This window comes from Nesoenas mayeri (assembly GCF_963082525.1).
Source record: "Nesoenas mayeri genome assembly, chromosome: 7".
Lineage (NCBI taxonomy): Eukaryota > Metazoa > Chordata > Aves > Columbiformes > Columbidae > Nesoenas > Nesoenas mayeri.
Genome location: NC_137551.1, coordinates 8205226 through 8277314, shown reverse-complemented (window position 1 = coordinate 8277314; position 72089 = coordinate 8205226). Strand labels below are relative to the sequence as shown.

At 39.6% G+C, this 72089-nt stretch overlaps 1 protein-coding gene across 1 annotated transcript; it reads right to left on the bottom strand.

Moving 5' to 3' along the window:
- Positions 1 to 41563: 41563 nt before the first annotated feature.
- TMEM26 (transmembrane protein 26) lies at positions 41564 to 55731 on the bottom strand (the record flags this gene model as incomplete). Its single annotated transcript, XM_080347994.1, has 6 exons — positions 41564 to 41979; positions 44884 to 44960; positions 46008 to 46228; positions 46757 to 46870; positions 52257 to 52335; positions 55541 to 55731. The coding sequence occupies 6 exons, from the start codon at positions 55729 to 55731 to the stop codon at positions 41564 to 41566; spliced, it is 1098 nt and encodes a 365-aa protein (XP_080204120.1).
- Between the last annotated feature and the right edge of the window lie 16358 nt (positions 55732 to 72089).

Genomic DNA, 72089 nt, shown 5'->3' with positions numbered 1-72089 from the left:
CCCAGGAAAGAAAGCAGCAATGCCAGCACATCACCAGTTATCCCTCATTTCATTGTTGCCTGCTTTTGTGCCTGCTGTCAAAATGTAGTTGGGCAGACTTCAAAATTACATCAGATTGATATGACATGGAATTTGTATCACATTGCCATGTCAGGGATGATATAATGATAATAGCAAATAAAAAGATCAGATAATGCTTGGCAGCTGTAACACGTACAGCGTTTAAGAATTAGCCTCCAAGTCTATTTCACCAAGGGCAAACTGTTGCCTTTCAAGCACATTAAAGTATTATTCTTAAGAGTCAGCAAAACAATGGAAAGTTTATTTTCACATCAGTACAGTCTTATTTTTTTTCTGTCTCATCTGTCTCCATCCTCCTTTCCATGGACTAACATATGCTCTTGTTTCTGGTTCAGACATGTTGGAAGCTCCCTGTATGGAAAACTTGCACGGCTAAACTCACAGGGAATTCCTCCATCCATTAACTTTTTGTAAAACTGATGAAGATCAAGGGTTACCACCACCTCTATTTATTTTAATAAATATTATTATTATTATGTTAAGATATTTCCATTTATACTAAGGTTTTTTGTAAAGCTGTGTATAAGCACATATATAATTTATGCTTTAAAAAGCCAAAAGGTTTTGTTAGTTCTTACAACTGACTTGAGAGTATTAGACCTTGACCAGAAACTGAAATAAATGTATTAATATTTAATTTAATATGTGAAAAGCCACCTGACTCTCATTCAGGTAGTAATAGGAGCAGTTAAATTGGGTCACATTTAGGTTTTAGTTCAAAAGGTTTGAACTAACTAATGGAGATGTTTTAGGATTAACTATCCTTACATGAAATTTATGAAGTCGGACTTGCTTTCCAAGACATTTTCAATGTTAATCTTTAACAACTCTGTAACTCAGATAATATTCTAATGTAAACATAGTGTCAACCAATAGAATATAGGCACTGAGGCTATTGTGAAGTACTTAGCTAATATTTATAAATGAATGTTGCGAATTACATAGTTTGAAATTGTTTTTAGATGAGATTTCTATATCTTGCCTCTGGTTTGTATCCAAAGAGGTAGAGAAAAAAAATTTAAATACAAGAGCTGCTAAGGGTTTGGTTTTGCTTAAAGGCCTATGAAATAAATGGAACTTCAGGTGATTAAACAGGAATATCTCATTGATTTTACTGTGCAAATAGCTGATATTTCCAATAATACTTCCCATTTGACTCTTTACAGTGATGCACAAATTCAAGAACAGGCATTTGACTGGACTCTTCATCCAAAAGTTTATAGGTGAAGGGTGGCTTTTGAAAGCTTACATATCCTCCAATGAATACATTGGGAATTATCTAAAATTTAGAAATGAGAATGAGCCACATGGTTCTGGTTTCTGAAACCATTCTCAATGTGTAGAAACACAAATTGTAAGCATATCAAAAGTCAGTTCAGTCAGTTTTAACAAATGAGTCCTGGAAACTTTCAAACAGCATTTACTTGGTTTTCCAGTTGACTACTCTGTCCATTCAAGAGTAAACAGAAACAGAGGTGTTATTTAAAAGGGGATAATTTAGAGGAAGAGGCAACAATGTTGGATGGGGGTTTTTTCACTTCATAAACTCCAAGTTGGTATATTGTAACCAGAGATTTCTCTGTTATTCTAGTTACAATTAGTTAAAAATTAATCTAACTCTTGATAAACAATCTCTCCTGTAAAAATCATTGCATTTGTTTGATGCTGATATAATATCTATTATTCATATAACTAGTCTAAATAGGGTCTAGTTAGCACATGGGCAGTTTTTGCATGAAAGTGGTTGCAGCATTTGACTTATATCTTACAAATTGTATTTTCTTCTAGGGATGAGTGGGTTATTTTATACACTTCCTGATAATCTCAGGTGAAAGTGCATGGCTGGATTTGCAATATTTTGTGATGGTCACAACACTGGCCAGTTGGAGGGACCTGCAATTCTTAACCTTCCATCCATAGAGTATCCCTCTTATTTGATCTAGACAAAATATTCACTGCTTTTCCTGAGTGAGCCCTGTATCTATCACTCTTTGTAAATATCTTAAAGAGTCTTCCTTAATAGTAATGCAAAAGGACCCATCAGACATAACTAGAGGATTTTCCCAGGTTTCTTCTCTGGAGCAGTTTGTCCCAACTTCTATACAAAAGCAGTGGCTGGTAATAGAAGTGCAGGTTGTTCCTGAGTGGTCATTTCTTCAGAGCATGGTGTTACTACTCAGGGATGGACAGTTTTTCTTATTCATATTATCTGTTTTTTTAAAGGTTGTTTTGGTTTGGTTTGATTTTGGTTTACATCCAGAGTTGCAGTAATTGAAACCTCATTGTAATCAGAGATTCCTGGGAATATCACAAAAGATTTTGTGCTATCATGCTGGATATGGACACTTCGCAGGTCAAAACAAGCTAGAGTAACATCTGTAACCAAGACATGGCACCAATCTATTTGTTTCAAAGAATGTAAGTTTGTTTTTTCCACAAGTTTTGATACAGGTCAGTGATTCCATTAATGTCACCTGATAAGCAAGCCATGGCCTTTATAAATTAATGATCACATGCCCTTGGAAACCTAGTCCTTGTTTTAATTTAAAACAGAAGTTCTTTGTTTCTGCAAGGGTTTTTTTCCCCCCTATTTGGAAGCAGTCAACTATGTATTATCTTTCTGCCACAACAGTTCCTGAGAATGTCGTGGAAATGATCAAAGTCCTGTATTAATTGCGAGGTATTGTATACTTAATCACTTTATTGTGATTTTTTGGGTGGAAATATATGGTACATTCTTCCAGAAATAGATGAAAACCAGCAAACACGTAAGGAACCAGAGCATTAGGATCTCTAACTTTTAGAACAGCACTGCTAGTGAAACTGCCTCTTCTTCCCTAATGTTCTCCATGCTTCAGCCTAGATGTTGATAGGATTGGAAAGAAATCTCTGCATAAGAAAATGTAAATATGGAGTTTCTACTATCTCTGCATTATAAAAAAATTACTTTTTTATCACTAATAACAATTAAAGGTGGCTTGACCCTTTCAGGAGAATTAGAATTGTTTCTAACATCTCTCAAGGCATCAGTCTACCAATGTACTTGAAGCACACATGTAGGCATCTACAGCTGTGACTTTCTCCTGTACTTGAAAACATATGCCAATCTCACTAGGCTTATCTGTTCTTAAGGAGGGAACACTATAAAGCTGCTTTAAAAGAAAAACCTAAGTAATAATGTGTGATTTCATTTTGCAAATCTACAATCTCAAGTCCTTAGTTTTTAATACTAAGGGGAATTGATTTCAATTAGACCTGTCTTCTGAATAAAGAGACAGTTAAGCCATCTAACAGGCTGGAGTGGGAAAGTGAAGTTAATGTTTCTGACAAGAAAACTTGGGCGTGGAGGATGTTCCATTCATGTCATGTAGAATTTAGTCAGATTCTTGAGTCTATTTTACACATACATGCCATATACAAAGTACTGTCTCAAACATGAATTTCTGATTGACGTGGGTAGAATTTATGAATGGATGGGAAAATTCAGCTTTTTTGATGGAAACCATAAGAGGTGTTCAATTCAGCAGAAGTTACGTGTGAACAATGGATGAGGGGAGAATAATGTTGAGGGAGACTCAGTTCCGTGAGCTCAGTCTGAATTGAGCTTACACCGGGATGCTCACCGTCTCCCTGTTGGATTTCTAGTCCATGTTACACATTAGTGGAAAGAATTGTCATGCTAAAAGCCAGCACTTCAGCCGAGCAGTTGCCACTGACAGTAGAAACCTCCACATTCAGATGAATCCCAACCTGACCTCTGCAGGAGGCAGAGGTGCTATTTTATATCTTTCTTGAAGTGGAAGCATATGTATTTTTTCCAGGGACTGTAGCTGTTCTTTGGTATTCCTCACCTAGATCTCATGACTGCTAAGAGATGGGGTAGTGTGAATTCTAATCGTCTGTATCCTCTTATGCTCTGTACGAATTCCCCCACAACAAGAAACATGCAGCTAGTATCTGGTAGCTTTTTCTGGCTGCAGCGTTAAACATCTCAGACAATGCTAAATGTGTCTTGAATCTCATTCATTGAGCTGATTGCTTTTGAAAAATGAGCATCACAGGAGCTGAGGCTCCCAGGTTGAAGTTACAAGTTATGTTCTATTACATGTTTACAGGCTCATTAAAAAACAAACAAGCAAAAATACCCCACAAAAAAAAGAAACCCCAGACTATTCTGAGAATGGAACAAAACTGAAAATGAAACGATAAAATTGAGCCTCATGCTTTTCAGGGCAGCCCCTGTTTACTGAATGGACTTTCCAATCCTTGATCATATCCATCTTTATTTATGCTTGATAATGTTTTATTAAAAACTTGAAGGGTATGCAAGTTAGTCTTGTAGAATAAATCTGTTCTTTAGGCAAGGAAAACCTGGTGTACTTTGGAAAGCCAGCCCTGAAGCCTGACTTAACTAGTCAGGGTAAAAATGGCTGCACAACCAAATGGATACAACTGTCTCACAAATGGTGGGTCTGACCGCAGATTAAAAAATGGTCAAGTCTAATATCAAAGTACTGTGACATAAAATATTCCTTCTTACCAAGCATCTGGGTCTGTACTACAGCTGTCCTGCTCATCACACCTTATCCTGGAAGGTGCAGAGTCTTACCAGATCTGGCTGAAACCAAGCTCTGGATACCTTGTGCAGTGAGGTCATTACAAAGATGCTTTCACATTGCACAGGCATGTTCAGAATACAGTTCTTACAGCAATTTCCCGTGTAAGGCATTGATGAGACAATAGATCCCTTTGTGAGGCTCTGTTTGACTACAGAAATGAGCAATTGTTCACATTATATTAAATAAATCCCTCGACACCCTGTTAAAAGGACCTATGTTTAGCTGAAGACTTGGCATGAATGTACTTCCAGAGGTTTAATGACCTTTCACTTTTTGAGGTGTTCTTTATTTAAACTAATGAAAATGAGCTCCACTTAAAAGGCTTTTAAATGCTGATTAAAAATTAAATCAGCTGTTCATTATCCCCAGGTGGCCTTGTTCTAAGAGCAGTAATTCAGAGAGAGTCAAACAAGTAGTCTTTTTTAATGTAGCAAGATCTTGGCTTGGGAGGACTTAATTAGAACTGTTTATTAATCACCAGACTTTCAACTTCTCATGCAAATGTGTCACCAAACACAGGACTTCTCCCCTCAATTTCTGTCCCCTTCTTGTTAGGAATATGGAAGAAAATCAGCACATTTCCAAAGGTTCCTTTTGGCATATACAGCAGAAATGTAAACAGCTGTGGTGCTTTGCAAACAAACAAAATATTGACCTAGAAGGTACCATCACATTAGTAACAATAAACTGAGAAAACACCTATAGAAAGTCTCACTTTACATATTTGATTATTTTGCTCTAGGGCTGGAAAAGTTTCAGAAGCCTTTACACTAGAAATCATAATGAACGATGATAAGACGTCAATGGATTAGCTTGTGTGTGTGTGTTTTGTTATGTTCTGTTATTGCTGCTGAGAGCACTGTTCTGTGATTTAAGTAGTTAAACATGATGTAAAATGCTAAGAGAACAAAATCTTAAAGCTTATAAAGTATAATTTATCTGCAAAGCAGGAGCACTCACTGCTCAAACACCAAAATTGTTTTATAGAATTATTAATGTACTTTTTAGTTAGAAAATTTCACTTGATAGAGTACTTCCTGATCTTGAAATGCAGGCTTAACTAGTGAGAGATATACTTGGACAGAGCAAAATATTCATGATCGCTTTGAGAAATTATAAGGTAGTGCATTTCTGAGAACATTTAGACATACGAAGAAAGGAAACAGTGTTATACCATGTAAAATCCTGAGTTCCACGATAGGTAACAGTTTCTTTCTTGTTTTTTATAGGCTCTTTGCATGTCAAAAGGTTGCGGGGTGAAATATGCCACAGTCTTAGGGAAACTATGCAGCAGGAAGGGTGGAAAAAACAATCCCTTGTTGGGGAAAGTTTTTGAAATGACCTGCATTGCACAGAGGCTGGGGCCATGGCTCCTGTTCCTGTCTAGCAGAGTTGCCTGTTCATTTGCCTGTTATAGTGACTGCTGTAGGGATGCACTAAAAGTGCATCCTTGTATTCGCACATCATTTGAAAAGTCTGACAGAGCCGAAAACCTCTGTACCCCACATGGCTGCAAGGAAAACTGGCTCAGTGCTAATAGCCAGCTATTACTTCTCTGATTCCCACTCCTGAATGCTTTGTCTGGTAAAACTTGTAGGTGGCCAAGACATTCTTATTCCCAGCTTTATGAACTGGAGAAGAATAGACTGCACTGGTGATACTATGAAGACGGCTGTGGAGACATGAATGTGTCCTCCCAGCTTGCGGGAGGTTTATGCAGTCACACTCACGCGCCTTTTACCTCGTGACTTTCTAATGGGTTTTGGAATTGGGCACATGACACCAGGGAATGCAATGTGTGCATCTGAGGTAATGAGCAAACACCCCTAAATGGGATGCCTGGCTGGAGAAGTACTCAGACTTTGGTCAGTGAAACTTCAATTTCCCTCCCACCCCCCAGGTTGAGAGAAGCTCTTATTTTTTTTTTTTTCTGTCTGCATTGTAGAAGGAATAATAATTTAATCATAGTGTAATATTCAGCTTTAAATGTCAAATTCTAGGAATCCTTTCTGCACCAACACCAATGCAGAATAGATTAGTGGTAACTGCATGTCTAAAATAATGAAAACACTGATGTTTTGAAGAATGTCATTGGCTGATAACTGTATTTAATTATCCAGTGTAATTGGAAGAAAGTTATTTTCCAAGGTAATGAATATTCTTTCTAAAAACTTCTACTGTTCCTACTGATGAAGAAGCTTCACTGTTGTCCATGGAAGAAATGTGTTTGTAGAAAGAACAGTGCTTTGAATGCAAAAAGCAAAGATCTGTAAATCTGAAAAAGTGTATTAAAAACTACATGGATGGGGTAATTCTAGCTGTCTGCATACGTTCCTATTGCATGTAGTATTGTACATGCGGCAGAGATAGGATTCCATCCTTCTACCTGTCATATGTTATTATTTTTCAGTAAATGTATAGAAGCCTGTATGAAGAGCTATGCCTTTTGGAACAAATTTAGAGAGACAGCAAATATGCACACACTAATAAATAAAGAGCATAGCATAGAAGCTCCCTCCTCCCTGACTGTTTCTGATTTCAGAAAAATCCTGTAGATTTTTAGTCTTTTTTTCTTTAAAAACAAAACAAAACCCCCAAACAAATAAAAGAAAACAAACAAAATAATTTGTTCTGAGTGACTATAAGAAATTGTCACTTCCTGTTCAAAGAAATGCTTTATATCCTCTCCACCTCCCGTGGCAACAAAATTCTTTTTTTCCAGGGGAAGGAATATCTCTTCAGAGAGGTCAGTACTGTGTTCACAGGGGAAAGAGATTTAACAGGCTCTAAAAGACTGGGAATGAGAAAATATTACTACAAAGGCTTGTGTTTTGCACGGCACATCTCTCATCAGAAATCAAACTATGATGTTCTTTCCTCTCATCAGCAGCTCTGGTGCTTTTTCACAGTTGGATGGCACTGTTGTTCTCATTGTTAGCAATATTTTAGAAAAATTTCAGTACAGATGGAGATACCCCTCCAAAAATGGATTTTTCCCCCCAATAGTCAAGACTTTAGTAGTTAGTTCTGGTGTGTGTTCTTAGCTTTCCTCCATGATAGCATTGCTAAACTAATATGATTCCTGGCCCCTGGGCTAGATCCAAAGGTCTTGTGTTTTCAAGTGCCCAGTATTACTTACTGTGTCCCACTCTCATGTGCCTTGTTTACTTACGGGAATAAATCACTGGCTGCTGTGAAGCGTGTTAGCTCTCCAGATGATGTATCGGGGCAGTGAGGAGCTGCTCATATTTCAGTTCAACCTAAACAGAGCATTCTCTTTCTCATTTAGATGTCAGAAACAATCTAGTCAAAATAGCACAAAACGCTGTTTAGATTTATTCATCCTTCTCTACAGAGTAAATTAGTCTAGTTGGAACATGGCGCTGCCTTAAGGAGAGTTTAAGCTGAGCCTGGGTGTTTACCTGGACAATTGTTCCAGACTAGGATCCATCAGGCCAGCTACAGCAGCTCTGCTGACAGGTGGTGACTTGTTTAGTGGCTGTGACTTTACTGCTTGCTATTAAACATTCCTTGCAGATTTAGCCCAAAATGTGACACTGCATCCTTCATAAAGTTCGAATATTTTCTTGCTTCTTTCTATTGTTTTGAGTGTATTCAATGTTTATTTTGGAGTAGTTTCAATTGGAAAGAATTTGGTTTAAAAGCACGTTCTCAATTTATGGGTTTTGTCTTCCTCTAAACAATGTCAGCATTTCTCTACATGTAAAAATAATTACACTTAGGAAGCTGGTGCAATAATTAGAGCCTTAGAATAATTATTTAGTTCAGGCATCTAAAAGAAGAGATAAGACTGTGATCAAGCCTGGTCAAGCCTCCTGGTTTGTTCTGTTTGTGCTATTAAAGTAAGGTTTACTGGACAAGAAGATTCTGAAGCATCCAAAGACATTCACATGTGTTCTATGAAATAGATGCAGCCATCATTCAAATACTCTTTGAGAATATTCATTTTCCAAGCAGTTTATTACTATTGTGTAGGGATCAGTGAATTGGGTATTGTTACTGGTACTGCGAAAATTAATAAAGAATTATTGCCAGGGTTTTTGTAATCAAATCTCGAGGAGAATTAATTACTTTGGGCAGACCTTGAGTTTAACTTTATTTAGAGGCAACGTGTATCAGGAAAGAACATACTTATTTCACTTTTTAATTGATTTAAGAGTTAGAAATCTTCTGAGGAATGCCACAAACACAAGTGCTATTCTGAAGTGGTACAATCTACATTTACAGTTCTGATTTTGCTGAAAGATATGTAAAACCTGCCATATCTGTGTGCCTGAGCAGACTCCAGCATAAAAATTATTGTTTCCAAAGTCCCTTTTAACTTAATCTCAGAAGATTACCTATGTATCACTCTCTTTCAGAAGACAGAATAAGAAGAATAGGTTAACTTCATCAGCCTATTGTGTCTCAAATCAGTGACATTTTGTTGGGTTTTGCCATTGCCAGCATGGAAGATAAAGGCCTTTTTATGGAAGCTGTTGTGTTGGCCTTTTAAAAAACAAATCCTGAGAGTAAAGAGAGGATCTTGTGATGAAACTCCCCAAGTGAAGGTGTGAGCGCTTATGCCTGGAAGAACTGAAAAATGGCATTTGAAATAGGTCAGGCTATTTATATAACTGTAGGAAAACACACCCTCAAGTTTTCCTTTGGGAAATTCTACAGAATTTTCTATCTTGTTGCTGTGGAATATGTGTAGTCTCATGGAGTAACTATGAAGTCAAACTTAGGACACTGAAAATAAAGAGGGTGTGTAAGGAAGTTGCAAACTTCATTCTGGAGAGAGGATAAGATAGTGCTGACAGGACTGCTAACAGCCCTTAGGCCACAGAATCAGACTAGAACTGGTAGAAAATAACTGTGCCCGTAATACATACTATGTGGTCATCAAGTCCTCCACACTGTTTTGTTCTTGCCTTAAGTCCTGGCTTGAGATACTCTTGTCCAGATGGCAGAGTCAGGTGACTGGGAGAGGCGTTCTTCTCCTTGGCTGAACATTTTAACACCAACTTGGAGCACTCCTACAAGCTTCAGTAAGAGTCTTGCTGTCTCCTATGGATGTGTGGTCAACTGATATTGAGGAAAGACTTAGTAAATTATTCCATCTATCTATCCATCCATCTATCTATCTATCTATCACCTATCTATCTATACTTGCTAATGTAGGAATGATCCTCCAGTGCTTGGAAGCGAATGTCCAGCCTAGATCTTCCTGGAGCCATAGGAATCTAGGAATCTAGGATCTTCCTAGATCTTCCAGACGTGCCATAAAGACAGCTAATGGACAAGATGCAGTAAATATCCAGCACACCAACCAATCTACAATTTGATTTCAGTTTATGCTACAAAACCTCTACTTTTTTCTTCAGGCTCATGGGTTTAATTCATTCAGAGACTGGCTTCTTTGCTGTCTTTGTGTTTGCTACTCAGTCAGTGTCAATATAAATTTCCAATACTGCTGTAGAGGCATCTATAAACTATCCAGTAAATGTAGAAGTATGAATCACTAAATAATATTCTTTCATCTATCAATCTAGTTGTAGGTTCAGAAGATGTACTGCTGGTATCTTAGGGATTGTCAAGGTGTTATTTTCATGAGAAAATAATTCCTGTCACATGCCAAATATAAGGATACAATATGTCTGTACAAATGCAATATGGGGTATTGTTATGAGGGAGTAACAAAAAATATTGTATGGACTAGAGTAATTAATCACTTGAAGGCTCTAATTCGTTTTGTTGCTCAGTCAAAACAAACCAAACATAGATGTGCAGAGTTGGTCAGCCTTAAAGATTGCTCAGGGGTGTCTTAAACCTCGTAAGAGAAAGGTGATTTACAGTAATGAAGCATCTTTGAAAAGTTGTTTTCTATCCCTCTTTATTGGCTTGGAAATGTGTTGGCAGCTGAGATATGATCAACAAGTCTTTTCACACTCCAGGCTTTATCCAGAACACTTCAAGCCAATGTCCCTTTTCAGTTTTCTACTACATAATTTGCCTTCATAAGTTAAGTGTGCATCTTTAGGACTGAATCCCTGAGCTCATCTATTTTTTTGGAAAAAACTGCAGCAGCTGATGTACTTCGCTGTTCACACACACAGGCCAAGAAAGCCAAAGGAAATGTGGATGTTCCTTTGCCTCATCTTGCAGAGATTGCTGGTAAAACACAATTCAAGGTTTGCAACTGAGGTTTCTCCAGCAACTTGGATACAGGCAGAATTGATTTCGTGGTGCAAGAAGAGAGATGTGAATTAATCTCACATTATTTTCTAACACTGTTTTGAACATTCACCCTTGAATGTTCAATCCTTCTTCAGACTATTCTCTAGGCATGAAAAACCCACAATGTGGCTTTTTCATAGAAGAAAGAATTTTATGTTCTCAAAATCTTGTGGAAATACATGAGCCTTGCAAATGCAGAATTTAAAAGTAGTTTCTAAGTAGTGCTGAACACACTTTGTGTTAAATGTTTTAGCTCAGATTTATTACACTAAATTTATGACCTCTTAAACATGATGTAAGAGTCCAGGCCTGCAAAACGAGAAAGGCAGAGTGTTAATGCTCACATATTAAAAACATCTGTACCTAAAGTACAGGAAAAAAGCATTAGGGTAATATCTTGGCTGTGGTCTTCCAAGATGCTTGAAGTTCCCTGCACTCTTTCCCTAATAACAAAATGTAAACCTGCTCATTCAATCATAGGTTTGTCAAGATGCGGTTTCACAATACTTTCTAACCCATTGCAGGAAGTCAGTGTAGTTCTACTAAATCTCCACTGAAAGTTCTTCATGTAGTTACATTCCCTGTTCCTTAATTGCCTGGACATCTCTTAAGCCAGAAGATTTCTTGGGAATCTAATTCTTTCTTCCTCCCTTTGGTTGCAGATGTTCTGGCCCCAAATACATTCCCCCAACCCCCTTCCCTGCTGCCCCTCTACAAAGAGCAGAAATCTAGGCTGGGGAATCCAACAGGAAAGGGGAGCAAAGAGAAAGCAGAGCTTATTCTTGACTGTAGGGATAGTTCTGGATCCAATAAGGCTTCCCTATAGCTTCCATAAAATTGTGCTGATTCCTACCATCTGCTCTACTCATCCAAGCAATTAACACATTAGATGTTTATCTTCTTTTCTCTCAAATTAATTATTTAAGTTGCTGCTTGATGTGAAAGTTTAGACCATTGATGTATTGGCAGTGTTAATATTTAATGATCTAAGGCATAAGGAGGGAGAGGGAAATCAATATTTGTGCAGTGTTTTCTATCTCTGAAGAGAGCTACAAAATTTTTGCCCTCTTCTATGTATGCATGGATGGCACTAATGTTAATTGAAGCAAGTGGATTGGCTGGGTACGGAAACTGGGCTCTCAGTCTCATGGTTATTTCATTCTAACTGTTCTTACTGGTAGCAGAAGCCAGAGGATGCCCGATTTCTGTTACATAAACATGTTTAAAATGTCAAAAATCTTTCTTCTCTGAAAAGGCAAAGTCTTTCTCTTATGAAATTTCCTGGTCTTGATAAACTCTCAAGTATTTCAGGATTAAAAGTGAGGAATCCATTTCTAGCATGCACATGCCTTTCAGGGAAATCAGTTTTTAAAGGTACAGAAGGAAGAGGATAGAAATCCAGTAACATATGGGGAAACCTTTGAAGCTGAAAGCAGTTGTGTTTATTTTCAGCAACTCAATAATCTTTGGTCTGTCTTGAGACTGGTCTGCTTAGACCAGGTGTTCATTTCTTCGTATACTTAGTCTTCCAATAATGCAGCTGTTGTACAAGAATTCTCTCTTTCTGCTCATAAGAATTCATAGTGTCTAGCAAGCTGGATATGGATAGACTTTGTGTTTTCCTTTAGCGCTGAGGAATTTTGTAGGTAGGTTGGAATTAAATTCTATAAAGGTACTGCGTGGATGGGAATGGGAACAGAGGCTGCCGCTTGACAAAGCAAAAAGTCAACGAATTGTTGCCTTTGCAGCATCATTTGCGTCTTTGGGCTAGAAACCAAGGATAAAAGAAAGTTATTTTTCAGGCTGTTGTAATTCTTGTAAATGATGAGCATAAATCGCAGAACAACTGAGAAAGGAGACAATCATCTATTGCTATTCCTTGTGGATTAGCTGTCTGCATTAAAAAAGGTTGTGTACACCTTGCTACAAATATCCATGAGATTGCAGCTAATGACAAGACAGAGGAGGGTCTACTTTTTAAAATGTTCTTAATCTGAAGGAACTGTCAATCAGGCAGTAGATTGAAATTGATACAGTTCCAAAAAGCTGAAACTGTGAAGTCAGCCATTCTGTTAAGCTCGCTTGGATTCATTGTTGCTGCAATCCACTGTTGGAGGACTTACATCTCGTTGCCTACTTAGCATCTGGAAAGCTAGCCAAACACCCTTGGGGAGAGACATTATCTGGTTTCTGATTTGCTGCTTTCTGGGTTGGGGGAATTCTGAATGACAACTAACTTAATTAGGACATTTGTGGGGAGTCATCCAGGACTTACGGAAGGGCTGTCCAAGTACTTTTACTGGCCAGATTTGCAAACACCAGCTGGAGTGTGTTTGTTGATTTTGGTTTGTTTTATGATGGGTCTCGAGAGTAGCAAAGAGCTAATACATTATATACCAGTGTTAGATTTATGTCTGTACCAATTGCATTCAGAAAGGCACTAATGCGTCTTTTAAAATTTGAGTTTTAGTATTCCTAATAATTAAAAATAGAAGGTTAATATTTCAAACAAAATTTGATCCGAGTCAGTATTAGAGGGAGTTATGCTTCGAGGATGCAACAGAGTTTTCACTGTGATCAGAGTTGGCCAATTATTCTGAGCACTACTGTGGCAGAGTTACGTTGCTGCAGTGGAGATGTGGAGCTGGATTATTCTTTGCCTCCTCTGTAGAAAAGTTAACTTTGCCAAAATGTTCAATTTGGGGATCTTTAAATCTTGGGAATACTGTTAATGCTCAGTGAATGGTTCTGTCTTTTCCTCTCAAAGCAGGAGGGAACAGTCAGGTGTTGAAACAAAATATTTTAACAGTCAAGAAAAAACTAAATTTTACTTCCAAAAACTTTTCACTTCTCTGTGTGACTTGTCAAGGATCTGTGTCCACCAGTCTACCAGACTGGACCTCACCTTTATGTCTCTGTGGAATGCTTTGTAGATCTCTGGTAACCTTTTGCACCGTGAATTTAGGCTTGTATCGGCCTTTTCTCAGAGATATTGTCTGCATTTCCCAACTGCATTGTTGCCTGCTCAGGAATTGCTTGCTGTTGCAAATGATTAGACCTGTGACATGGGTGTAACATGTTGGCTGATGCTTAAGAAAATGCTGACTAGCAGCATATGGGAAATGGCTTCTTTTCATTACCCTGAGTCTGTGATTAAATTCCAAAGGAACTTTTCACAGTCGTCTAAAGTATATCTGGTTGCTTAACTTTTGGGTGTCTGACTTTGCTTCTGTGTATCACGGAATGATTAAAAAATTACCTCCTGGGATTGTCAGTGTCTGTGATGAGACTGAACTGAATAATTGGACCTCACATCCAATAAATATTTCTACTTAGAAAACTGTCTTTATAGGGGAACAACTTCCACATCAGATTTCCTCTAACACCCAGAAAATGCACAATCTCCTTCACTGCTTGTGGCCTACATGTGAAGTTTTACAGTGACCACCCTGCTGAGCTGATTTGAGATGGGGAGGTGACAATATATGAATGGCTGGTCCTTCATCTTTAATTGGAAACAGTCAGAGGGAGGAAACTGAGTGCAGTGTGTGTTGATGGAATTGAAGCTGAGATGGCTCTGGGCCATTGAGAGAAGATGACTGGGATATCATAAATTCTTAGTAACAAGACTTATCTAGAAGGTGCATGTGAGAGTAAGGAATAGAAGTATTTGTTAGATGCTGGAGGTCATTGGCCACTGCGACCTAGGAAGTCATCTGAATGCTGAACAGGCAGCGAACACTGAGGTTGTAGAAGTACCTAAGATCATTTTAACATATAAATAAATATTCCTTTCACACAGAGACTGTCTCTTTAATGGAGAAGCAGAGCCACAAAGATCAAATACGTTTTCTCTTGTTGAGCTCAGATGTTTGTGCTTATCTCTGTCAAACTCACTGCTTGGCTTCTTTGCTTCTAGGTTCTGCTCAGAGCTCCATGTACATTGACGGCACAGTGCCTTGGGAGGTTAGGCTGAGAGAGGTCCTTCAGAGTCACACTCTCACTAACTCAAGGTACTGAGCAGCATTAAAGCAACCTCTCTCAGAGCGATGCCCTGGTTCTAGGGGTGAACACATCCAACTGAAATTAATGGCTCTTTACCAATGTGGAACTGGCTTCTGCTTAGAGACATCAATTGTGGCAGTTTCTCACACAGAGAGAAGGGGAATGGAAGACATCTAACATATGGGAATGCTCTATGATTAGCCCATGTTTTATATATTGGATGTAGGATGATGAATGCATTCTTTTGTGTGTGTTGGCAGGATTTTATTTTAGACACGTGGTATATGGTATCTCAAATACAACATGATTTGATGCAAAAAATACCATATACTGACAACTAGGATGAAAAACTTGGTATATATGCTGATGATCTCTCAATTATATTGATTACATATATGTAGAGTGTACATATAGTCATGGGAGTCCGTTGATCAAATGTATTTTCATGCAATTTTACAGAAGTTTTTTTTGGCCTCTAGGATCTATAATCTTATGCAAAATATAATTGCTCTGTATTTACTGTCAGACCTGTTAGTGAGGCTAGGATAAAGAATACATTACTAACTCAGTGTTCCTCCACACGCCCAGAATCTGAAAGAACTGAAAATGATGTTGCTGATATCATGAATAGTAGCATTAGTCCCTGGTTATTTTATCATTATTTTAATAGCATGTGGAGCCATTATGCCAGATAGCTGATACAATTCTGAACGTGATTTAAAGAGTAGTAAGACACTGATCATTCCTTTTATTCCAATGTGAAGAACTACTACTTTCATGAGCCTGTTGGTAGGAGTAATATGTTGTGCTCTTGGCCCTGCACTGCAGTGTCCACCCAGGGTGGCAGGTCCATGAGCAGCAGCCCTTGCGCACTCCGGCTGCTGCCGAGGGTGGTCACAGCTCCCAGTGCCATCTAGTGGTGTTCTTCATGAAAATAAATGGGGATAGAATCAAAGAAAGGAGTTTGATTTCCCGGTGTAATTTCCCCCTGGCTTGGTGAATTCGGTGTGAAACGGTTAAGAACTCTAATAGTTATTCGTCTAAGCTCAGAGGGACACTGAAAAAGCCTCCCTTTTTATACCCGTGCATGCTCCTTTGCGCTTGCATGGGGCCAGAGGTAGCTCTGGGAATAGGGAAAGGCTGAAGGAATGGGAAATCGGAGGGATCAGAAACATCTCAGAGAGCCTCAGAGGGCACTTATTTTCTGCGCAGTGCTATGGTGTCTCCATGTACTGTCTTTCCATCCTTGTCTCATTCTTTGTTAGGGGACAGAAAGTAGGCTAGCTGGAAACAAATCAAAACAAAACAAAACAAATGAAAAGGCTAGAGGTTGCCTATTTTCATTTACCTGGAAATTTTAATGGGTTCATTTAACCTGAGGAAGCAAACAGTGAGAAAATCATGATTCCTTTCCCCTTGCTCTTACCCCTCCCTCCCACCCATTCTGCCAAGATCTCTCTTAAAAGCTCCCTTTTATATCTCACAGGCATATGTTTCAATTTTCACTTGCTGGGTGTGATATTTGGTAACATACGGATGAGTCATATTAATAACTTATTGAATCTAAACATAAACTGCCCTCAATCATTGCTAGATGTGCTGTAGCCTTTAGTTGTGTGGTAGCACCTGTCCAGTCTTAATCACACTGTGCTGTTTACTGCACCTGGGCTTTTCTCAAGTGTGTTAGAGCTAGAAACCTCATCAGTTCTAGTTCCAGCAGGAATATATCTCTACTCTGATTTCCTGACGTGAATTGTCATTTCAGCCAAGAAAGGTCTATGAAAATCCTTCAACACAAACCATCTGATGAGTCTTTTTAATTTAGAGTAACAAGCATTAAAAACTGTGGGGAAGAACCATTTGAGTAATATTTTTACTTTCAAAATAAAATATTGGCAAAATATAATGAAAATGTTAAGAAAACAAACACTGAAACTGTGTGTCAACATAGTCACGTCTGCTATAAGCAACATGGGAGCGTTACTCTGCTGTAAATTGCTATGGTCTTCCAAGCTATATGACACCATGAAATCTGTCTCCAGATGAGACTGACCAAGTCAGAAGTCCTATACTCCGCTAAAGTTTATAATTTTGCCTATATAAAATCCTCCTGACAGAATATAGTGACTCCGAGCTCTTACTCACACTGAGATTTCAGCCTCTTCCAAGTCTCCCCTCACTGTTTCATGGCCAAGATGACACAGAACAGCTTCTCCAGTAGGAAAAAAATATTCAGTGATGAATTCCTGAAGGTGTAATACGAGCAAAGGAGTTAATTTTCTCCAGAAACACTTGCTTTTTGTTTGATTATTAATTCCCTCACTCTCCAGGAAAACATCCTTAGTCCATGTCCCCTCTTTGATTACTTTCTTCTCAACTGACCAGCCGGAGAAGTTGCATAGGAAGCCCCACAACACTTACTCGTGCCAATGCTAAGGCAGGAGCCAAGTGGTTGGTGTGTTAATACTTAGAGATGCATAACATGTGATTTTTCACCAAGAAGTAAATATGAAATCATTATTCTAGAGGAGACTAAGGTATGTAAGAGGATATATGAGCTGTTTGAGAACCTAGAAGGACAACCAGTCCTTTTGATAAAGAGAGACCCCTAACCCTGAGAGTCAGCTTGGAGTCTGATTTGCAGCTGGCAAATAAAAAAAAAAAGGCCTGATAGAGAGAAAAGAGAGATCAAATATGATCTTGTTTAGATGAAGGAAGCTGCTCTCCTGAGAGGAACAGGGTAATGCTTGTGTTGGGTATCGAAGAGGCAGCGTGGGTTATTGCTGTCCTGATTTTTTGCAGGGTAGAGTTCCCATGTTCTTTTATCTGATGATGACTTGTACAGAAATAAGCTGTGGCACACATCACCCTGCTGCAAGAGGCAGAGCAGAGTGGTTCTATATGTTGTACAACTTTGCTCAATAGTTGTTTATTAGCTGTACCTAACTGAACATGTAACAGTCTGTTCAAACCAGGATTAACAATTACTTTGCTTCTGTTTCCCTTTTTTAATGTTTTCTTTGAAGAGGTGGTTTGGGTTTTTTTGTTGTAGGTTGTTTTTTGGTTGTTGTTTTTTTGTTTTGTTTTGGTGTTTTTTTGACTGTTCTGAAGCTTTGTTGTGGTCATTACAATATCTTGTTGAAACATTCCTGGAAATATATTTTAAGCCAAATTCTTATGATATTTCTACTGGATTGAAGTTTCTTTCCATTTTATACTACTAGAGCCAGTTCTTGTTTTTATGACGCTGTTGCTACAGTTCAGGATGTTGACCCAAGGAAGTCTAGTCCAGATTTTCTTTTTTAGGTTTTCCTTTGAAGCTTTCATTTACACAAAGGGAAGAGGAACAATTTCTCAGTGGGCAGCAAAGCCATTTCAGCTTACAATGGTGTATTCCTAGCCTTGGTCTGTGAACTGCAGTCTTTCCCAAGGAGGAATATATTACCATCTTTTTATGTGGAAGTGCACTCAGCCTTGACATTGGATACATTTCTGTTCTCTTTCAGTACAGCAGATATCTAAATCTGTTCCTGATTTAACAGTACTAGACAGATGAGTCTTGTCTTTATTCTGCAAAACAAGTGACTACAGATATTTATATATTTTTAAAAAAGATCTGGGTTTATGGGGGTAAAAACACAAACAAAAAAACCCCAAACAAATAAACAGAAAAATGATATAATGCCCCTTCCAAGAAAGCAAGGAAGGAAGGAAGGAAGGAAGGAATCAAACAACAACAAAAAAATCACAAAACCCAAACAAGGTTCATTTTCTAAATACTGAAATGAACCCAAAATTCCTAGGACTAGGCTTATGCAATGTTCTAGAGATGTCAATAGGACAGGAGTAGCAGGGTGCTGTCAAAGAAGGTCACTGATGGGGCAGAAAATCAGAAGGATAAAAGTGAGAAAACTTGAGAGTTGAAATATAGTTTAATAAGTAAAGCAAAACTGCACACACAAGCAAAGCAAAATAAGGAATTCATTCATTATTTCCCATCAGGCAGAAATTCAGCCATCTCCAGGAAAGCTGGGTTTCACCACACGTAGTGATTACATGGGAAGAAAAACATCCCTGTGAATGATGCCCATTCTTCTTCTTTTCCCAGCTTTTATTACTGAACATGTTATCATATGGTATGGAATATTCCTTTGGCCAGTTGGGGTCACCTGTCCCAGCTGTGTCCCCTCCCAACTTCTTTTGCATTCCCACCCTACTCACTGGTGGAGCAGTATGAGAAACAGAAACATCTTTGATGCTGTGTAGACGCTGCTCAGCAATAGCTAAAATGTCAATGTGTTATCAACACTGGTTTGGTCACAGATCCAAAACATACCACCGTAGGGACTGCTACACAGAAAATTAAACTTACCTCAGTCAAAACCAGTACAGCAAGGTATGTAATTGCCATCAAGAGAACTGAAGGAATGGATGTCCATGAATGGTACGTATCACCTATCAGAGAATCATTTTGGATGTCAGTCTAACTGGTGAAAGTTGAAATAGGACTGGAAACCAAAGAATCATCCAGGGGAACCACAAAGGAAGTTTCTGAAAGGATTGCTGCTGCACCAAAGTTGCAGTTGAAAAGGAGTTAGCTCAGGGCTAAAAAACAAAACATACAGATCATTCTTGAATATGATTACCAAGCAGCAGTGCCCCATATAGAATTAATTCAGCCAAAGAAAAGGCATATCAACTGCAAAGGAATAACCAAACTGAATCTAGGAGATGATCTGCCATAGCGAGAGTTTACTCTTTAATGATGAGGTCATTCCAAAGTGACTACAGCAGCTGCTGATGGGATCTGAACCCTGAAGCAACAAGTAGGTTTCAAGTACTCATTTCAATTGGCTAATTTCAGCCATATTCACTCCAGAAATTTCATTTCAGAAGCCTCAGTTGTCAAGGCAAAATGCAGTATCTGAAAGCAAAGTTTTAAAATGCCTTTTAAACTCATTTTTATCTAGCAGATGCTGTTTTATGAAGAAAGAAATGATGTGCTTTCCTTGGGCTCTCTTGATGTAGAATTTTATTCTGTAGCAATGATTGTGGTTATTGGTGCTTGTTGCTGAGGATGTTCATTAGATATCAGCTTCAAATAGAAGAAACAACCTTTGCTCCTACTTATTTTTGTGGGAAAAATGATAGCACACAATGATTGCTAGTCATCGGAACTCTTTTCTGACAGTTTGGTCATGCAGCATGCCTTAAAGAGATGCTTTTGCTAAAAGAAGAATTCAAGTGTATGTATCCAAGTGCGACCTGTGGCATAGTGGAAAATAAACAATAATTCAAAAAAAAGGTAGGACTTTCTGATTTGTGTTATCCCTGAAAGCTCTATGGATAGTTAATGCTTTTTCAGGGATCGTATATGAAGGTTGGTTAGTATACAAGAGAAATTAACTTTTTTTTCTTAACATAATAGATTAATTGTTTAGAAATTGAAAGGAAGATTCTGTCAATTAGTGATGTGAATGCAGATATCAAGTGATGCGATACTGCCAAATTACTTTTGTGTTTAAATCACCCTTAATTTAGACTTTCTAAGAGTTAGTATCTTTGGAAATTTGTGCTGGTGGTTTGAAAAAAAAAGAAGGAAAAGGTAAAAAAAATAGAACAGCTTCTACTGTTCTTGTTTAATGTGCTAAGGATACTAATGGATTAATGTTAGATATAATGATTTCTCATTTAGAAGATGACTTGCTGCAGTTCCAAAATCAACCTTTCTTGTCAAGGTTGATCTGTTGTCAGTTTATTTAATCTGTACCATATAAAACAGCAATAACAATCAACAGGGTGTGGATTAGAATGTGGTAAGTGTATTCCCCAAGAGCCTGGGAAAAGAGTGCCAAAGGCTGAAACTCAGTACGCATCTTCAAGCCTGTAACTGTGCTTAGACAATGAAACCTTCAGCATTATTCGGGAGAGGTGATACTTAGCATGTTTGTTTTTTGGAATGTCAGTGTTTTGTGCATAATTAGTAAACTGACTCTTTTCAATTCTAAATTCTGCTTATTCCATTCACTTTCAGCTATTTGCTGACAACCACATTTTAGTATATACTGAGCTGGTTAGAAAGTCAAGCAGCTTTCATGAAACAACTTCCCTTCAAAGCCTGTAGTAACACTGTTGATTGTCCTAAATGGCATTTTGGCTCCTTTGACTAGTCTGTCTTCTTTTACAGATACAACGTGAGATGCAGGAGAGACAAAACAGACAAATGTATGTAAGGTACAGCTAGAAAGATTTCCATCTGAAGTGGGTGAGTCTTGTCCTCACTCCCAGAGCAGACTGTTAGATCAGTGCCGCCCTCACATCTCCACCCTTTTTACCTGAGCTTCCTGCTGTAATGTTAGCATAGAGATTTTTATGGTCCATTCCCTTCGCCACAGAGGGATGAATCGGAATTGCACTTTCTTAGTTAAATGGATTTCATCAGACAGTATAAATTTACTCACAGATGAATGTTTCATGGAAAATATTTGGGTTTCAGGAAGCTTGGACCAAAATGCCAAGTTTCTAGACAAAATGCTACATACCAGCTGGCTGGAAACGTGGTTTGAAATCCTTGCTCCAAGGAGCCTCACAACCAGGGATCATGGTCCTGTCTTCATACTGAATACTCTGGGAGCCTCAGCTCAGTGAGGACTCTGAGGACTTCTAGTCTATTCTTACCACGGCATGGGAAAGGAGCTAAAAAATTCCTTATGTCCAAATGTCCCGAGTTGCTCCTAGGGTAGAGCAGCATAGGGAAGCACTGGGGATGGACAAACACATCTTCTTTTCCCCCACATTAAGAAAATAATTTCAGAATGAATGTTTTTCCACATTAAAATGTTACTTTTAAGAATGTTTTGTGTCCACAGGAATTTTTGAAATGTCAAGCTTTCATACTCATCTGGAATCCAGACTGGGGAAAGTTTTAAGCACTAGTGGGTATGGTTCTTGAGAAATAACACACTATCAGCACTGAGACATGATAATCTCTGCTTTTCACAGAGTATTGTCTTGTCTGGAACCTCCCGCTTCTTGATGCTTATATATAAGGACCCACACTAAATAGCAGCCACCTTTCAGCTTCCATGAAACAAGTTGTCTTTTTACAGCTGGGAAATTGAAGCCTAAAAGGAATGTCATTTGCAGTGTCATGGCTTCAGAAAGCTTAGTTGAAAGCTTGGCACTATCTTGATCCTATCTGACTCACAGTGCCTTCCACTTACTCTTCCATCCACACTCCAAAAAAGAGACTCCTCCCTCTCTCTAAGGAATATTGCCACTAAAAGTTGTAAACAAAATGCTCTACCTTGTATTATTTTCCTTCTTTTTCCATAGCTAATCTTCGGGGCCTTTTAGTGGCTTCATATTCCCGTCACTTCAGTCCTGGACACCTGGAAAAAGTCTCACTGTTCTAAGGGGGAAGAGATGGGAGGAAGTTGCAACCACATTCTCTATGTTAGAATGAAGGAACTCTGCCTTTGGCCAAGATCTTTTTACTTTCTTTCCAGTTCTGGGTTGTGTTTTTCTGGGAAACTTGCCTTTGAGTGCAACTGGCAGCAGTTTTGCCTTTTGGTTCCTTGTCAAGGGGTAAGTCTCTGTGTACAGGCATGCCCTCAGACCTCAGGGTCTAACTGAGCCTGCACTAAGCTAATGCCTTGTGCTCTCTTGCATCCAGCTCTCTGTCACCATATGCAATCAGGCTAGGAAAGGTGAGGGTATAGTTCTGCAACATGAGCAGAGCATTTAAATACGATGTTATTTTGTCTTTTTATTGTATTCATAAAAAATATTAATGTGAAGGTACAATAAAAAAGAAGAGTGGCTTTATTAAAAGAGAAAAAATAAGTTTGTAAAATTGTGCCAAAATCTCTGTAAGGTTCATCAAATAAACTGAAGTCAAACAATTAAAATACATGTGAAAATAGCAGAAATTCAGAGTTACTTATAAGATACAGAGAGGAAAGTACTTCTGTGCCTTAAAAGAACAGAATGTGTATTTTCTTCACTGGAAAATATGCTGTGTTTTGGTGTTCAGGTAGTACCTGATGTGGAGCAGCTGTTGGGTGATGCAGTGGCTTGAAGCAGAGACCTGAGCAAAGTGCTGGGGCTCCATGGAGATTCTGTAACAATATAGGACACCTCTCAGTCACTTTTCCTCTTTGGCTGATCCCAAATGGGAGTGGGATAAGCATTTTCCTTCTGACTTAAGTTAGAGCAATGACTAAACTGCCTTTCCTTCATCATCCCTTAGATGTGCAGGCTACCTGGCTACTACAGACAGTAAGGAGGCGGGACTGTCTCCATCCTCCCCCTCATGGAGCTTAGACATTGCGTGGTGAAACTGTTGGAAAAACTGACTTTCTTTTTCTGTATGTTAATTTCCATCCTCAAAGCGGTAGAACTCATCGGAATCATTGCTCTGGGTTTTGGCGCTCGGGTGCCAAAAACACTGTGAGTGTAATCGAAGCATCTGCAACTGCTCTTGCTAACATGGAGCTGTCGGTATCTACTAGCAGAGCTCATGCCAGAGGTTTCCCCTCGCTGTGGGTGCTAATAGGATCTCCTTCCTTCAGCTTGTTGTTTGTTTTCATGAAACTTGTAGGAATTTTTCTGTTCAATTGCTGTTGCTGTGCGAGGTTTAATTTACATTGGCTACTGGGTGTCCAGGTTACTAGGGGAAGAAAATGGTGGCAGCAATGGACAGGCACACAAACATTTGCACGGTATGATCACACAAGTCTTGTTTTCTTGTGTGTTCTTTTTCCTTTTTCTAAAGCAAAAATGTTTCTGAATTTGGCAGGAATTTCTGGAGAGTTGGCCGGAAATGTCAATTTCTTTGACAAATTGACTATTAAAATAATTTCTTCCAGTTCCATCCAGTAGCCTTGGTTACTCCCCCACATAGACTGGTAAATAGTTTGGTGAAGAGTGGTCTTTTTTATTCCACCACCTTGGCATACAGCTCATGTTATAGTGTAATGCAAAGAGCCTTTCTTACCTCAGAATGGAAGCAAGGGTACCAAGACAGCAGATATCCCAGAAGAAGACTGTCAACTTCTATGCCTGCTGCAATTTTAGAAAAATATTATCATTTTATTTAATCTGAAGAGGCATACCGTTGGACAGAAGGATAGTAGGATAAATAATTTGTTGAATATAAAAAAATCTACATCAAGAGCACAAATGCATAGTGGAAACAACATCCTCCTATGTTATTTTTATAATATGTGAACTTGATGATATTAAATAGAATAAATGTGGATCTGATAAAAGGAAATACTACTTTTATTCAATGTCTGGTAAGTCTGTTTAATTCATTGTCAAGGAAGGTTACCAAGAATGACACTGTAGTTGGATAGTTTAAAAGGGCTGAATAATTTTATGACCAATAACATTTCTAACTTCTTAAGCTATGTGAAATCTCATAATTCAAAATGTATGTTGATAGCAAACCAGTCTTCACTACTTTTTCCTTCCACTACATCACTAGCTAGATTTTGGCTTCAAGATGCTTTCTGCAGTCAAGCACTAACTAAAGACAGGATTTCAGGATGACTTCCTGAAAGCAACTTGGTAACTCCATAGATCCTGTACATTGCAAGAATTTAGTTAGACTGTGATTCTGTCCTATATGTGATAGTAACGGAAGGATTTTTTTTTGTTATTAATTCATACAGTTTAGCTGTTAGTTTCATCTTCAGTGCTGTATCAAGCTCTATAAAGGGTTGATCCAAGTAAGCTTCTCACCTGTAAAACATGTGCAGTCCTCTTTCGGACTGCAATGGCAATCTCATCTTGCCACAAGCCTTCCCGTTATCCAAAACATGATTTGTAGCCTTATTTGACATGAAAACAACAACAAACGAAAAAAAAACAACGAAAAAAACCCCACAAACCAAACCCAAAAACCAAACCCAACAAACTGAAGTCTTTGTAGTGCTTCTTACACAAGCACTTCCAGATGAAATCAGGAAGATAAATGCACTTCACCAGGTTTCTCATTTTTATCAACCTCTAAACACTTTCTAAACATCTTAAGACTTCCACTTCAGTGAGTCTTAAATCACTTCTTCTTATGCAGTTTTAGGTGTACTGGACTTCTAAATTCTTTGTTCTTCTAAATAGTATTTTAAATGCATGGCATTTGGTTTTGCTATTGTAATATTGTCATCGGGGTTCTCTTGTCCAGCCATGAAGGAATGTGGTTGTATTTCCTGTAGCAGAAGTCTCAAAAAATTGCATTCTAGTTCTAAGATTGTGTATTTTGGATTATTAATTTGAATCTTCTTTTTTGGACAGGGCAGTTACTATGAATGAAACAGCAAATAACTATAATCTGTACAGTTAGGATACTATTGTAACTTGCATTTGCTCTCCTCCCCCTGTAAACCAATCTACAACTGAGACAAAAATAAAATGAGATGAATCCAAGAAGATGCAGAGATCTTTTAATCTGTCTTAGGATGGGGTTACGGGAGGTTGATCTCAATGTGTAACCTGTTGAACTGTCAGTTCCAGATCAGATGGAATTCATGGCAAATGAAGAGGAGGAAGACACGTGTCAAGAAGGATAAAACCTCTGACAGTAGAATAGCTCAATAGCTATTCTAGACCCATTGTAGTCATATGTTATTGTGACTTACATAGAAGCATTCCTTTGCCTATATATGTCTCTGGTCTTTCTTTTCTGTTCAGAGTGCCTGAGAGAGAAGTAAATTATCTGTTGTTTTGTGTGACCTACAAATTACGCCCTTCAAAATGGTTCCATTTGTAAAAGATTTACCATCGCTGTGCAATATTATTACATCACATATGACCAGAAATTGCTGCATTCTGTTGTAGTCAGCTGAGATGTCAAATTACCTGTGATTTTCAGTAAGTAATGGCAATTTCTTGAGATTTGTAAGATCTTATTTTTCATGAAATTCACATAATTTTTATATTTTTTGTGCTTGTGTCTCTAGGAATTTTCAAGTACGGTAGCAGGTTTTGATTAGACATCTAAAAATACAGGAATTGCTTTGTTGCAACTGATTACTCTCTGGTTTAAAAGTGCAAACAGTTGGGAACAAAAAAACAAAATATGACTTTGACATGGTTGGCTTTCAACACAAACAGAAAGTAGTCACGGCAGCCGACTTTGAAGTACTTCATAATATTAAGAAATGTTTGTCCTCTGCCTGTTCATTCTAAGAGACTGGATTGGTTTGCGGCCATGGTGCTGAGAGAAGGGTAACTGGAATGGATTCAACTCAGAATTAGCCCAGTTGCATTGGTTTACCTGAGGTGGGTAAAGTGTCATGCTGTGGAATCAAATTTTCTGTGAGGTATACCAAGAACTTCTTAGATGGGGGGGCAGAATTTCACTTTGTTACCATTTCACAGGAAATTCAGTGAGCATTGCTTTTTCCAGGAATAATTTAAGTTTCATATCCAGAAGTATTTCTGTTGTGTTTGTACAAAGGCAATATGAAATAAAGCAAAAAACCCACAAGCATGCTATGGCAATATATAGGACTTTACCATTTATCACTGCTGTAATCCAGTGATCTGGACTGTCCGGTACTAGGGACGCCCATAAAACCTGATGTTCTGCTGATCTCATTCTATCTGATCCTATCTCTTTCCCACCCTGCTTGGCAAGGAGCACTTGCGTGCCAAGCCGTGAGCGTGTGTGAGCTGACCAGCTGCAGCAGCACTCTTGGGAGAAGCTTCCATTTGGTTCCAAAGCATGGGTGCAGTAAGAAAAATCCTTTGTTGCTCTCTTAAAGAGAAGACAGTGTTTTAAATAATAAAATGACAATGCAAAGACTAGAGGGAAGAGCTGTCACAGCCTAATTGAAAGTTCGTTATGCTGCTTATACCATTATTGTAAAACTCTTTATCGTGTGTCTGTAAATGTGCAAATTAAAAACCCAGAGGTAATTTTGTATTTTATCTGCATGTAAAAAGATTGTGAAATTATCATCTCTTTCATAGTTAAATAACTTTAACCTGTATGGTGACCTTTGAATATGCAAATAACAGAGCTTTGTTGGATGGAATAAATTTTGTTAATTGTAAAATGATAAGTGGAGAAAATCTGAAGAAAACAGGAATTCATTTTGAAATAATCATAGTGGAAGGTTTATGTGATAAGGAAAAAGGAAACTTTTTATATTTTTGTGCAGGCTCAGAATAATGATTGTCTACTGCTGTTCAAGTCTGTGATTCCACAGCTGTAATCAAAACCAGCAGGAGAATTTCTAACTTACATCACCAGCAGCAAACTTGGTGAATACATAATGTGTGCCCAGAGACTTAAAGAATTTCAACAGGCTCGTAGGTAACAGGGCATTTTATTTTTTTTGTTCTCAGTTTGTAAGATGTCTCTGAGAAAACTTAATGTTGTGACCATGAAAGTGAATAATAATTAAACATATTTCTGCAGGTCAGAATGATCATTTTCACATAAAGAGGAGACAGAATATAATGAACATGAGGAGAGAATTAATTGCTCTAAGGCATAGTACAACTTGGTTTTGCACAAATCTGTACAGTCTCTTGTCAAGACAAGGCATGCTGACTTGTGGCGTTGCTTTCTCCAGCCCTGCTCACCTCGGTGTGTGTGTGTGTGCACATCAACATTTTCACTGACCATGTCTTGATTTGGTGATCTCTGGAATGAGGTGGGTTTGGATTTCACTTTATACATGGGATCTGACCAGAAACTTCAGTGTAAGTCTCCAGAGGTTTAGTCTCCAGAGTCATAGTCTGCTATACTGTTCTAGCCATTTTGGAATGCTCCCACATACCATTACACTTCTAGAGGCAGCAAAGCATAAGCAAATTTCACCACTGATCTCAAAGGGAACACTTGCAATCTCTCGATGTCCTTTATATCTCACTTGCAAGCAAAGGTTTGGAAAGAGGTGGTAATAATGCTTGCAGAATACAAAGAATACAAATACAAAGTGTACTCAAGGTACACTTGCTTGAAGGTATGGTTAATGGTTAAGGTAGAGGAGGTCTGTGCTTTTGGCCCATTTACTGCTGATAAGCTATCCACTGGCGGAGTTAAGATTCATGACTAGGCATAGCAGACTTCTGTATTACCGTAATAATGACTCTTTTTAGGCAGCTTGAGCTCTGTTGAATTACGTACAAAAAGGAATGACAGAATCAAATTCAAACTGTAAATCTGGGTGAATTCTTTGAATGTCTTTTTATAGGCATTTACTTATTTTCATAATTTCTATATTAACAAATGTAAATTACAGACAAGTTTTTATCTCTCATTTTCTTTTCAGAGTGTATTTACTCTCCATTGAGCTGTACCATGACCAGTTCAGATTTACTGCTTTGAGGGTACATTGTTTGTTTTGCAATTCTGCCCTGGAAAATCAGAAGATAAAATCCTTTTGTCTCATTAGATCCTGTGAAACTTAGTCTTTCTCACAGTAGATTTTTCTGATTACTGCTTACTCTGTAAGTTTTGACAGGAAGTTAGACAGACTTGGAATTAAGATTCCAAGGGGCTGCAAGCATGCTATGTTTTGACTACTGCATATGAATATTTGTAAAGGCTGCAAACTATGCTGTCATTCAGAAATACACCATGTGAGCAAAATGTGCTTTCTCTGGCTAAAGTGTGAAGAGCTTTGTCAAGGGATACAGACATTTTTAAAAAGGAAAATCCTTAAATACAGGGGTAGTCTAAGTATCTCAAAAGAGCTGACAATAATCTAAATCATTCTTGAGGATATTTTGCTGTAAAGACTCTTCTATAACATTCATATGCTCCATGCCATAAAGAGAAAACTCTTAGGTTGTTATGTTCCAAGAAGTGCAATGAAGGTATATGAAAGCAGGGAAAACTGAATTCTAACATGTAGGCAAGTTATGGACCATTTGTTGAAATAGTCTCATATTTATACCTTTCCTGGTAATGTTTTTACTGAGGGGGTGAGTGCAGAAACTTCAGCACTGCCAACACAAAAGTAACAGCAGTTTAATTTTCTGTCATTTTCTCACAAACTCCTCCCTTTGGGATTTCATTCCAGAGTTCAGTACTTCTGTTGTTACCTGGTTTTTTTTGTAGGCATCCAGATGATCATAATGGTATCATGGGGCAAATCCAAATGTAGGCCAGACTCTGTTCCTTTAACTCATGGTGCACAACTAGTTCTTCATATCAATCCATAGCTGAAATCAATGGCAATTGGTTAGCTTACATATTTTCTGCTAAATTAAACCTGTTAGAAATGATAAAAGTATCAAGGCCTTGAGGTTTGCTGGCACAGAACAGTGTGTGCTTATGCTTGGGAACTCCACATGTGCCAGTGCTGCCAGCTGGGGACAGCTCTGGGAACACCATGGCTCTAGTACACACCTTGGGACTGTAGGGGCCAATACTGTTTTGCCTGGGTCAAAAACCTTCCAGGAGCCATCCTGTTTAACTGCATAGATGTTCACATTCAAGTGTCTGGAAGCGTTCAGGGGCATTATTTAATTTATTATTGTGCTTCAGTGTAGCTGTTGTGGGCCAACGAACTTCAGCGAAGAAGTAGAAACCAGTTACCAATCCACTGCTTTATGTGCTCCTGAGAGTACAAGCAGAAGTGTTTGGGCAAGAGCAAGCTGCAGAGGTATCGTGTTCTGAACTAGGATCCTGCACAGATCAGCCTCAGGAACCCTTAATGGAAATTTATTTGCTGTGTTGGAGAAAGCTTTGTTATATAAGTAACTCTGTGTCTTATCTTGTATTTAAGCTTCCTTGGAAAAAAAATAGATGATTGCAGAAAGGGTTCTGGTGGTGTGCGGATTGCTGTCAATGAAAAAGAAATTGTGTGCTTTTATTCATTTTTGTGTTGCAAAGATAGAAGAACAGCGAATGTTGGAAACATGAGCAGCATAGTAACACATGCATGGTACTGGGTTCAGGGGAGAATACATATGCCAAAAACTCATTTGTAGCCTTATACTGATAACAGACTTATCCCAACAGGTAAGTCAAAGCCTGCAGATTTCGAAATCTAAAAGACTTGAATTCACTGATGTTTGTATCTACTGATTGCTAAACATGTAGAGGAAGAAAGTCAGCTGGACCAGAGTAGGATCCTGTCCTAAGAATGTGTGAAAACTTGATTTTCTATAGCATTGACTTGCTTTGGGTTTCTACTAACAATAGGAAGATATCTGAGGGAATCTACTTATTGTTGCCATTCCTGGAATGGAGACGAGCTCATGAAGAGAGAAATGCAAGCAACAGCTTCCCACACATCTTCTTGTTCTCACTGTTCCCAAAGAAAGCCAGACCTCATTTGATTGTAGCTGATTTGATCAGTATTCTGATCCACTGGAAGAAAACAAAAGAAGGAATGCCTTCCTACAGGAAATGGGGGTTAACTCTTCAAAGCAGCTACATTCTATCAGTGTGCTCATTTATCTTTTCCTGAAAGAAGAGATAATTGTACCTCTGAAACTATAATGTTTTTAATGTTTGCCATTATTAGGTAGAAAAGTGTAGTCATATACTACCAACTCTAGTGATAAAACTGAGAAGCAACCATATTCTTAGGCAGAAAGGCTATGTTAAAAATGGGAATGGACTATTACAGGAACTTAATGGGGAAAAAAAGTCTTTTCCAACACCATATGGTTGTGATATAACACAAAATGTTTTCCTGCCAAGATATCACATCACAATGGCAGGCTGCCAGTAGCTTCTCTCTTCCTCATTTAAACAACAAAAATATCCAAAAAGAATTCTTTGGCTGAATCAGGCCATTGCTTATAAACACCTACTATTGGCTGGTACTCAAGTGGAAAACTTACTGAATCACTTGATATTCAGGCAAGCTATGGAACACTAAAGAAGTTTATATTTTGTAAAAACTGCCAAATGAAAATAGGAGCCTTAAGTCATTTTTAAGTCACTTTAAAAAAATTCTCCCAAATCTCAGACCTGTTTCTAAAATTGTGGTTTAATGCAATTTTTTTCTTCTTCCCACAAGTCAACCTGACAGTGCTATTTAGTCATCCTTTTTCCAGCTATATTTGAATATAGTCAGAGCCCAAAGTGAATGAGGCCAAAGAGGTCTGAGCTGTCATTAGTGTCTGGGATCCCAACCCTCTTTGTTATGAAGGGAACACAGAGAAGTGTGGAAAGCAGTGGAAAACTGGCAGAACTGCCCCTCTTCTGTTTTCTACTTGGGGAAAGGGTCCATCTCCCTTGGGTCACTCCTCCACTTTGTGGATGGGATGTTGTCCTGCTTGAGCCTGTCCTTCAGATTTCCCATTTACAGGACAATTGAAAGCAATGGTATGGTAAGTAGAGCTGGTGAATACTATGTGTCTTTTGCACTGTTGGATGTGTGTGGTGTGAAGAGGTGTACGTACCACATGGTTGTGCAAAATTGTGCTGAAGTCATTATAGGCAGTATTCAACTACAGTAATCCCAGGGTTAACCAAGCCTTTTGCCTACCCCAGAGTAACATGCAAATCTGTGCCCCATTTTTAACTGAGCAAGCATCATTCTCTTCTACCTGCTTCCCTCTCAATGCCTGTGGCTTTGTTCTAATAGCTGTGTGTGTATAAGCAAAACACTTCCAAATCACATCTAGTATCATCTGAAATGTTACTGTTTGAAAAAAGACATGGTCCCTCACTGGGTTCCTTGAAATGTGCAGGTAGAGGGCTTGACTACATGTTCTTGTATGTAGCTGAGTCAAACCTCCCTGTGGTGGTGTCCATTCTCCCACATCCTGCATGACTTTGCTTCTCCTAGCACAATATCTCTATTTACAGTAACACAGGCTTCCACCAAGACAAAGGTGCCTGTGCACTACTTTCTGTTGTTATCCTTAACCAGTGTTCTCAACTGCTGTGAGATACACTGGGAACACAATGATACTTGTGATTTACTAACTTTTATTTTAGTTTTTGTGTAGCTTGAGGTCCATCTTTCAGAAATGACTGTAAGTAATAAGTGATCCTTGTCCATGAGACTCATTGAAACAAGGCTGTATAGGAGCAAGGTGGGGAGAGTAGCCTCTTGGGACATAGAAGGAGGGTAGAATGAAGAGGATTAACTTCCCTTGCTGCTACTATGACTCAATAAAGGACTTTATTCCTTTATTTATTTTTCTTGTCTTCTTCCCCCCCTGCCTCTTTGTTTTGCTTTTTTAAACACTTCTGCAGGGCACAATCCTACTTTCCATTAAACTGTTTAGCAGTGACTCATTCTACAATAAATCCTTTCATGCTCTAATTTGAGTATAATGTTTAATATTGTCTTTGCTGCTGCTTAGACCTGTGATCTTGCAGGTGTTTTTAATACCTGTTTTGCTAAATGTTTCACTATACTGTGTAAGTGTGGGTTATGTGTTGTGGGGTTATGTAGTTTTGTTTGTGGAGGTTTGTTTTAGTTTTATTCTTGAGTGAGAGCGTGTTATAAATTTGAGGTAAGGAACTAGTGCAAGCAACAAACAATTGTTTCTGATAACAACAAAATAACCAACAAAGAGCCTGGAGTCTATAAATAGAGCATCACACAATAGAAATTAGATAATGGGAGACTAGGGACTATAAAATACTCAAAGTGGATAGCTCATGGTGTTTCATAACTCACAGGACATGTTTTTATGCTCTGTCTTGGATATACTGTCTCGGAGTTCTGAGAGTGGCTGATGTGCTTTAGATGTTTTCTTTTAAGACCTAACCGTTCTGTGGGACAAATCATAGTTTTCTACTTGCAGGGTAATTTCTTGTTCCTAGTAGGCACCAGTGTTTTCAGTGCAGCACAATGCAGTATGTTGTCCTTCTAAAAAGCTTTGGTTTTCCTGTGATATGAAAAGTTGGTGCTATTGCACATCTGTTGAGACCATGGTGATAGGCTTTTAAATAGCAAAATGGAAATTTGTCAATGTTCATTATTGGAAACACTTCCATAGAAAAGACACTTTGAGAGCTAGTTTAGATGCATGGTCAATTCCTGATGTGTTTCCTTGTAGGCCACAAGCATTTTCAGTGCTTTAAAGAGAACCAACCGTGGCTGCAGAGCTAGTTAAAAGGACAACTTGCTATGAGAAAGTTCTGTCCAGGATGAGTTGTATGGAGGTAGACACAGAAGTATTGGTGCAAATTAAAATGTGATCAGCTGAAGATTTCCTAAAAGATGTATTGGACTTGCTCAGTTTGCTTTATTCAAACTGAGAGACTTGATGTAAGCTATCCCATCTACAGAAACAGACCTTTAAAACACAAATGTACTGCCTTAAAGCTTTCCTGGAAGAAACAGTTCTGTTAAGGAAAAAATGCTGTAAAAATCTTCCATTCTCTGTTCTTGCTCATTTTAAAACTATATTATTTCTTATATGTAACTGTTCAAGAGAGAGACTCTAACTTCTAATCTGTGTTTTTAGTAGCTGTTACACAGTATTTTCTGAGGCATTGCTCTGTGGTGTTACTGACTGCAGTAAACCTCCACGAGGTGAGAATAAAGCCTTTTCCAAGTCTAGTTTTATAATGTTGACTGTCTCTGGGCCAGTCTACTTGTATTTCATTCCCTCTTTCTGCAGTGGAAAAACTGATGTAGCTGGTCTTTTTAATAAGGAAATGGACTTGAAATCATCTGATGGGAGTAGTGTTGAGGTAACACGCTTGAGAGAAAATAAAGAGCCTGTTCAGACTCTTTTCTTGCCAATTGTGAGACCTTGCAAAAATTCTAGAAAATTGTATCCAGACAGACTCAGTCTTGATTTTAGGCAGCTAAATGTTGGCCACTGTGGTACATAGGCTGCAGGCAGAATGTGAAGGTTGAGCGTCTTCTTCAGGAGCAGCCCAGCCTCTTAGTCTGTTCTTTCATAATGGTGCGTGTAGGGCAAGCTTGCTAGACAACCTTTCTATTTTAAGAGTTTTTCCATTGTGCAGTGTTAGAGCTTCAGATTCTGTTTGCATGTGTACACATTACCTCAGCCTTTGCTTGGGCTGTGATATACAACTGTCATTTAACTTTCCAGCCTTCAAAAGAATTACTGAAGTGTGTAATCTTTTGATATAAGGTGTCTTTTTCTTTCATTCCTCTCAAATTTCAAAGGGATTGTTCCACTTCAAAGATCTCTTCTGAATGTGTCTATTTAGTGTGGGTTACACTTATTGTAGGTTATACTTATTGCTTCTTTTATTTTTTACCTGTGAGGTTTTCGAGGCCATATCTTTGCTACTACAGTGAGGTCCAGAGCATTCCTATGTAGGAATTAGTGTTTCTTTATAATGCAGCTTTAGAGTCAGTATTTTATGAGTAAAAATATAGTTGTATCTAAATCCTGTGGAAAAGAACCCAGTACCTTTAGTCATATTAGCTTTCAGTTCTCAGCACTGATCATTTAAATAAAGGCATCGACATCTGTAACTCAGGTGCATTTATGTGTCAGAAGTGGGCACACTTGTAACTTTGCCATGTGTTAGTTGTATATGGATTCTAGGAGATGTTAATGGAGGTTTTAAAGTGTCCTTAGGCCCCCTCATTTGTGCGTGCCTGTTTCTTTTATCTAAAGTTGCCCAGTTGCTAATTTACATTTGCTTCTCTCCTGACCATCTCTTTAGCAGGTTTGTGCTACAATCATTAGTCTATCTTCAGCAGTTATGATGAGTCTTAATTTGTGTCTGTATGCAGCCGTGATATCTCTGCCTTCTCTGACATCTCTCAGGAACTGCCTGCCTCTGTAGTGTTCAGTTTCTCCTCAGTATTTCTTTTCCCATTTGTTTTAATAACTGAAAAATTATAATATTGTGAAAAGAGATGTAGGAGAAAAAACTAAATACTTCAAAATATAATGTGATGGAATTGGGATAAAGATTTTGTAGGAGGCATATGTACTTTATGTATTTCATAAATATTATTATGACCAGTTCTTTCCGAACTTTTAAAAGAACCTTGTGCTTTTTTTGTAGTATTCTGTATCTTGAGACTAGAATTGCATCCTCATTCTCTGGATGTGTGTCAACAGTCACTACGGGGTTATGGAGTATTGTGCTGCAAGGGAATATAATACAACCATTGTAATTAGCCCTGGCTACTACAGACTGTATTGCTGTCCTTTGAAATCAATATTAGTATGAATTGATGGCGGTATAAGAGAGACTAGTCTCTAGCCCCATCAGTTTAAACTTTGAGGAAAATAATAAAAGGGAAATACAGTAGTGAAATCTTAGTTTCTTTATATCTGATTTCAATCTAAAGATCTAAAATCTCACTGCTTCATTTGTTTGAATGTTTGTGGATTATTCTAACCTGGCATCTGTTAGTCTTATAAGAATTTCCAAGCAGTCCTTTATAACCACCGCTACTCTTCTCACCTTTCTCAAGTCTACACACTGCACTGCAACACTGTAAAAGGTGCAAGAACTCACATAATAGAGTGGTAAGTGCGTTTGTCCTTCTAGAACATACTCTGCTGCAGCACAAGTACCTTGTAGTGCAGAAATTGCCATAGTAACTACTCATTTCTTATTGATTAGATGGATAAAAATTCTCATAATATACAAGCAGAGTAACTTGCTGGCATATGGCTTCAGGCTACCCCTGTGGCTTCTCTTACTTATGCATTCTCTCCTTTTTCTGCATGTAAGAGGTCTTTTTTCAATGAATTAATATTCCTTGAATTAGAAAACAAAATATTCTCTTTTTCTGCCACAATGGAGCTTAAAATTTAAGTTAAATTTGATATGCAGCTCACAAGGCAGAATGTGAATTCATGTTGGTTTCTTATTGTATGAGGATAACTAGATTTCAACTCAACCTGAAATCTGGAAGGAGAATGGGGAAGGACGGAAGAATGAGTTCTCCCCTTCCCCCTCACTCGGGGAGAAGGCTAACTGCTCTGCAGAGCCAACCTTGGAGAAAAAGAGACTCTTTTAGTTTGGCAGTTGTGATAAACCTCTTTGGAAAGTGCTTCCTAAAACACTAGAGTTGGTTGCATGAGAAAATGAGTCCTGGTTTTGTTTCTCTAGTAGTACTATAGACATAGTAATGTTCTTCACCAGTGGCATTGTGAATGCTTACTGAAAGCAGGATTAGGCCTACAGTGAGTTATAGTATCTGACAGCTGTCCTGGTTCATGTACTGCAGTTGCTGAATGTACTCTTGTGTCTTGCAACCCTGAAAGATGCTCCAACAAGGCTTCTACCAAGTTGGCTGTGAAAGACAAGCTTTTTGTGAATTCTATCAAGGGACTGAAATTGTGAAGAACTTAGGCAGGATGCCGGATAAAATTAAGCTCAACACATTCCTCAAATGTGAAACACCAGTTTATTCATGATAATATAAATTGAAAGAACAGCAATACTCAACCAGTTTTTACACTGTAAATCTATTCTAAAGCTGTTCTGGAGTCTTCTGTAAGGCCTAGCTGTTAGCTATAATTATATCCATTTTGTATGATTATTCCAGGAGGCTATTAGTTCACATACATTAAGAGACTGGAGATTTTAGAGAAATATTCAGTTCAGATCTTCTAAGCTGCTATTACAGATGATACTGATGCAGGTTTGGAGACCTTTCCCATCTCCCAAAATTTAAAACGCTGGGTTAGGGCATCATTTTTACATTGTACCACCTTTCAGCTACCTTATTTTTATCTGCAGACTGGCAGCCGCATTTAAAACTTCATATGACCTTAAGATTGAAGGAGATATTAATCCATAGGGCTACAGGAAATGATGCTGCTGTTTCAATAAGCAAATCCTTAACAAACAAAAAAACTGCTCAGGAAAATATCATTTTCTCTGTAGTAGGCTACAAACAAACAGAGGAAGCTCTTTAGCAGCTGTAGATACCTCCTGACTTTAACTGGAAGAAATAGGCTTGGCTCTTGTTAATCTTTGGCCTGAATTCTTGTGTGCTCGTGTGAAGACTTTCACAGGCAGCAGTGGGTAGTTTTGTGTTTAGTGTCTCTTGTCTGTGTACTGAGATATGGAAAGTGGCCCAGAAAGCAGCCAGAAACATAGATGGAGGAGGAGCAGCGGTATGTAGAGGATAAGGTAAGAGTCTGGGTGAATAAATTAACTTTTTTATATTGTTACATCGCTTTCCCTCACACTACTTTAATGCAATCTAAAGGGAAAAAGCAGGACCCAAATGAACCCAAATTAGGGCTTTTCAGGGTTGTCTGCAAGCCAGACTCGGGACCACTGGAATTCTGTATTAGCAGCTTGCTGGAGATCACGGGAGTGGAGCTGGCTGAGAACTCTTTCCCATGCTGCTCTGAAGGGCCAGTGAAGGTTTACAGAACACAGCCAGTGTGGATTTCCTAGTCATTAGTATCTATGCTATTAGGAGTCTGTACCACTGTATTTCCCTGCTGGTGCAATGACCGTTCATGGGAAACATCTCTGCTACTTCCGCCATCATACCCCTTTTTATTGCCTCACCATTACAGATTAGGAATAATCTATTTTCCTTGCTCTCGCAAGGAAGGAAAGTCTTCCTTCCTCATGCAACAGCATGACAAAAAATGGAGAATTGAACACGAAGACCAGAGGGCCAGGGACTCTTCAACCTGGTGATTTCAAGGTTTACCTGTATTTTATTGATGTAGAACCAGCAAAACAGTTTGTGCGGTTTTTAGACGCTAGTATTCTGTTTTAATGATTGTTTCAAATACTTAGGAAACCTGCATGGAAAGAATAAATTCCAGGGAACTTACAAAACTTTTGTTTTGGGGGGAGGGTAAGAAGAGAGGGAGCGAGCAGGAGTTGTGTTTGTGTGTGGGTTTTTTAATTTTTTTTTTTTTTAACCAGTACATTGTTCAGGGAGTATCATGCTTAGTATTTACAGCCCCAAGATTTAAGATATTAGTAATGTTCATGTATTTCTGAAGTGTTTTACAGACATCTGCAGGGTGTTTTCATCAGTAATCTCACACACATAACAAAAATAAAAGATGTATGATTAGGCATTGCCCGATGTGTATGGGTGTCTTAATGCATACGTGTTTGTGTGCATCCGTAAAATACATCCTATGCGCAAATATTAAACACGTCTTCTCTGGGATTGTGCTGTGATTTGTGTATTTGGAGATAAGGGTTCTGAATAAAGAAGAAGCTATCCAGAATAGAGTGGGATTTACTACAGTTGCTTTGGGTTTTCAAAGCAATGGCTGCAGTCAGAATCTGGCCTAAGTAATTAACTTAGAAAGGATGGAAAGGAAAAGTAGCATGTGGAAGATATAATTAATGGGAACATATAACAGTCAGCTCTCACATAATAAATTGGCAGCTATGCTGGAGGTAACTGCCTTTTATTTGCAAATACAATTGGAATTTTTTAAAAGTAATTGCACATTTTCTTCCATTTCTACTTGGTCCCAGAGAATACAGTACAGTACAAATACCAACAGAAATGCAATAAAATAATGGTTGGGTTTGTTTTTTCTTTTTTAGGCTTAGGGCTATGATCTTATTTGATCCAATGTCCAAAGCAAAGGAGGAATACATTTTAGCTTGGGAAGAGACAAGTACTAAAACATTTTAGTGAGGCTTAATATAGAATAATCTAAAAGGACAAGGCAGGAACAACCAGAATAAATAATAGTAAATGGCTAGATAACTATTTGCAGAAGAGATATAGTAATGTAATTCTCCTGACTTGAGTAAATAATGGTTAAGATAAATGTTCTGAAATCCTTCCATTTTGAAGGCTGGAATTTTCCCCCTTTGAAAGTTATTGCAGCTTTTCCCGAACAGCAAGCATGACATCAGTTGCTCTTTAGATATTCCACAGATTGCAGCTTTTCCTGAATAGCAAACATGAAAACTGTTGTTCTTTAGATATATCACAGATGCTGGCAGACCTTCCAGAAAATGTGTTCTACATCTACCTAGCGCAAAGCTGTGGAACCTGCAGGGTGACACAGTGTGTCCCTACAGCCAGCTGCAGATCCTGCTGGAAACCTGGGCTGCAGCCTGCCCTTGCAAAAAACACTTGCAAGGTGAGGAGAGCTTGCAACTGAGATGTGCTACTGTGACCAAACATACAAGCTACTAGACTTAATTGCTATTTCCAGCCTTCTCAATGAAGTAGAGGGAACTGCACATCATTCCTGCTGCTACCTGGCATGTGTGATCCCCTCTGCACACAGGCGGGGAGACAAACTACCCACCATTTATGCGCTTTTTTGTTTGGGTCTTATTTGGTTTTTAAGCAATCTGTTTTTTGTCATCCCTGGTAGCAGGGAGGAAAAGGGAAGTCCAAATCTATTCCTTCATAAGCGTGAGGGAGGATCTAGCCTGTTTTGTCTGTGAGTGGATGAGGATGGGATCTAGTAGTGGAAACCTAGCATTGGAGTGAGTTCCCCTCACAGTAAATCTGATTACAAGCTTTACTGCTGTTTAAAATGGAACAGCCTGAAGGCCAGGAAATACAGTTCTTTGTAAAATATTCCTGCTGTAACTAGTCTCTGTATCGCTGACCTCAGGGGATCTTGCATTTGCTGCAGGCTGAGCCTCGTAGGCAGTTTGTTGCTGAAATAAGCCCTTTAAATAGACAGCAAGTTTAAAAAAGTACATCCTGCAATTTTTGTGCTGATGAATTTAGAATGATATTCTAGCAAGCTCAGTACCCTCCAAATTAATTAGCAAGGATCCTTTTAACAGGATAATTACTCTATCAGCAAGTGGTAAACTCAAAATGAATGTGAGTAGTCCTGCCTTGCATCAACAAGGAAGAGATGTGTTGCAGTTCTACCAACTGATTCTAAATTCACCCTTGTGGGAAAGGTTTTAGACAGCACAGCTGGTCAGCAGCAGCACTCTAGCTTTTTTACTTCTAGACTTGAATTAAAATCCCAAATTAAGTTACACTCCATTCTCCATATGTCTGCCACACAATGTCATGCTGAATGATGACTGGCTTTTAATTTCTACTGGAAAAAGGCACAAAATAAGGAGCAGGGGGTGTTGCACATGATTACTGAAGTATAAATGTTAGAAAGGGCTATGAGGTATATCAGACTTCTTTATGGCTGCACATTTTCTTCTTTCATAATGGAAGGACTTGATTCTGCATAGAACAGTACCAGTTCACCACAAGTTCACATGGTTGGGGGTTGGAATTTTTAAATCTTTTAAAGATTAAACACATCATTGCTTATCAGGCTATAGATAAATAAGCATATGATTGCTGCAGTGGTGGCAGAAACACTTTTATTCTTCAAACCACATTCTGTTTTTAGATAGTGGAGGCTTCTGAAAATAAGGTTTAATTGTGAATTTTTAATGAGACTTTACCTTAATTAGGTCACTTCATATTTGCTAGACATTTGTAATATGCTTTTCTCTACTCTTTTAGAATGAATGTAGAAATTTGTAAAAGCACCTGCCATTTTCTGTGAGAATATAATTTTAGGCAGAATTTTAAAAATCACTTAACTTTCAGCTTCTATTAGCTAAGGCCAGTGAAGTCAATGGCTTTACACCGATATAAAGTGTGTTCTTGGAAGAAATTAATCAGGCCCTATGTTGTTCACTCCAAACATCAAAATAGTAAATGAATAATTATTAGCTGTTTGTTAAAAATTGATCTTGACACTCAACAGACTGAACAATCTTTCACATTAATTCATGGGATCTTGTGGTGCTTCATAAAGTGTAAAGCACAAGCCCAAATCCTTCTGTCTAGATTGTCTCGTCAAGCTTGAGCAGTGCCATTTTCTTGCTAATTAGATTGCATGCCTGAGTCAGGCTACTTTTAAAATAATATAAAATAGAGACATTTTAAAACTCCTGTCTCAACTTCAAGTATAGTGAAACCAGAAAAAAAGTCTTTATAAATATTTTGGTGGCTTTTTTTGTTGTTATGTAACTTCATAGATATAGAAAGGCAAGCACCTCTGTAGAAAATGTCTGGGACAAATGCAGTTGTCTTCTAATGATCTGTGGGCCTGCCTTTTTCTTTTTTACTTATTTTTATTGATAAGATTTAGGCTACTCAGACCATGCAGTTTTGTTTGTGCTGTTTCACGATGTTGCATAGTTTTAAACTGAATCCAGCCAAGGCTGAGGTAATAGTTGGACAAAACTTTCTTAAATTTCCATGTCACAGTAACAGCAGAAATCTGTCATCTGCCTTCACTTGCCTGTCTGCACAGTGTTGCTGCTGAATATGCTCACATACACCGTGAACATATTGCTCATCACACTCTACTTATAGCCTGACCACTGAAGTTGGGCTATAGTAGAGCTAAATGCTTCTGTCCTTCTCATAGTGGACAGGCTTGTCCTTCTGTCTGAATACATGCAAGTAGATACCTTTGGTGTCACTGTGCTAACGTAAGAACCAACTTTGTTAGTGTGCCAAAACTTTCTTGCTACTACAAACTATGGCTACAAAATCCCTGTGGATAATATAATAGGGAATTAGTAAAAACCCAGCATACAAAAAAACCCAGATACAAAAATGTCCTATTTCTATGGCTTTGCTTCAGAAATTTCTCCTACAATTTAGAAGAAATTGTTGATCTCTTGGTGGAAGAGATGACTTAGGCCCTCGCTCAGGCTGTGTTTGATCATAGAAACAGGCTAAGCCCTTCTGAAGAAGCTGTGGGAAATGCAACCTCTTTCAAGTCAGTAACTGTGCTCACTGATCTTCTGGTGGAGCCTGGGATTGCTCTTTTGGAGGAGAAGCAGCAAAGTCTTTCATTTCAGTATCTTGGTCAGTGGTAGCATGAGTACTTGCGTTGTAAGGCTCACATGGGCAACAGCAGACTTCTCCTTTCCTGCTCTTCTGCAGAATGGTGGCACGAAAGTCCAACATTATCACTGCCAAACGATACAATTGTAGAGTCACAACTAAGATATTCTTAGCTGTAAAAAACACCAGCATCTGATTGAATATTCTGAAGTGACCCATGAGGATTGACCGCACAATGAAGAAGGGACCATCCTGTATGAAGAGGCTGACCCCAATGTTCCACAGTTCTGCGCTGTACCTGCACAGCAGCAGGTTGGGGATCCGCCTGGTTGATGCTGTTGGTTTGCAGCCAATATGCTGTACTGGAAATAAAACACAATTATTTTTAAAAATAATTCTCTGAAATTGAACCATGCATTCAACTGTGAGCAGTTCAACAAAAAGCATATCCCATTTCACAGTATCACAGTATGTTTGGGATTGGAAGGGACCTCAAAAGATCACCCAGTCCAATCCCCCTGCTGGAGCAGGAACACCTAGATGAGGTCGCACAGGAACATGTCCAGGCGGGTCTTGCATGTCTCCAGAGAAGGAGACTCCACAACCTCTCTGGGCAGCCTGTTCCAGTGTCTGTCACCCTCACTGAGAAGAAGTTTCTTCTCAAATTTAAGTGGAACCTCTTGTGTTCCAGCTTGATCCCATTACCCCTTGTCCTATCATTGTTTGCCACAGAGAAGAGCCTGGCTCCGTCCTAGTGGCACTCACCCTTCATATATTTATAAACGTTAATAAGGTCACCCCTCAGTCTCCTCCAAGCTAAAGAGCCCCAGCTCCCTCAGCCTTTCTTCATAAGGGAGATGCTCCACTCCCTAAATCATCTTTTTTGCCCTACGCTGGACCCTCTCCAGCAGTTCCCTGTCCTTCTTGAACTGAGGGGCCCAGAACTGGACAGAATATTCCAGATGGAGTCTCACCAGGGTGGAGTAGAGGGGAAGGAGGACCTCTCTCGATCTACTAACCACCCCCCTAGTGGGTTCCTAGACCCTGTGGAGAGAGAGGCTGTCATCAATCACAGCAGCAGTTATCACAAGCGGGATCACCTATTCACAGGGAACACAATGTTGGGATTGTGCACCCTTATCTTCTGGGATCTGCTTTGGCAAAACCCACTAAGCTCATGTTTAAGTAGGCATTTGTGTGCTCTGCAAAACTGGACCAAAAACTGCTTTCCCTTTTCTATCACACAAAACTATCAGCATTTATATGCTTTTAAAACAAGAAGCAGATCACCTAATCTTGCTGTAACAACTTCCCCAGCCAGGCTAATATGTATCTTAGAAAAATAAACAAAAACCAAACCAGCTGCCATGCTGAATGGGAACAACCTGAGCTGCAGTACTTCAATTTGTTTCAGGCTAAGACTTTGCTTTTAGAAGACTGACCAGATAGCCGTTGCCTTCTTTATCTGTTATAGTAAGAATGAGTCATGCCAGTGTGGGGCAATATCAAGCATTATGGATAGGAACAAGCTTCGATTGCTGCTTGCTATGTAAAATTTGAGCCACAGTTACTCATTCTTAGCCTTCTGGGTATGAAATCGCATCAACCATTGGGACCTGCATGGATGCATTCCCCTTGGCTATAAAAGTTGTGGTGAGCTAAAATGCTCTTTGTGGTGTCTAGAGAAGGATCAGCAGAAGGGTTTGTCTGTGATAATATGGCTGCCCCTTATGGAAATTAGTGGAGATTAACTAACCTCTTAGGCAGTGGGATTTTGTTAGTTTTCAAACATAGCTGCTTGTGATGCAGCAACAACTGCCAAGCATTTCTGCTCACCAAAAGAATTCTATTGTTTGAGTCAATGCTGGGAAAAAAACAAGATGAGACTCAAGTGGAAAATGAGCTGTAGTATAAAGAAATTTGCTGAACCCATTAGGCAGCGCTATAGCAGCGGCTAATTTTTTAATATGTTTTTGTGCCATTGCTGTTTAATAGTCCTAACTGCATTGCTGTAGTCAAATAAGTGCCTATAAATGTCTATTTTACGTCATGTTTAGTGTGTGAGTAAACATACTGATGCTTGAATAAAAAGTACTGTACAACTGTATAGACCTACCTAAAATAAACTGTACCCACAGTAAATTTCAGGGAAATATGTGTTCCATCGCTTAATTTTAAACAGATAAATGTAATTAAACAAAGAGAAAAGCAATAGCCAGGAAAAAAAGTGCACAGTACTACAGGTTACTTAATTTAAATTCAAACAGTGCTTAAATAACGATAGCATTAATTTATTTGGATAATTTTGATGTGTATGGGTGACTTGAGGGTTGTTTGTTTGTTTGTTTTTAAACCTGAGTGTTGTGCATATTCAACAGAATATATTTTATCAGTAACAGGAAATTTAGCTGTGATAAATCTGAAATGTGGTGGCATCAGTTTTTTCAGTGTATGAGTTGCTGTGCTGAAATATTTTAATACCTTCAGTGTTGAATATGGAGCCTAGTGCTGTCCATGGAGAAAAGACTAATGAAAAAAATCCTGGAATAATTTTTCATTATTATTTTATTAATTATTTTAATCAGTGTGTCAACCTAGTCATCAATTTTATATAAGATGCTAGTGAGGATAATTTCTCTTTGGACTGGTACAGTTGAGTTGCAAACTTGTAGTGACTGGAGGACAAAATGCTTGGAGTAGATGATTATTGGGGTGTCTCATCATTTTGCTTGGATGTACAGAAGCCCTTTTGCCAATGGACAAATAACAGCCTGAGCTGGCTGAATGTTGGGCCTGTTAGTTGAAGATAAGGGTGCACAATCCCAACATTGTGTTCTCTGTGAACAGGTGATCCCCCCTGTGATAACTGCTGCTGTGCTGTGGTTGATGACAGCCTCTCTCTCCACAGGGTCTGGGAACCCACCCAGATGGGACCATGATATAATCCAGGACCAGATCTAACTTGAGAGCTCACCTGGGAAAGTTTCAGGCAGTAACAGCCAGCTGGAGCAGATGCTCCAATACAATATTGCAATTCTATTGCTTTCTGGGAGGAGAGAGTTTTATCAGGGAGATCAGAGGTTAACCAGAAACAAGTGTTTCCTCAAAAGAAACCACAATGGTTTTTCTTCAAAAAACATCATCATATGAATTGCTCTCCACCAGAAGCCCTTGGTGTAGCCTGTAGTGTGTGCACAGCCAGAAGACATGCCAGTGAAAACTTAAAAGCCTTTGTTCTCATCTCTTGTCTATGTGCATGTACTAACCTGCAAGATCAAGTGGAAACTGTAACATACTCCAGGTCCATACAGCAAGAATTGCATTTATGAGAGCATAATTCTTCCTGTGGGAGGGGAAAAAAGCGATAAGAGTGAAGACTCAGTTTCCTTATGTGATAACAAAAATGTTTCCTGTGGTATTTGGAATGTAATTTAAAGGGTGGTTGAGTGAAACACTGATTGATTAATGCATGCTTGAGATGTAAAAGTAAGGAAAACAGAGGCACCTTTTGATATAGAATTTTTGCTGTTCAGGTCACACGTTCCAGCTACGTAATTACACTAAATATCTGACATTAATCTTATAATGATAAGCATATGGCAATAGACTCTGTGGCTCAAAGAGGAGATATCTTTACCATTGTAGTGATTATACATTCCTTGCAAGCCTGAAGCTTCTCTGCCAAGTGGGAAGGACCTCTTCTGCTGCTGCAAAACCTTTTATTTGATATTTTTTAGGAAAAAAAAACAACTATGTCTGTAAAAGAGGATGAACGTCTTCTGTGATTCTTTTTCTTTATGATGGATGTTCATAGCTCATCTTTCAGTGCTGTGAGGGGGAGATGGTCTTACTTTCTCTGGGAAAGATCACAACATTGAAAATTCACACCATACTACGCCATTCCCTTTCTTCTTATCTTTGAACACTTTGTCATTCTATCATGAAGAAAGTACACATGAGATAACCAAAGAAGCAACTTGGATAATTAATCACTAAATCAAACTCTAGTTGCTTCCTTGCTAGTCTAAAACAATTTGTTAACCTGCAAGAGGCGTACTGTCTATCCAGTGTTCCAGGGTGTAGCTATGAGAACTGATGCTGCAGGGCAATTAGGCTGGTTGTTTGGCTCTTTGTACCCTTTTACTGCGATGGATGCAACGTGCTTCTCTGCTGGCAACAGATGAGTAATCCTTAAAGCTCCTAGGACTGTTAGGTCTTTTACAGAGGAAAAAGTGAGAATAGGAAAATGGAGTCCTTGAACATAGCTGCCTGTTATCTGTGGGGAATATGGTTCCGCTGTTCTAAACACTGCAGATCGCACGAACAAATCTTCAAACAAAACAAATGTCTCGCACTATGCAAATTATTTATGTCAGCAAATAGACCTTACCGAACATCTTCAATGTCCAAGGTTTCACTAGCAAATTCAAGTATATCTGCTGCTGTTCCCACAAACATGAGAAGCAGTTGAGACAATTGGTCCCGAGTGATTTCAACTCCAATGGGGAGAAGCCATCTGCCAACCACTAGTAGCAGTAGGAAAGTCTGGTGGAGAGCCAGTGTCCATACAGTCTCACAGATCGTAGAGAGCTGATTCACAAAGACTTTAGCCTGTTTTAAAAAGACAACAACAATAACGTACTGTAACTTTGGGAGATTGACATTATAGTTGCCTTCAGATACTGTATGTGTCCTTGAGCCTGCTTTTGTTCTCCTTCACATTGTATTAGAATAGATAATTTCTATGTGGTAGGCATAATTTGAAAAGGCACATTAATACAAACTTTGGGTAATGAATATGAAGTCTTTCTCTGCATACCACGCTTCCTGTTCTCATTTTTCAACTGTCATCCTTTGCAGAATCATCACCCAGACACTTTCAAAATCCAGTTACTGAGGTTGGGAAGAGAATGGTAGTAGGAGAGTCTTCTCTTCACACAGAGTCTTTTCCTAGCAACAACAGTTAGTATGCAGCATGCTGTAGACCACTTTCACAACATGGTTTCCTGAAACAGTTTTTGCTTTTCCTATTTTTAGTTTTAATCACTGTGTGAGAAGCTTCCCCAAATAGACACAATAGTCCTATCGAATTTCTTTAATATCGTAAGAGCTCTACTACAAACAGGAAATGTATCCCACCGTCTGAATGATGTGGTGATCTGTTCCCTCACTTCCGTGACTGCTGTCTCTGGATTGATTGAAGTCTTGGTTGCTGACATTCACCTGAACTGTTCCGGGCTCATTACCACAGTACTGTTGTGAAGAAAAACATCACACATGCATAAACATCGTGCACAGGGAGCAGATGTGCTCTGTGGCTGAGAGAATCCTGGTTTGCTGAACTGCAGCGGGTTTCTTTGTGAAAGTCAGTTGATGCTTACAAAGGTATGCGCTCACTCTGAATGAAGTTCCCCTCTTGTTCAGAAGGGAAGAATTCCTTTCATGAGGAGAGGAGTGATGCGTTGGTAGGTCTTTGAGAAAGTGTAGGATTCTGCTATATAAGAGGACGTAAATTCAAAGGCTGAGGGAGCAGGTGACACCTTTTGCGCTGTTAAGACCACACTCTTTGACTGCGATCTGCCTGCAGCTCTCCTGAACAGGCTACTGGGTTTCCTACATAGTCTCTTTCTGTCAAAACCAGTAAAACACAGTAAAAATTTGTCATGGTCAAGCTCTATATTCAAACTTTTTCTCAAAATATCTGCTTCTCATCTCTACTGTCCATAAAAAATGCCATAGTTGTATCCTTCTGTATGGTTGAAATGAATAATTGGGATAGGATCTTTGGGTTGTATTCTTTCCTTCTCTCCCCACCTGCACCTCCTGCCTTCTAGCTGTGCCTTAATTTGCAAGGAAATTCATAATGTGAAAGGTGAGAGTCAGGAATAATTAAGAAAAATGGGCCTGTGGTGTTGCCTACCCCTCCAGAGTTAAAAAAAAAAAAACAGGTATTTTTACTTTCTCTGAGTACCCAGTGCTATGGGAAATCAAATGTTGGCTAAAACGTTGTTTCAACTGCAGTAAACCAGTGGTGGGTCTGTGTCCTGAGGTCTGCAGCACTGCATTGACCTTCTGCCTTCACCCCCAAGGCTGCCCCAGAGCAACTGGGGTATGTGGCTAAAATCTACCTTCATAACAATCCTTTAACATCTCTCTTCACTGTAATAAAAAAGGGATAATTAGAAAATCAAACCATGCTGTTATTAAAGACTTTTATCTTGTCCTATTTGTGCCAGAGAACACCAGATGATTTGCATTTCTCCACTGGGCACCCCACCATTTTATTTAATGGGGAGTGATTTTCTGCAACAATCGAAATGTGTTCTGGTGCATACTGAGTAGCTGTGTTCAGCATAATGCCTGCCAATATCAAGGCAACATTTTCCAGTGAATGTCTCATTCTAGCAAATTTTAGACTTCACTTTGATACTTTACTTGGTCTCTGATGTTGCTCAGTATCTGGGTAAATGCTGCCTCTTGTCTGACCTGATCACAGATAAATGGAGAAACTTCCCATGGTCTGAAAAATCTGCCAAAAGTCAGTGCTTGTTCCTTTCCTAATTGGTGGTAAAGGCTCTTAAACTGAATGCTTGCCTTATTGGTACAGTGGGTGTGAGAGTGTTGAAAGATTGACACAGAGATGTGAGGAACGTGATATTTCCATTTGGAGGAGGGAATTCTAAAGTTCTGGGCATGGAGACAGTGCAATGGAGGGGCTGGTACTCTGCCAGCTACAGTCTTGTGGGGCTCATCTCCCTGGGTTAGCCCTTCAAGCAAAGGAAAGAGACAGAACAGCCTGTTCAGAGAATCTTTCAGAATGGAAAATTAACTGGTGCTCTAGAGAAGCCTTTTTATTTGTTGACTGTAGAAAAAGTCTGAAGTCTATAGAGACCAGCCCTCAAGGTCCAAGCCAGCCTTTCTAAGTAACCCCACAGGCAGCGTGACACAGTCTGCAGGGGAGATCATGACCTAAAAATATTGTGTAACTGGGGTAGCCACCCCTGAATATTACCAAATATCTACCTTGTAACAAGTAACCTGGGTAAGGTAAAGGGCTTACTAACTCTTGCTGGAAAATGAAGGCTAATTCATTGTGACAGGCACCTTGCTTGAGGAGGAATTTGTCAAATTTGAGGCAGGGCCCATGTAGGGCACCCTGCTGCATTTGCTGTATGTGTAAGACAGTGGAAATCCCTTCCCAAGCACTGTTATGAGAAGCCCCAGTGAGTAAATCAGGTGACTGAAGGACAGGAGTGAAATGGGAGGTAGCAAGAGTAAAGGTCCCTCTCAGCAGATGCTGTGGCTCTCCCCACACCACCCCAGAGCAGAGCTCTCATGGCTCTGGAGCTGCTGCTTTGCTCAACCTGCACACAGGGCAGAGGTGCTGCAGGAGTCAGCAATGGGGCTCTTTTGTTTGTTTTTCTAGTGGCATAAAGATGCAGAGTATACTACTTTAAGAAAATAAATTCACTTTGTCAGTGTCTTTTGTAAGTTCCTTATATATGTTTTTTGCAGCTACTCCTAGGTGAATGGAGGGTTACTATTTCAGTGCAAGGCTCCATGAACTCTGATTGAATGGTGCTTCTCAGGGCTGGGTCCGTATCTCTTCTCAACTGCATGCAGGCAGGAAATGGAAAACTGCATCTGCACATCCAGTCATTTAAGTGGAGTCCTGATTTTTAATTTAAGAACATTCATAACTTGGTTTGGTTTGTTTCTCTCGGAATATTTATTAAGTGGTGATTGTGGTGGCGACTCACTTTGAAGTTTGGAGAAGACCATTTATTTTTGTCACGTATATGCACGTAAATAGAACTGTTGTGCCAGGCATATTTGCCTGGCCAATTATGTATGTGTAGTGACTTAATGTGGATGTGACAAGGAAAAAGTGAATACTAAGTTTCACAGGTGGTTGATAAACATGGTTTACCTCTTTACTGCCAGAGCCCAGTTACTCTTAGGTATCAAGACTGTGTGCACAGCTAAACAGAAATGCCTTTTTTTTTCCTGTGCAAAAATAAAACAGGAAAAATTTGTACACATTTTGCATAAATTCTAGCTTAGTTTACTTCCTTTGTTTTGTCTGAGATGAAGTTTACATTCCTCTGATTTATAGAACATCTAATCAAAACAGAAACTGTGGTGCACGACATGGTGGTGTCCTGTTGTGTAGCCTGCAAGAGTAACCAAGGCAGAGTTCCCTCAATCCTGCTAAGGTGCTTGGAAGCTGGAGGCCTGAGTACCTTTTGGAAGAGGCTATTCCTTCCCTGGAGCGGGCCCTCTGCCAAGCAACAGGTACCCCACTTACTCTCTGTGATGTGTTGGAAACAGTGTGGCCATCGCTATGGCAACATGTGTGATGTCAGAAATTCAAAGCAACTGTGACTGCTTCATTTTGCTCATACCGGAAAGCTGAAAGGTAAAACAGGGATAGAAGACTGCTTAAGCTGTTTTCCAAATTGAGGAAGATAATGGGTGTGGGAGGGAAGAAATGGTGAAAGACGTAAGAACACTTTTAGGAGAGTGTTACACTAGAATTTTAGCTGCTTAAGAGAATCCTACCTCAGACTGGGTCTGAGGAAGCGGGCAGTAATATTAACTATTTCCTTAAAAAGTTCAAGTTAAGGTGGCTAAAAATAATTACAAGGTTTACCAAGTATCAGTCTTATTACTGACTGGGAAGCCTACATGGACTACGGGACTGCTAGTCAGGTAAACCCTGCAAAAGGTGGTCAGTTATTGCTTTCTGTGGCAGTGATGCACCAGACATTTGAAAATGTAACAGCGGTATTTGTTTATCTGAGATCTTACACAATATTAAGAAAGACTGTTTAGATGTTTTAATGGATTAAATGGGTTTAATTTTCTTGCCACGCTATTTTGCAGACAGCAATTTTTTCACTCAGTACAGTTCAATTTACTTTATAGTCTCTTCCAAACATGTATTTCATGCCCAAATACTTTATTGCAATGCAGTAGTTGCTATGCAGTCAGTATTTCACTGTTGATATATGAATGGTATTACTTATGTCCAGTTCTGCAGTACTCAGAGAGGCAGAACTGCCTCCGCCTTAAGGAAGAGAGGCTGCATATTAGCACGTGCCTTAAAAAACAGCACCCACAGAAGCAGCTGATGTTTCCCGTTAAAGATTAAACATGAAAGTAAAGTTCTACTGCCTTAAAGACTATGAACTGTTTTCATGGTGTATGTGTTTTAAACGTGTGGATCTGGTAGCTGCATCATTACCTGTTCTGTTAGTATTTTAATAAGGAGAATCCTAGCAATACTTCAGTATGAGGAGTAGTACTAGTCTGAGCGCTGTGTTTGAGATTAATGATTAGGAGAACTGTTCCCCTTCTGGAGGTATTGTTTTTGAATCTATTAGATTGTGTATTTCCAGAACTCTCTATCCTATCTCTCCAGGTATAAACTAAGCTGTTAACTTGATATACTCCCTCTTTAATTCACAGTAGCAGTATATCAATAAGAACAAAGTATGCCATGTTCTAACATCATTTTGGGAAATAAACTGCTGCCTTTGACTACAGAATTAGCCTGTTTCTTGAACTAGATTTAACTATGACAAATGTTCTCAATATCCCCATTACCTGTCTGTGACTGTTTAAGGAGATTTGGCAAAACAAGAAGACAATAAATTCCTGCTGCTGTATTTAGAAAAAGCCTCAGGCATTTTCAGTGTAAACACAATTTTGAATATTTGATTATGCTTCCGTGGGCTCTAACAATGTTTCAAAGAAGAAAATGAGGCACTACGTCGTCTTAGTCTAATTTATGTATTTTCTTCTGTTACTTTTTGCTCTTGTTCCTATCAGGCCCCTTTCTGCTGTGGATATAAGGGACTGCATATGTGCAAATGCTGCGACAGAAAAAATCCCCTTTTCACTCTCTGGGAATGCTATGGGGACTTGAAAGCAGCCTGCATGAGGAGGTGGTTCACTCCCGTGAGGTGCTTGGCTAAATGGTTCTGTTCTGGCCCTAACCCATCTGTCAGAAGAACAATTGCTTTTAAAAATGTTACCATGTGTTTTAGTCCTAAACTGGAATCCAGACACCCTCCCTCCCAGATTACTATACAGCACAAACAAAGGAAGGATATAAACCCTGACAGACAAATTATCATGTCAGCTACCTGTAGTAGCAATCTGTGACTATTCTTCTAGGTTGCAGCAAATATGAGGTAATTTGAGTTTAAGACCCCTTTCACTGATACCTGTCTCAGTTTTGGCTTGCTTGAGTCGTGATATCTGCCTGTAAGTGCTGTGAAACTCATACATTATTTTACAAAGGCCTCTAAAGCAATGAAATTCTTTCACCATCCTGAGCAAGATTCAAACTGGTGGCCTGGGGGTGAAAGGCTGTTTTTCAAACTTCTAGTTCTCTATTCCTTGGGCAAATACAAATAAATGGTCATATTTTTAGCTAGGAATGAGGGTCATTATTTGATATTTAGGAAATGTACAGCAGTCAATAGAATAGCTGTATCTGGATTGGGAGGCCTACCAGTATAAAATACAAAATTGGAACAAGACCTGGCAGACTGCTGTCTGTATGCCCAAATCCAACCTACCAAATACTGCATCAATTTCAAACTAGTCCATCTTGTCTCATAATAAATACCTGAGTCCCATGATGAATTTCTAGTAGCCATAGCGATGGTACTGTACAAATCAGATACAAAAATATTGCTGGTGAAAACCTGTGAAGGAAAAGATAGCTTGGTATTATATCACATCGTAAATACCAAATATCCTATCATTACCTGCATTGAAAAGTATCTACCTTGTGCCTCCTGCAATATGGGATATTAAGAAATAGGGTAACTGCAAGTAAGAGTTGCTATTTTTTGCTGAATCCTCATGTTGTCAGTATTCTGAATTATGTGTTTATTTGTATATCCATCTGAGATCAGATATGGAAGCTTATTTAAAATCTCTTTTTAAGAACTAACCAAAGGCACTCTGCTGTTTGTATTTCCAACACAGCATTCTCTGTACTTAAAATAAAAGAAAAGCCTCTAGCTAACATGCTCTTTCTGTTTTCATGAAGGGTGAATAAATACATCGAGTCATTTCACTGAATGATGCTGGGATAAAGGCTGTTGATCAGAATGCTGGGCACTAACACAGGAAATATAGAAATAGCATCAGTCTGCCCAAACCAAGCATTTCTTCAGTAGGAGGTCTTTCAGTGCAGGCTAAAATTGTTTATAAAAATGGGTCTTGGCCTTCTTTCCCTATTTGTGTTGGCAATTGTATAATTCTTTAGGATACCTGTCTCTAATTCTTCTCTCCCTGACAGTCTTCTATATAACTTACAGTGGTGAAGCTTTATTATCTTCAGCTTCTTGATCTGAGTTTATACAGAAGTACCAGAGACGTTTCATGACTCTTTCTGCAAGCACTGATTCTTATGAGGGTTGCTGATGTTTTCTTACTTGACAGGTGACAGTTTTGTTTGGGGTGTTTGTTTGTTTGTTTTGGCAATTCCTATCCTTCTGTAGTAGGAATGAGGTCTCATGCCACCGATGTTCCATTTAGCTCTGCCATGGTATGGAGTGATCATCACTGCAATGCTCCCAAGATGCACAGCAGCCTTTGCATCACATATACGTACTGGCCTGGGACAGGGCAGTGGACTCAAACTCAGGATACTTGCTTGATTCCATCTACCCTGTCATTGGCATATTCTGCAGTGAACTGAAATTGCTTGTAGGTTTGTAACTGCAGAAACTTTTTGGTCAATTGTTGTTGTGTTTATTGTTTATTCCTATCCTGAATGTATTTTTATTTTTGTAATCATTACTTTTCCAGTGGAGATTAAGTACTGAGGAAAATAAAAAAAAAAAAGAAAGCCTGCTGTTCAGGAAAATTACTGTGCTGCTGAGCTGCTATGAAATGCATCAAACAATCCCCTCCAACTAAGATAGTCCTGGGGTTTTTTCATGTTGTGTGGGGTTCTTTTGTGTGTGTTAGGTTGTTGTTTGGTTGGTTTTGTGTGTGTGTGGGAGTGAGGGGGTGTTTGTTTTTAGTGGTGACATTCTTTTGTTGTTTGCTTTTTTTAAAAAAAAAAAAACAACTTAGCGAGTGATTCCGTGGGGGTTTAGCCTGGTTATTTTGGGAGAGAACACACCTTTCATTTGAATGGGAGAGCTAACATATTTTACAGTATTTCCTGTAGGACTTGAGCACATGAAAAATCTATCCAGCTGGCAGGTTAGCAATACTGAGCTAATGACGCCAGATCAGGCCAGGAGACTTCAGGGGCTTTAACTCTGCCTTTCTTTCCAAGGAAGCAATCTAGAGGAAATATTACGTGGCCAGGCCCATGATAATACTTTTTCTCCACTTGTGCCATTAAATTTTTTTATGCTGATGTAATAGGTAACGGTCTTTTGCCAAGAGTGAATGGAGAGAATACAAGGCTCTTGGAGGCAGGAGAGCACTGTGGCACAGTCTGCCCATTGCCTGGATCACTGGTTGTCTGTGGGGTGCTTCTATAAATGCAGATGATACTGCCTGTTCAGAATGTGAGTGTTTTCCACAGAAGAAGAATATAGCAGAATGTTAGCCTGATGCAAATAGACATTGGCCATTTGTCTATAGTTCTTACCTATAAACATGCCTTACTGTCCTGCTTACAGTACCAGACCACATCCATTTCAAAATTTCCTTCTAGATAAATTTAGCCCAGTCTTCTAGCACATGTATTCATCTAAACTGAATCTGCTTTCTGCATCTGTTTTTTTTTGGATTTTCCAAAATCTGCCATAGTGAGTCTTCCTTCATGAAGGCTCTGCTGCTGCCTCTTCTCCCCAGTGAATCAGATCTGCTCACTCTGTCTCGTAACTGTGCATTTGGAACTCTGCTGTTGTTAAATTTTCCTGTGTCCCATATTTAATCACTGCTTTTATTACACTCAAATTTAGAGCATGGAATACTTGTGTGAATTGTCACACAACATTACTTCTTTATAATGAGTTTCACACGTTGCAACGAGGAGGAATTTAAGCTCATTGAAATACTCCAGGGCTTTTTTTGTCCTGGATTTCTTTCAGGCCCTGCCTGCAGTTTGAGTTTTTAAAAATAAAAGGTCCTAGTGAAATCTTGACAATTAGTGACATGACCACTTCCTTTTTACAGAGCATTTGTTTTGGCTGGCTGAGCGCTGATGAGCTGTAGATGGCTGCAGTGATTCTTTAGGTGCATGTAAAAACCCATGTGCTTGGGCAAACTCTGCTCTAACTTTTTTGTTTATTTCTCAGGCAGCCTTTCATGCATGAAAATTCTCCTCTGGAATAGACTCTCAAATCCAAATATTTAAACCACTCTTGCTCTACTGCAAGAGAGGTTGCTGCTCATCTTTTATTTGTCACTGAGTTTTGGTTCATGCACTAGCTTGGTGTTAGTGGTGTTGGAAGGAGCAGAGACAGGGAACCCAGCCCCAGGGAAGGAGGTGCAAACCAGGGAATGGCAGAATAGGGTAAGAAATGCAGGCCATCCCCATGGAATCATGTGGACCCCCAGCACTCTTCTGCACCTCACTCGTGTGGTCCCTGCTCCCCCAGCCCGCTGGATTGGCAGCTCTAGAGCATGTACTTCTTGCCTTGCAGCTACATTTCCCACATTTTTCAATATGCATACACGTGGAACTGTACAGAGTGGTTCCCAAGTAGTCTGCTGCAACATTGCCCCTCCTGAAAGCCCTCTGGATTTGGCAGTGGACTAGCCGCGGCTTTATCAGTTCTCCACCCCCCAGGTGCAACAGGGGAGAAAATGCCATCCCCTGAAAGCCTGGCAGAACCAAAGTCAGGTCAGCAACCGCAGAAGGCAGCCTCACATCTGCAGCAAAGTACATGCAAAGAAGCAAGAGGGGCTCCGTCGGAGCCAGTGGGATATGCTCACCATTTGTAGCCTCTGCCTTGCTTAAACTTGAGGGTGAGCCCTGTCTCCAGGCACAGGAGAAGATTGAGCAGTGCCAGCAGCCAGTACTTGGGTTCTTTCTTCGCCGCAGTTACTCTCCAGACCCCGATGAGAGAGTGCAACACAAAGAGCAGGCGAGTAACCAGCGCGTTGAGCAGCACCATCAGCTCCATCCCGGCCCCTCCCCGCGGCCCGCACCGCGGGGGCCGGCGCGTCTCGGAGCCCTGGGCAGTGTGCGCACCGCAGCCACGCAGAGCTCCTCTTCTCTTCCATCTCCACAGAGGGGCCCATTATAACAAAAAAGAAACGGCATCGCCCCTCCTCCAGACTTCCTGAAAACTTTTGAAAGGGTAAAAAAAAAAGGAGAGCTCACGCTTCCAGGCTATAGTGGTTTGTAGCACTCGGCACAGCTCTGGCTTAAGGAGGCAGGGAGGTTTCTATCGCCCACAGTAACCATCTCTCTGCTAGCCCCACTTGCTGCTCTCATCTTGTAGATTTCTAGCAAAGAGATAAAATGTAAGAAGCAATATTAATTTGAATCTCCCTTGCTAAAAGCTCCCCTGCGTTATTGAGATTGCAAAACCCTCTTTCCTCTCCCCTCCTCCTGAAATAGATACTTAATATTTGGGAGCTTTTAAAATTGTTAATTTAACATTGCAATAAAGAAAACAGAGACTGTGTAGTTCAAGGTTGGAATCCCTGTGTGCAACAAAAGTTAGAAAAACTAATCAGTACTGAAATCTAGTCAAACCACTATATTGTACAATCTATACGCTGCTTCAGAACTAATAAGCAGCCCTAGTGAGGAACTCCAGAAATCAGGCTGAAACATAGGCTAACAGTAATGCTACTTAACAGGCCAATAGGGACATATACAAAAAATACACAGAAGTTTGACTGTTAGATCAATTACCTCTAGACTGACCTTTAGTGTCTTCCATGGGAACAGTTTGTGAAGTACAGAGTATGTTTAAAAATTGCTCTGACGTTTCTCATAGCGACTATAAATTTTATTTGAATTTACACTTGTGTAACCAAAGAGAAATTTTTTCTTGATCAAAACTATTACTGTGTTGCTCCAGTTTTGCATTAATTTACCGCCAAAGCCCTTGAATTGAGATACACGATTGTGAAATACAAATGGAGAATTGCGTCCATGTAATGTATTGTGGTTCTCCAAAGGTCCTCACTTCCTAGCTGATTTAATTGGAAATATCCTGTTCTACTTTAAACACAAGGAGATATTCTGCTAAGAGTTGTGTCCTTTGTAAGCAGATATTTTCTCTGAATTGCTGAGATCCACGTTTTCCTCACTGCAAAACCAAGCTTCTTTCTCTATGTAGCACTGAAACTGGTGCTGGCCAGCTGACATCCTTGGGGGTGGGGAAGACAACTTTAACCCTGCCCAGAAAAAAAAACGAAAACAAAAGGCTATTCCATGGTATAGATCACTCACTCAGGAAATGCCTGAGTAAATAAATGGACTGTGCAGCGTGCCTCTTTGAAGCAACAAAACCAAGTTCCTCATGCTCAGAGGAAAATTAATTCAAGTTAAGGGGCAGCTACTGATAATCCTCTGCCAGCAGCCACCCTGCCATATTATGCCTTGAGTGCTGTTGTTTCACAGCCCTTCCGTTGGTGTTAAGGTCAAAGCTAGTTGAAGAGGAAACAGGGAACAGATAGACTGAGAGATTGTTTAAGCAAGATACTCCTCCGTGGGCGTGCTTGATGTCTAAGAAATGACATGGGGGAACTGGTATGTCTAATTGTTCATGGAGATCCTAACAGTACAGATGTCTTCGACTTGGAAAGATGGTCATCAGTGGGACATTCCCATGACATTGTGTGTTCAGGAAGGATGTGGTGAGCTTTGTTGATAGCTAGTGGTTCTGCATATTAAAGACACTTTGGAGCTGAAGTGCTTAACAAGGTAATCTCATAAATGAATAATCCAGACTTCACGTTGGTGCAAGCCCCAAACTTTAGTAGAAATAATATATAATGTTGACTCTGCCTAGCTAACCAATGGACCACGATGGCAACAAAACAGGCTTAGCAGAGAGACGAGGTAAGTAGGTATGGATGCCTTCAGTTATGCAGTCTAGAGGAGGCAAAAATTGCATCCAGACTTGATAGAGGATGTTTTTTGGAGCAGCTCATTCAGGAGCCCTTGAGGGCAATGCTTGACTTCAGTCCTGAGTATTTTACAGGATATGATGTAGAAAGTAATGGCTGAAGAACCCCCCTGAAATGGGGATCTTAATGTGCGTAGACTGAGCATCCTCACAGGAGTAAGACAAGCCAGAGTTCTCTACCATTGCTGTGCTCAGCTTCAAAAAGGAAAAATAGATCAGGAAGGACCTTTGGTCTGACCTGAAATGGCTATGCTAATGGAGTGGAGACTTTTCAGTCCCTGAAGAAATCAACTTGGAGTAAGAGCAGGACAGTTCATGCGTATGGTAGGTTGGTAGTGTTGGTTGGATCCAAGCTCAAAGCAAGACTCATTGGTAGGGAGTGTTCTGCTATCTGGAAACTTCATCCGTGTGAATGCTGAGAATTGTCTTCGAGAGTTAGATGCTTCCAGATGAACTGCTGTACTCTGGCAGATCCTGGACACGAAGTGTGAAGACATCATGGTGTGTGGGATTTTCATCCAAGACACCTTGGCAAGACCTACTGCACATCTCTTCCTGATAATAGCCAAATGCTGCATTTGGGAAATGTTAAACCTTATTGTGCCCTCGTGCCAGTGACCTTCTGCAGAACCTGGGAATCTGGCACTTCAAAAAGCTGTGCTGCAGAATTTTTGTATGTGCATTTGTCTAATTTCTGCTTTCAGGCTGAGTCACTATGCTGATTTCACTGAACAGGCCCCGTAGCTGCCAGAAACTTGAAATTGCACTAGTTCCCAAGAAGAAACTAGGTTTGGAGATGGATCACAAGCTGAATGCACGTCAGCAGCACCATCCTGTTGTGAAATGGGTGGTCATATCAGTACGTAGACACAGAATGGAAACCTGCAAAGCATCTGCTCTCTTCCACTTGGGAAGGTCTGTGCTGAAGTGCTGCCCTGCCTCTGGTCACTGAGGGAGAATCCAGTGGAGAAGTGCAAGGGTATTTCTATAGTAGGAAGGTGATAAACAGCATAAATAATTCATTTTTAAATAGCAAAATAGAGATCCTTAATAGGTTGCAGTGCTTATAGAATCAAAAGACCCCTGTTCAAGCACCCAGAAGACTCTAGTTTGGACAGGAGTGTGGGGGTCGGAAATCTTTTGTGGGGGAATTCGAGTGCAGAAGTTGTGGGGGTTTTAGTGATCACATGCAGTGTTATTTCATGGGGAGCTCTGACAAAAGGAGATTGTCTCAGAATTTACTTTTATTGCTTACAAACAGGAATGTTTTGGCAGTGAAATTTGGGATGTAGTGGCTATTTACCATCTTCGGTTCAAAAGACTTTGAAGATTTGATTTCTAATATTCATAAAGAAGTACTTACAGGGTATTAAGCAAGCTGAAAGAGTCTGGGGATAAGAATGTGTCATAAACTCAATGCAAGTCAGCAATGCTGTTCTGCTATGAAGAGGGCACAGTGGGATGTATACACAGAACTGTAACATGCCAGATTTGAGTTATTATTTCTGCCATCCTTGAGGCTGGGTATGACCGCAGCTAAATTACTCTAATTCAGGTGATGCATTTCTGAGAGTGAAATGATGGGATAGAGTGTCCAGAGAAGAACAAAATGGCAGAGGAAGGAAAAAAAAGGTGCTGTGTGTGATTCAGTCTAGAGAAGAAAAAGGAGCTGAGGAGAGTTGGAAGTGGCCGGGTATTCAGGAAGCTGCTGCATGGAGACCAGGAATGGCCCATTTCCTGGCCCCAAAGCATAGGAAAGGAAGTAAAAGGCTTAAACAGTGAGAAAGATTGCAGTTAGATTTCTGGAGACATATCTTGCTAGGAGGGACAGTGAAGCACTGAAATAGGTTGTGCAGAGAGATGTCAAATCTCCATTGTCTCCAGCTTTTAAGCACAGATTAGGGAAACATCTGTCCAGGAATGACAGCAGTTTAGTTGATTGCACCATGGGGCAGAGGGCCGACTAGGAAATCTCTGGAGGTTTCTCCAAGCCTTATCTCCTAGGGCTCTAATGTTTATTTCTTTATTATCTGATCATTGTCTTAAGTCTCTGAGGAAGTTTGTTGCTTAAATTAAATCTGCTTAATTTTGCTTCCAATAGGGTTCTTAAGGAGGAGGAAATTGTTGTGTTTTCTGAATGCTTGACTGCAAACAGTGAATAACTGACAGCCTTGTAGAGAGATCACAACAAGTGGCAATTAACATACACATTGAAACAAATGGGAATGATTCAGTTTTACATGTGAAACAAATCTATCCAATTCTGGCATAAGTGAAAGCCTGACGATTGCCGATCAAATGCAAGAGAGGAAAGGCAAATCTTTGAAAACATGATAGAAGGTACTAGCTATAGCTCAGGAAGGGTGTAAGGGAAATGGATAAAGGAGTGAAAAAACAGAGTATAAAAAGATTAGCTCTCCAGTAAAGAGGCAATGTGATTGCAGAAGCATTAAAATCCCTGCAGGAGATTTACTGAGGACTCGGCTCTGGATTAGAATTTGATATAAAATAACTTAACTGAAGTCATACAATTTCTCTGTCATTTGTAGATGAGTTAATAGCATATGTTCCTGGAGGATTACAGTCAATGATTAAGGAAATTAGGTTTTGTTTGAATTTAATTTAGTTGTATAAAGCTGCTACAATAATTTACAGCTTTGATATTTAATATTTAATAACCCAGATCTTAAAAGAATCCAAGATATAGCAATGCCATTATATATTGAAATATTATCCCCATAAGTCATTTATATTTGCTAGTTGATAAGAATGTTCATCAACTAGATGGGCTCAACAGGAGCTACTTGATAAAAGCCAATGTGGTTTTACAGGTGGTGCTGAGGAGATCTTTCTCTATCTGTTATCCAGTAAATCATAATTCACTTAAAGAGAACTTTGCAGTTTCAGTAATCACAAGAATATACCTCTTGATAGTTTTCTTTCATCTATTTTCCTAGCTTTTGACTTCATGAACATTACAAATCCCATCTCTTCTTTCTTATAAGCCTGCTTCTGCCCCTCACCTCCCTTCCTTTTTTATTTCTTTATGCTTTCCTCAGTCTCCAGTTTAGCAATCCATTCTGCCTCTGTTCAGAGGAAAATAGCCATGTAAAAGAACATCCCCATCTGAAAATCCAGTCTCCAGTATTTTCAAGCACTTTTCTATTAGCCATTAAGTTTATAAGAGCTACAAGATGCAGCCTGAGTCCCACCCTGTACCCACACTGCCAGCTGTACAATCCAGTCTTAAAAAATACTTGTACAAGCTTGTCATCCAATGTGCAAAACTGTGCTTTTCAAAGAAAGAGAGCGGAAGGACTCCAGTGGCCAGCCCATTCTCATTTTCTCTCATTCTCCTTTGTAACCTGGATGTAATTTTCACTCCATGCTTCCCTTTTTGTGCTTGTAGTCAGTTTTCTCCCTCTCTATACCCCTTTCCTGGAGGATGGGGCCCATCAAGTGGTTGGCTGTTTTGGATAGCTACTGCCTGTTGTGCCTTCCAAGGCATAGATCTGACTCAGGAAAGTGAGCTTGGCACAAACTTCAATTCATATTTTGATTCATTGTGAGTACAGCCTTTGAGAATGGAAGGTGAAAGCAGTTCCTTCGTGCAATTGTCACTTATTAGTGGGCATGGATCTGCAATGAGCACCCAGCCTCTGGCTGTAGGGTTGGATGGTGTAAGTTGCCAGAGCTCTGCTGACATCAAAGCTGTGTTAGCCCCAAAATATGGCACAGAACGATATGGTTTCCCCTCTCTTAAAAGCTGGGCGAAAGATTACGAGCAGCTTATAACTCTCTACAGTTATAAATATTTTCTGTTGATTTTATAGTTCAGGAAAAAAAGCTGTCTGGAAGGACCATTTTTTTCTTAAAGAACTGGAGGGGAAAGAAAGTTAAGTATTTTTTAGGATTTGTAGTTCCTCCTCCAGTCTGGACTCTATTTCTGAGAATGCACAGGACTTCTGCAGCACTGCATGTTTCAAAGAAGAGTAGAAGCAACCTTGTTCTGCAGGCACCATTTCAACCATGGTTGAAGTGGGAGTGCTGAAGTTACAAACACTGAAAACCATAGCATTCGTCCTTGGCAAAGAGGAAAACTTTCCATTTTGGGGTAGGAATCCTTCAAATGGTCTTTCTAGTCATTGTCTCTCCTGTTTTCTAGTGTAAGAATTGTGTGGTGAACCCCCAAAAAAATGTTATTCAGGTTTGGGACACAATGAAATGGTGGCTGGGTGCAACTATTGCTAGTGAAAAGGTTGGCCCCTCTCACAGATGGAACATGAGGTGTACAGGCGAAATATTTCAGGCTTTGTAATGCAGTTGTCAAGTTTGTAAGGTAAAAGCTAGTGGTAATGCTTTTTGTTTACACTGTGGATACCTCTGCGTAGTATCTTACAATTAACGTCTTCCTTCGTGGAGAGTTCTCGCTGGAATTTGTATGAAAGTAATTATTATGGCAACAAGTCTAAGCTAATGGGTCTGAGGCCAAAGTAATACAACCAGTGTCTTGTTACAGGCATGATGTCTTGGTAATTACAATTACATGCATTTGATAAACCCGAAGTGTAAGGGAGTTCGATCAGTTGGCAAAACATTTAATATATTTTAAACAAACAAACAAGCAAAACCAGAAAACCCTGTAATTTTAGTACTGGATATATGAGAAGACATGCCTCTCACAAAGCCAGACTGTAGCTCATCAGGGGAGCCATGGATGGAAGGGCACTGGCTTCTCTGAACATCTGTACATGATAAAGTGTCTTTGTTTGTTGTGTGTGCCTTTTCTATATATATTTTTTTTCCATGATATAAAACTTGTGTAGGCTTTTGCCATAATCACTCAGAACAGTTAAACAATGGTACGTGGCTATGGTCCTAATAAGGCACTTTCCTCTCTGACAATATTGGGGTCCAGTAATTGTCTGCATGTATGTGTATATTTTGTCTGTTCCCTGACATATGTTCAGAATTTAATGAAGGAAATAATACTGAAGCTGTGTACAAAACTCCTTTAATGTTTCTACAAGCTAATTTGTTAAGCTGACTTTTTAGTCTGTGTGTTGGAAAGGACTGAAAGACTGGACTGTACCACAAAATACAAGTTGGCAGATTGCAAAATTATTGCATGAGTGCAGACAAGGGGAGGGGGAACATATAAAGGAAACAATTCTCCCTTCCACAAAAAACCCTCAGTCACAATCTGCTAATCATATTCATCATCACTGCAGTAGAAACATAATGACATGGGTCTTTGTCTGAGAGCAAGGCTTCCATAAAGCTGTCAAGATGTTTAATTCTGTTCTTCTGTTACATTTGAGTGCCACAGACCTGCTGAGTTTAAAAAGAAAGTAGTATGATTAACAATAATATTTTTAAACTGGAATACTCTACTGACTTTCCTGTCTTCTTGCTAACAGGGAAAACTTCCTAAGGACAAAAACTTCCACATCTTTGTTCTTTGCAAAAGATATTCAATTTTACAAACAGCTTATTTCTAAAGACTGCACTTTCTGAACAAACCATCTGCTCAATCATTTTTTTTTCTTGGCAAAAAGCAAACAAAAAAAAAAGAGGCTTAGTGCCAGATTTCTTTTCTGTGATGTTTATCCATAAGTTATTAATACCTATCTGACACTCAGAGAGATTTTTAACTTCTTTTACTGAGTAAAACAATATTGTTCATTTGTCTGACAATATCAAAGGATGAGTGAGCATTGTTTCTGATCGCCCCCACCATAAGGCTAACAATACCAGCTTGTTTATAAATAATGTCATCTGTTGCCTCCTCTTGAGTGCTTTATCCCATTAACTATACTCCCCTGTCCTTTATTTGAGACATTTGCCTGTCCTGGTATACATAATAACTTGAGAGACTTGAGTAATGAGAGCTTATATGGTATAATAGGCTCGTACAAATATCTTCTGGAGTTTAGACTCAGCAATGTCACAATATGTCCCTAATGGTCTTTAAACTGCCTTGAAGTGTCAATTCTGAGTACTGCTGATGGGAAAAGTCAGTTAAAAAAAAAAGGCACATACACAAAAAACCTCCACAAAATACACAAACCAAACCAAAACAACTAATGATCCCAGAGAATGGCTACTCATTCTCACGAACTTGCTGAGTCTGATAAAGCTGTATTTGAAATAGGAAAATCTTACTGCCAGGAGAATCTTCAGCATCTGACAAGAAATATTAAGGAAAGGTTTTAGGCTGGATTGTGTAATTGTCTCCTGACTTCTCTGTGTTTAGTATAGACTAGTAACAGCACTACAGGATTCAAATAAGAAGACACAAGGAAGGGTCTGTTTTGATGGATCTTGTGTGCATTTGGAGCAGTTTTATACTCAGGTTCCTTTGGAGAAAAGTAGAAGTACATCAGAGTACTTACCATGCTAAATAACAGAGGACAAAAACAGTAGAGTCTCATAATGGTTTTGTTTTGGTTTGGTTTTTTTTAAGAGCAAAAGTATTTCATCTTAGAGTTTCCACTGGAGTATTTCAACCATGCCAGCTTCTGTTAACAGTTCCTATGGGAGGAGATAGTCCTGTTGCTCTTTGAAACATCTTGGCAGATTTATACTCTCCAGTACCTCTATTGACTAGGAGCTGTGGAGTTCCTGTTCTGGAAGTCTGATTAGGATTTTCTCTTTCAGTGTTTTAACATGAGTTTTGTAGAAATCAACATTTATCTAAATGTACTACACTTTTAAAAATTCTACTAATTGATTCTTTTTGTTGGTAATTGAGTCGGAAAACAGGGGCTCTTCTAGAACAGGATTCATAAGATTCTGTCAGTTCTCTGCTTGACAATCTCCTTCACTGTCTCAAAGTCAGACAACACAGTTTTGACGTGTTTACTGGAGGATTTGAGGAGAAAGGTAACTTGTTCACAGAAGGAGCTTTTATTATTTTGGCTGCACCAAGTAAAACCAAAATCTTTTAGAGTGAGCTCATTAAAATGTAGAGCTCGAAGACTATCAACCAAAGGGACAGCTGCCATATTCAGAAGTTCTATAGAAACAGGCCACAATTACAGTTATATCAGAAAAACCTTGCTTTACTAATTACAGCTAGTCTGTGCGGTTTCAGTTTTGTGTGTTTGGTTTGTGTGTGTGTGTGTTAATTTGGTGGTGAAAGGAGCCAGAGAAAGAGAGGTGAGCATGGATGATGAGGGCCTGATCAAGCTGTCCAGAACTACTTTTATTGCACAGAGACAGTATAAAATCATATGGTGAGGTAAGATAGTTTGAAATGCAGCCCAAAATGCCCAGAAGCTCTGGGTCCTGATTTACAGTACTCTCTGAGTTGAAGACACTTTGTCAATTCTTTCATTCTGTGGTGAGTCAAGAAATATTTAGTACTTTTCCTGAATATTGTGAAATCTTGGGCTTTTCTTAAAGTATGTCTAACTTCGGTTGGAAAGAACTTTGCAACTCTGAGATTCAGAAAAACCTTTATTCTTTAAATACACATAATGTGTGGGGAGGATCTGGCTCCTGATCCTTGTAGCAAGAAATGTTGTCTTCTGTGACCCTGAATTACCACAACTGTTGTAAAGGTCCAATAGGTAACACCTGGATGCAGAGGAGTATTGAACAAAGCAAACCACTGGTGCTAGAGAACTGGAGATTGAAATTAATATGCCAGAACTGAGGCACTAGTATGACAGAGTGAATGGCACATGAGCATATGATTTATAAGCTGTAATTTGGCATACTTTGAGGTAACTTAATACATGTAAATGATGTCCACATTCTGAGACACTGATGTTGAAATACAGATGGATGGTTCAGTAGTTTTGGATTGCTCCAGTTTCTACATAAGCTTTCTATATATATTTAACTGATTAACTCATCTTTATGGCTGACAGGTGTGTTTTTTCTCTTAATTGTCTTACCCATGTTTGATGGCAATAATTAGCTAAAAGTCTGTGAACTGTCATGCACAAATGAAATGGATAGTTTCTGAATATAATATACTTCTACAATGGAGAAGGCTCCACCAAAAAAAAACCAACAACAATGTGGTTTTTGTATTACCGTTTGTTACCATTATTTATTATTTATTAACTTGTTTATTATATTAATGGACAGTATGAGGAGGACTATACTTGTACTTCACATTTATGATTCTCACATTTTGTCATTGTATTTTAATAGCTTTATTGTGATAATTCACAGTAAGTTTAATTAAATTATCTCAAACTGTTTTACTGCACTTCACCCTTTCAAAGCATTGAAGGGTAGTGGGACTGTGATTTGAAATAATATACAAAGTTAAATAAACTTCCTGGCTGTTGCTACGGACTATGAGAAGTCAGAGGAGAAAGCTGTTGTACCAGATGTAGAAATCAGGTGGTGTTAGTGTGCAATGAGAGGTCATAGTTAAATTAGAGCACCAAAACAGGCACAACTTGAGATATGCTGAAAGAGGCATCTGAAGGAAGAGATGAGCCTAAACACTGAGGAATGGACTCTGAAATGACTCATGTGCTGACTGGTGCTACAGGTTCAGGAATCTCCCAGTGTGGTGCTTGGATACGCATTCTTGAACGTGTAATAACACTCAGTTCTTGAGCCTGACAAGGAACCAGAAAGGCAAGATGTGGCTGAGATTTCAGATAAGGTAGAATTGAAACTATATTGGAGATGCTGAAGCACAGATTTACAAATGTAGTAAGAGGTGAAAAAGGATAGCGTTACTTAGGATGATGTCAGTAGTGAAGCATGAGTTAATATATCAAGCAATAAATGCAGTATATTGTACAGTATCCTGAAGGAACATACTGCATACCCTGGGGGATATGGATGAACTGTCCACCCATTCCTGGCAAGCTCCATGATTTTGAAGTCCTACATACCATGGTTACAAAACTGAACATTTAAAGAATGAGGCATTTGGGAACTGCAACCAGAGCTGCAGTATGCTGTAGATAAATATGTTTACAATCAAAGAGTTGAGTAAAATGAAAAGAAAAATGGAGTTGGCAGAGTTGATTTCTTATAATCTGGAGTCTCTGGCTTGTCCTTTTTTATTTTGAGGCTGTTACCCAAAGGAAGCAGAGAAGTCATAGGATTACTGAGTCAGTGTTTTACAAACTCTGTGGTGGTGGGTTGGAGTTTGGTGGTTCTGGGTTGTGTGGGTTTTTTTGTTTGGTGTGTTGATTTTGTGGGTGTTTTTTTTTTTTAGTTTTGCTATCAGCTGTACTGCAGGTTCATGCAGACTGTCAAACTCATCCTTTTCCATCTTCCTTCTAAGTAACATAAATAACTTCTTAGTACCAGGGGTTTTTTTAAGTATTTCAGTAGCGTACCTGACCTCTTCAATCTGTCACTACCAGAAGTTGGTGAGGGAGGAGACTATGCCCATGCTTATCTTTGATGCCATTTACCTCTTAATTTGCATTAATGTCACATTACAAAAGGAGAATTTTCTTTGTGTTAAGAACAAGATACTTAGTCATTGTTGCCCATGTATCATACACTAATAAAACTGGTAAGAGAAGAATTGTCACAGTAAAGCATATTAAATAAGGGACAAATGGAATATGGAAAATACCAGCATGAGTCAAAATAATTAACCTTTAAAAACTGGCAACTGCTTTTGCTATAAATAAAGCTGCACCAAAGAGGTTAAAAAAATATGCTACATGCTGTCCATGGGTACAGACATAAAATATTCACATATGTGTAAAAAGAGCTATGAAATATCTGATAATAACACAGAAAGTTTAAGTGTCTTTCTTTTGCCAGGTATTTATTGTATTAAAAAAACATCCTTTAAAATATAGGGTCTGTGTCCTTGACAAACTTGCAGGGATTTAAATTGGAGGCTCTGAATGGGATTATTCTATTTCTTGCACTGGCCTCCAAGGGCAAGCTTCTAATGGAGTTTTGATCTCTTGTATTTGCATATAAGAAGGTATGAGCCCTTGCAGCAGGGTATGCAGACCTTGGTCGATGGGTGTTGCTCAGGGATCCATTTTAGACGTGATGTCTGCATGAGCAAACCTACCAGCATAGGAAAGGCAGATGCGCTATAAAGCTTTGGCAGATAAACAATTGCTATGTCATGATGGTGTCTACTGCACTCAAAGTGGTTTAATGCATTGTTGTGTCTGAAGCCACTAAGGAAGGAAGCTAAAAATCAGGCTAAAAATAGGTTGATGAATGAAAATCCTCTTCTGGTTCTTGAGGAGATGTAGACCAGGAAATCCCTGCAACTGTCTGGGGCAAAAGAAGAAAAGACATCTGGATATGTGTAGCAGAATGCAAACCCCCCTCTCTCCCCCGCCCTCCCTCAGTATGGAAGGAGTAGGCACATCTCCCTCTCCCTCTGCTACTTGAGGCTAACAGCTTCTTTTGTTTGGCCCCAGAGCACCCTGGCCAGGGCCATTAGGAGAAGGGAGTGCCGAGGCACCACTGAGCCGCTGGGCACCTGCGGCCAGTGTGGGGGATGTTTGGAGGCTTCAGGGGCACCCACAGCCAGTGTGGGGGTGCAGAAAAGCTTCTAGAATGCCTACAGTCAGATCTGATCAGCCAATATAAAAATGGGTTTCTTGTCGAGACTCCGCCCATTGTCATGGGTCTCTCGGAGCACGAGCAAGATGCTGCCACTGAGAGCCCCGCTCCCCGGGATGGAGATTCCGCTTGCCTTGCCGCCACGGCTGTGAGTAAAACTTCTCGCAGGATTGCGAGTATATTTGTACTTTTCGTGCACATATGCACGTGTAACTTTCCGTGCTCCATATGAGCATGTGTAAAATTAATCCTCGCAGAATCGCGGGTGTATTTTCCTTCCGTGCACATTTGCATGTGTAACTTTACGTGCACATTTGCACGTGTAACTTTCCGTGTACATTTGCACGCCTACTTTCCGTGCTCAATACGAGCACGTGTATAAATTATTTCCTCGCACAATCGCGAGTGTATTTTCCTCCCGTGCTTCCATATAAGCAATTTTGGCGCAGCGAGCAGAGTATCAGAGACGGAGGAATTATTTAGAGGGTTGAGTAACATTTCTGCAGCAACTTGGTGTCTCGCGGTGTGTTTCGTTCTGGCCGTTTGCTTTAGCTTAGCGCAGGATGTGCGTAAACTTGACTTCCAAAGAGAGGAAGAAGTTTTGCGGCAAAACAAATGCGTGGGCTTTTTAAGCGAACGCCCCTCCGCCCCCCCGCTTCTCAACACTGAAAACAGTGTTGATGAAATAGGAAGAGAGAATGTGCGCCCTCTCATTGAAATGGAGACGTGTACGTGCTTTGTTTGTGTTGCCCCGTGTGCCAAGGGTGATCGGATATTGTTAAGTGGTAGTTCGGACGCTTCCCCACTCCCTGCCAAGGGATCCGGTACTGCTGGCACTGCGACCGGTTCGTGGGAGCCTTGGTGAGTTCGCTATAGCTGGCTGCTCCCCTCCCGACTGGCCGGTCCCGATTGCCCATCGCAATCGAGACCACGACCTGTCCCTAGCCGCAATGTCCAGACGGTGCCCTCCCCGTACCGGCAACTTGGAGGGTCCGGCGTGGCAAAGCCCCACCTCGCGAGTGCCAGCGACTGCCCCGGGACTGGCGGCGCGAAACGGAGCAGCCTGAAAGAGCTGCTAGAAACACATGTCCAGTACGGGCGTGATCCAAAAAACGGAGGCAAACTTCTCCCTGTGAAGCTTCTGCCGCCTGTCCGCGCACCTCCTCCCAGCTGGGTGAAGCCACGTGCATGCACACTGTGGACTGCCTGTTGTATTAGTTGCTGCCCCTTAATAATTTTCCTCAACTGATATCCGAACCTTTATTTAAGTCACTTTGGAGTGCTAAAACCCTGTTTCTCACCAGTTTAATAAAAGTTGTTTTGGACCCTGTTGTCCCTTAAACTAACCTCGGGGTACCTCCGTGACAATATGGCTTTACCGTTTGTCTCAGTTGTTGCTATATCACCCCAAGTTTTCAAGTACAGTCCTGTAAACCAACATTACCTGTAATGAAGTGATCAGTTACTGTGAAATTACAGGTTGAGCCTGCATTGATAAAAGAGACACCAGTTTTCAAACGTTTCCTTCTAATAAAATACTGCTAGCCAAGTTTGAGATAATGTAATTGAAGCTTCATATTGCAGTCCTAGAACAATCTGGATATGGGCCAAGAGATTAAGCTGAACGTGCTTCAGTAAAATTGTGGAGGTGATCCTATCCAGGAGGAACTTGCCCTGGGCTCTGACAAGTACTCTCCAAGCTTAACCAAGTCAGCTAGTCTGAGGCCTTCTCTTGGTGGATACTGGTGAGAGGCTGCACCTCCAACTAGAGCAAACCCATTCCAACCCTTGTCCGGCTGTTGCCTACAGAGAAGTGGATTTGCTTATACTATGAAGGTGACGCACATTCTATTTGTATTTTCCTACGTATGACCAAACACACTGTCCTGTGACCATGCTACGTCACTGCAACACGGCATAGTTAGCTTATGGTTGAAGAATAGATGGGAGAAGGTGAACTTAAGCAAGGTGGCAATTACTCCAGTTAGCTGACAAGAGCATTTGTGGATGCCCTTGTGATGAGACACCTTTGCAGGGGAGCTCAGCAGTACCTCACCATAAAGCCTCATGAGGCTCCAAAGCTCCAAAGAGCGCAGGAGTCTCCTCACCACCATGAGCTCCCTCAGCACACCAAGCCCATCTTCTCTACCACGCTGACTTACTATTTGGCACTGAATCAAGTTCAACTCCTCAGCCTGTCTTGTCTATTCAGAGACCCGTGACTTAGGCTCAGGCTTGTTAGAAGGCAGCTGACAGCTCTGTGATTGACAATTTTCTCTTCACACCTAATGGAACGTTCTTACGATGAAGATACAGGCCTGTGCCAGAAAGCAGACTTTCCAGAGGGGGCAGTGTAAGACCATGGTATGGACTTCCCCAAGTGCTAGTAACACAGATATCGTATCCTTCTCCAAGGGCAAGATACATCTCTTTGATCTTGGTTCCTCTAAGATAAACATTTAGCTGTGTGCAATTTTTTCTTTTGATTTCCTACCAAAACAAAACACTTCACTGCAAATGCTTTTCCCCTTGAGAGACAAGAGTACTAATGACACATGACAGATGTTAGTCATGGTTGCTTCGTACACTACTGGAAGGCACTTGGGTGCTACAAAGATGTTTATGGCATAAGAACTTTTAGAATAATGCAACTAGGGCTTAGATTGGTATTTAAAGTTAATCACTGGCTTTCAGTTTTTTAGCCACTGAGTTGACAATTATTTTCAGGCCATGTGAAGGGCAGATTTCAGGAAGGAAAATAAGTTCTTTTTCTGCCCAAGATCAGTGCGTCAGTAATAGATGATTCATGTTCAAGGAAATTTGAAATCCAGTCCTTAATGCTGAAGTATGAGAAGTGCATGTGTGTGAAAGGGGAGAAAAAATTTGAAGAGCTACTGAGGGAAGCAAGTCTCTAATGTTCTTCCCTGTCCCACTTACAATGCTGACAAAGATGCTAATGGACCTCTGTTGTGCACGTATCTATTTCGATAACCATAATGCAGGGGAAAAAAGCATTAAATTGAAGTGCTGCTTCTCCAGGGCACTTATTGAGCTGTTCTACAAAAGCCCAATCTGGGCTTCTAGCTTAAGCACTGGCTTCAGATATTAAATTCTAGATACTGTACACATGGCATGACTCTTGTCAGAAAGGAGCTTAGGGCCTGTAATTTTCACCTATTCTTACAGTTATCCGACAATACCTAGGTTTTAGTGTTACTTAGCATAGACTGGGTCAATTCAAACACAGGCAAGATGCTTAGCATTCCAAAGGACCATTCTAGTCACAAGGTTCAGCAATTTGTATTACATCCTGATCTGTACTGCATCTCTCTTTCCCAAAGCCTTGCAGAAGATGGCTTAGCTACTAACTAGAAGATTTGAACTGTCATTTTGGTTGAAGATGTATAGCACAAAGTTTTTTACATGCCTCGGCAAGAACATCTGTTTGGCAGCTGCTTCTGGTTTCAAATCAAATACCTCATCCTACCTCCCCACTGTTACTAAGAACTACAGATGAGAGGAGTTAGCTGTGGCTTGCTTCCAGTTTTGTTGTGTGATCAGCTTGCACACCAATGGGACAACTAGAAATGCAGAGAGCACTCGCCAAGCTTGGCTTTTGAGCTGTCAGATAATCCACAGCATGAAATTCTATAAGAAAACTGAGTATATGCAGAAAATATTTCCAAATGCATTTGAACTGACCATTTATTTCCATGTTTTGATAAGATCTCATCCAGTATCATGGAAGAGATATGAGCATCTCTCAAGTCCAATAAACATTGAAGCAGGTCTTTAAATGCCCTGTGAACAATCTCTTTACTCCATATGGAATGATACAGTGTTTGTTACTATTCTTATTTTTTTCTGTG